At 39.1% G+C, this 72089-nt stretch overlaps 4 protein-coding genes across 4 annotated transcripts in view; 3 read left to right on the forward strand and 1 right to left on the reverse strand.

Annotated features, from left to right (window-relative positions):
* The window catches only part of LOC132167087 (uncharacterized), an 8728-nt gene extending 3304 nt beyond the window's left edge, over nt 1–5424 (forward strand). Inside the window, exons 5-6 of the mRNA XM_059577983.2 lie at nt 4026–4293; nt 4894–5424. Of these exons, the coding sequence (XP_059433966.1) occupies nt 4026–4293; nt 4894–5100 (475 nt within the window). The 3' untranslated portion in view covers nt 5101–5424. The remainder of the gene's footprint in view (nt 1–4025; nt 4294–4893) is intronic.
* Nucleotides 5425–9094: 3670 nt separating this feature from the next.
* On the reverse strand, nt 9095–30547 carry LOC132175205 (tobamovirus multiplication protein 3). The gene is made up of 11 exons (XM_059587079.2): nt 30184–30547; nt 29943–30033; nt 29788–29840; nt 29588–29680; nt 29387–29458; nt 12171–12243; nt 12033–12078; nt 10507–10570; nt 10365–10418; nt 9938–10015; nt 9095–9638 (listed from the first exon to the last, which is right to left on the reverse strand). Exons 1-11 carry the CDS (start codon nt 30346–30348, stop codon nt 9546–9548), a joined length of 882 nt encoding a protein of 293 aa, XP_059443062.2. The 5' UTR covers nt 30349–30547; the 3' UTR covers nt 9095–9545.
* A 6673-nt stretch (nt 30548–37220) lies between these two features.
* LOC148587587 (uncharacterized) lies at nt 37221–39025 on the forward strand. Its single transcript, XM_088512709.1, has 2 exons — nt 37221–38962; nt 39003–39025. Exons 1-2 carry the CDS (start codon nt 37885–37887, stop codon nt 39023–39025), a joined length of 1101 nt encoding a protein of 366 aa, XP_088368835.1. The 5' UTR covers nt 37221–37884.
* Nucleotides 39026–62222: 23197 nt separating this feature from the next.
* The window catches only part of LOC132185661 (aldo-keto reductase family 4 member C10), a 15637-nt gene continuing 5770 nt past the window's right edge, over nt 62223–72089 (forward strand). Inside the window, exons 1-2 of the mRNA XM_059599430.2 lie at nt 62223–63445; nt 65667–65921. Coding sequence (XP_059455413.1) covers nt 62879–63445; nt 65667–65921 — 822 coding nt within the window. The 5' untranslated portion in view covers nt 62223–62878. The remainder of the gene's footprint in view (nt 63446–65666; nt 65922–72089) is intronic.

The following is a 72089-nucleotide window of genomic DNA, read 5'->3' on the forward strand; positions in this document are numbered from 1 at the left end:
AGTTATATTGGAGTTATTAGGGGCTTCTTTACACATTGATGGGTATATATACAATGCTGCAAGATTATGATATGGGATTTTCCAAATATATGTGATTCTTGCACATACTTTTTATGGGTAGAATTTTTCTTGGGGCCAGCCCGCCAGCTAAGCCGAAGTATTACCCGATCCATGTGGAGGGGGTGTTTTTCACTGGTCCAAGATTTACCTGAAACGGGTGGGTACACGAAGTGCCCTACCTTAGAGGGGTTACTCGTCATAAAAAACAAAAAACAAAAAACAAAAAAATTATGGGTAGAATTGGGATTGATTTTAAGTTCTATTTAGTGATCTGGTCAAGAATTTATAATCCGATGAAATGAGATGGTTTGGAGGTTAAAAATATGATTCAGTTTAATTGAGCTCTTTTTGGAAAATGGTTGTGGTTATATGCCAAGGAGAGAGAGGCTTTTTGGTGATAGATACTAAATACGGTTGTCTAAAGGGAGGTTGGTGTTCTAAGGAGGTAATGAGGCCATTTAGAGTGGGCGCATGGAAATTTATAAGAAGGGGGTGGGAAATGTATTCAAAATTTGTTAGATATGAGGTGGGCAATGGGTCAAAGGTTAGCTTTTGGCATGATGTGTGGTGTGGGAATCGACCATTGAAGCCCCTCTTTGGTTCTCTTTTGAGTGGAGTGGGTGGCAGTATGGCGGTAATAAAAGACCAGGCTTCAATTGAGGTAACCAAAAAAGGTTGTATGCGGAGGCTCTGCGAGGGTTGGGGCGAGCTTCAGTATTTGAAACAGTGTGTAGGGGCAGTGTTGGTACTTCAGGTGTCAGCGGAGGGAGAAAGCTTGGGGCAGCATTGCAGTTTTCCAGAATTCACGCTGACCATCAGATCAGAAGGTACTAGACATTTTGGGTGAAAACTTGGACTTTTACAATCTCAGGAACATGTTGCTCCTAAAAATTTTACCCATCTAGCCTAACAGTTTCTTTAGATTAGGTGGTTCTGAAAGTTAAGAGTTTCTATCATGTTGTGGGGCTATCTTGTGAGGGGTTTGAGGATGATGCCTTTGTTCTCGGCCATTGAGGCAATTTGACACCAAAATGGTCTGGCTAGCTCTCCTAGCTCTCTTTTTAAGTCAGTGAACAGAGGGCATTGTGTACTTAACAGATTAGTTTGCTCCAATTATGATATTCAGGGAGGTCTTTCTAGCAGAGGCAAAGGCAAAGGGAGGGAGGGGAGGGCAGGAATCTTTTTCAAGGTTGGAAAGTTGACATTGTCTGTTAATAAGAAACTAAGCTGGAGATTGTCTCTAGGGCTGTTGTGCACAGTTTATAGGGCTCTCAACATGTGGATTGGTGTTATTTGGGTTTGAGAGGAGCATTTGAAAGGATTTTGTTAATGTGGGATAGGAGGGTCGTGGAAAAGATTTGAGTGTGTGGGCATTTTCTGTTCCTTGCTCATTTAGAAGTGTAGACGATAATTTTGATTGGGTTTCTGCGGCAGTTTATGGTTGTAATGTAAACAATGACAGAAGAATGTTTTGGGATGAATTGGCTAGGTTGATTAGTTGGTGGGACTTACAATGGTGTATTGATCTGTTGAGGAGATGTAGTTTTGGGGAGAAATTGTGCGATTGGATTGCTCATTGTGGCTACACGAAGTGGCCAACGAGATTAAATATGATAGCATGTGGGGAGGGTGGTGCTCCAATGAGATTGTTGGGCCCTTTGGGGTTGGGGTGTGGAAAAACATTAGAAGGGGGTGGAGAGTCTTCTCTAGATTTGTCATATTTGAGGTAGGAGCTGGTCTAAGATTAAGTTTTAGCACAATTTGCAGTGTGGGGGTCAGACCTTAAAGACAATTTTTTCAGAATTGTTTAATATTGCTCTTTGTAAGGAGGCTTTGGTGGTTGATCATGTGCTGTTTTCCAACAACATTCTATAGTGGAATATTACCTTTACAAGATTAGTGCATGATTGGGAGGTGAAGTTGGTCACTTTGTTCTTTATTCGCTTGTACTCTCTCAAGTTGAGATGAGGTGGCGAAGATAAAATCTGTTGGATCCCTTCCAAAATTAGGATGTTCGAGATTAGATATTCTTATCATGCTCTCCCCACGGGTGCGCTAGTTCTCTATTTCCTTGGAAAAGTATTTGGAGAGTTAGAGCTCCTTTGAGAGTGGCGTTCTGTGCAGATTGAGGCATTGGGGAAGATTTCAACTTTAGATAATCTGAGAAAGAGGCATGTAATAGTAATGGATTAGTGTTGCATGTGCAAGTAGAGTGGGGAGACCATAGATCATCTTTTGCTTCACTGCGAAGTGGCTAGAGAGTTGTGGGTATCAATTTTTCATCATTTTAGTGTAGAGTGGGTCATGGCCCAAAGGGTAGTAGAGTTGTTGGCTAGCTGGAAATGTCAATTTGAAAGTATGGAGGATGGCTCTTTTGTGGTACATTTGGAGAGAGTGTATTGTGCCAAATTTTGAAGATTGTGGAAGTTTGGCGTCAAAGTTAAAGGCTATCATGTTCAAAACTCTTTATGTTTGGACGGTGGCTTATAATAGTTCTCGCTCTCGCTCTTGGACGGAGACTTCTCAAACGGGGGTTTCTTAATCCTAGTTCGTCAATGAAAGGTACTCCGTCCCCATCGACTGAGTCGCCGGTCAAGTCGTCGTCAACTATGGTGGTTGCTGAAAAGGGGTGGGATTCCAGTTTGAATGGGTTGACCCAATCCCAGAATTGACCGGTAGGCTTTGGTCCGTCCTGGGAAATCATCGTTAGGGATCAAGGAAGCGAGCTTTGGGATGGTGTGGACGGTGATTCCCCCATACCTCTTAATGTTTACCCTCCTACGGGAATTAGCTTGGCTGAGGCAATTGTTGAGTGGGACGACGGGGCAGATGGCATGTTTTCTGACCCTCCATATTGGATATATAGTGATGAAGATGAGGAGCCGACTTTGGCGTTGCTGAAGGCCATTGACAAGGACCTTCAGTGGGAAATTAAGGTTGCTCGGCCCAAGTCTAAAGGCAAAAGGAAGTTGTTCAATTTGAAGAGCTCCGTTAATTATGGCGATGCACACACCTCCAATCGGCGAAGGAAAAGGCAAGGCCTGTGAGCGGTAGCGCTGGGCTCCCTTTTGGGTTTCGGGTGGGAGGATTTCTGGTTTAGTCCTTGTGGGGTTGCGGGTTTATGTGGGTTAGGTTGGCAGTTGCGGCATTCTTGTTGGTGTTGGGTTCCACGGGTTCTTCTCTTTGTTCTTTCTTTTTTTTTTGTTTTATTGTTCTTTTTGCTTTTTATATACTTCCTGTATGCGTAGGGTGCCTACGCTTTCTATAAAGCTTTCTTGATTTTACCTACCAAAAAAAAAAAATTGCTAGAATTTCTAGCCTTGTACACTTCTAATTCTCCCTAATTGGGGTTCTCTCTTGTATATTTCTTATGCAGTTGGGACCCCTTTGTGCTTTCTAATAAGATTGAATTACTAAAAAAAAAAAATTCCATATTTTTGCTCTATTACATTTTTAGTTTTGATTTCCATGTATGCTATCAGTTTTATATATCAAAAATTAACACAAGATACTTTATTCATAGACAGCTAGTTGTGGACTTTTGTTGGATATCGTACATTAGTTGATCTAGTTCCTTTGGTTCGGAGATTTAAGATTTTTTACATTCTGATATAAACTTTTGATGAGAGCAGACCCCTCTTTCTTACCTCAATTATGTAAGTTTTGGAAAATCATGTATTTGTCTTGCTTAGTTTATCCTTAACACGTCCATATGTTCCCTTTTACCTAATAGTTGTCAAATTCAACTTCTTTTGCAATTTGCTCTATGATTTATGGTATTGGTGCCTTGGTGGTAATGGGTGTGTTTTCACTTAAAAAGTGGATTGGAAGTTGCATGTTGTTATTGGTATTAGACGTGATCTTTAAGAGTTGAGATTAACTTTTGTGAATGGCTTAAATTAAGAGCTAGTTTCTTATGATCAAGAGGCTCCTGTTTTGTAATTTTAAGTTCAATTGCCGTGCAGGTATGGACCATTTTGGATATGCACTACCCTAATATTTGTAGCAGCTTCTATTGGCACTTTTGTGACCTACGTAGCACACAAGCTGAAGAAAAAAGAATGGGAGTATGACATAAATTTGGTGACTTGGTCTGCTGGATTGTTCTATGGCTTTGTCACTATTGTACCTCTTGGATTATATGTAATCCTCAAATACTTTTCAGCTCCATCTGGCCTTGTTCAGCTGTTTTGTCTCTACGGCTACTCCTTATTTGTCTTTATTCCAGCTCTGGTAAGTTCCTGGTTTTCATGTTTTGTCCTTTGAACCGTGAACTATGACTATGAATTACTTCTTACAAGAAAAACCCCAAGTTTAAAGAGGGACCTTTTTCCACAAAGCCATTGGAAGAGATCTCAAGATTGGCACTGAACTTAATAAATGTACATTGACAAGGGGGAAAACAAAAGCCAGAAATTTTTCTAGAGAGCATTTTCGTGATGCTAAACTAATCAGGAAAAAAAAAACTCTGCAAAATTGTCTTGTAAAATTATTAGTAAAATAAATTCTATTTTTATTTTATTTTGTATAAGGTGGTTATTAAATCTCTGACATCTAAAAGTCACTATAGCAACTCCCTAGTCATGCCACTCCAGTGATCCCCACAGGAAATGGGTTTTGTATGACAGGTTTGAGCAATAAATGAGATTAATTATTTATGGACTTAGAACTTTAGGATGGTATAGTGTTCAGGGGAATCCTTACAAATTTCTTGACAAGTTTTGCCAATAACATCCATGTACCATATTGATGTTGTCTTTAAGTAATATGTTGTTGTATATATTCAGGTAAATAATTGGTAGGATGATGAAAATCCTTACTTTTTTGTTATAGTGCCTCTCTGTTGTGCCGGTGGAAATCTTCAGATGGGTGGTTGCAGGTGTAGCTGGGCTCATGTCGGCAACATTTGTGGCACTTAACCTCCGAGCCCACATTAAGTCAGCCGGTGAAAGGTGGTTCTTCATTGTGGCTGTCATCTTTCTATTGCAGCTGGCTCTGTCCGTCGTACTAAAGCTCTACCTCTTCACTGTAACAGTATAAGAGTAAATAAATAAAACTGGTTTATACCAATTGTCCTTTTAGCTTTCTATTCTGAGCAGAAATATGATTCCCGGATCAAAACCTTATCCCTATTCAATGTATTCATTCATTTGCGGCAACAAAAATTGGAGTGACGATTCTTCTTTTACAATTGTGATCCATTTTCGGCCGAACTGGATTGAAAGGTAAGAAATGAAGGGCTAAGAGTAGGTTAGTGGGGGGAGCAACCCTTTTTAGGTATATATGTGTTATTGAATATGATTCGAAGCTCTACAATTTTGCATTTCTTATATCATGTTGTTGATAAATGGGTTGGCTCTTTTACTGTTTGTTAATTTATAGATCATGTGATAGTGTTGATTTAACTACTTTTTTGGCTGCTGGAATCTGATTTTCGGCCATTTTGGTTTCTTCAAGTGATAGTGGATGAAGCTATAATCAATCATTTTGTAGTTCGAGATCGTTACTGGCTGTTCAAAGTCATGTGCCCCCTGGGATTGCTCTCATACCTTGTATGTTTTGCCCCGATTCTTTTTAGCTCCTCGATTTCTTTTTTATTTATTTTTATTTTATTTTATTGACATGTTTTGTGTTTTTTGACTTTTGTAATTAAAGACTTCAGTCTTGCTTTTGTTTATTTTGCTAAAAAAAATTCCACGCATTCTCTCTCTCCCTCTCTCACAATCGATAGCCACCCACACCAAACCAAAAAATTCCAAGAAAAGGGCCTCCGTTTCATAGATGATCCCTAATCAGCGTAAACCAAACATTACAGAGCTACAGAGAAAAGAAGGGCAAACAGCCCAATTTATATAATCCACCTAAAACCCAACCAAAAGAGGAAATCATACGTAATTCAATTACAGCAAAATTAGCACAAAACCTACATTACAAAAGCAAGAAAGAAAATGTATATGAGTGAGGAATGCTAGAATCACATTTTTATTCCACAATGCTAACATAGATAGGCTCTTTTGTTATCAAAGGAGAAGAACTGTAATATGTTGTTCCTCACCATCAAGATTTGAAGAATCATTTCTGGTATCTTAAAAAGATGACCCATTGATCCATAGTTGTAATATATATTATAGAGGATCAGAGGTTACACAGGCTAATCCAAGAAAGAAATAGAATTACTTGAATAAGTTGCGAATTACTTACTATATCTGAAGCACTCCTAAGAGCAGTTGAACTTGGTCTTCATTCTACCTAATCTTATTCTTTGCTCTTTTAAGTATACTTAGGTTACGTTCGATAAACGGAATGGCTATTCTATTAGAAAAAAGAATAGTTTTTATTAAGAATGAAAGGTGAGATGGAATAACCATACTATTAGCCAATGAGAGAATGACTATTTCTTAAATTTGAGAAGAAGAGCTATTCGTCAATTTAAGGAATAGTTATTCCTTCATGGGCCATGAGAATAAATGGCTATTCCAAGTGTTCATATATGTATACTTTTAAGACCAAAGCTATTTTATTCCAACTTCTTTCATTTTCTTAATCAAATAATCAATTCGCGTACAAAACGTATTGTTATTGTATGACAACTCAAGTGGTTTGTTTTGGTGAGGAAAGCAAAATTTGTTTTATAATATTTACATGTTGTAATTTGGACCCAGCAATAATTACTCATCTAAATTATACCTCATAAGACAACCTAACATCGTCTTCATACCATTAAGTAATTTGATTTAGACGAGAATCAACTGTCCACCATCGATGCTTCATCAGTTTTGTTAATAAACTGGCAAGCCTCTTTTTGTTCTATTGCATTAAGGCTCTCTAATGTGCTATATATCATTTAACGAAATATTATCCTTTTTTTCTTTTTCGACGCTATTTTTGGTATTTATACTGGATGATAACTCCCCATTTTCCCACGCATTCTTCCTTTCTTTTATTACTCGTTCATAATTATATTCATAAAATCTAGGGAGTTCTATCGTGTGTACCATTTTCTTGATAGAACCCAGAAACCAGAATTTTCAAAATGGGTTAAATTCACATTTTGCCCATCAAAACCTAACGATATAAGCGTTTTATTTTTTTTAATAAAAAGGCTGGTTGGGTTAACCAGCCTGACTTTCTTTTCATTTGAAATTTTTGTTAGATGCTAACAAGGGAGAGAGAAGAGATATTTCTTTTCATTTTAAAATGCTTGCCACGTACGTTTTGATGAGCAAAATGTGGAGGTTTGATTATATTGTAGTATTTCTCTTTCCGCTCTCGTAGTTTGATAACTTTATTTTTTGTTTCCTTAATTTTATTTTGTATTACAAATAGTACTTTGATAATGACTAAAAACGAAAATGGTACTTCTGTTAATCTATCATGCAAAAACTTAATGGAAATCTACGTGAGCAAAGGATGAAGTGAAATGTGGCTATATGCTTATTAAAAATTAAAAAACTAAAAATTTAATAAATAAAAAATATTTGAAAACAAAAAATTTAAAATTTAAAAGGAAGAAAATGAAAAAATTTCCCCACTTTCTCTTTTTGCCTTCTTTCCTCTCTCCCGGTCTCCCCTCTGTTTCTCAAGTAACCCATTTCATTTTTGGTTTGAATCATCTAACGACCTAAGCAACAATCTTTTTCCCAAAAACTCAACAAATTCAAAGACTCACATGGAGGAACTGAGAGAGATAGAGTCCATGGAAGAGATAAACCAACTGTTACCTCAATTTTCTTTTTCTTGCTCCAGTTGCTGTGTAGAGAGAGAGAGAGATGAGAGAACAAGAGAAAATTTCGAAGAGACAGAGAGAAAGAGAGACAAAATAGGTAATTTTTTGTTCTGGAAAGAAAGAAGAAATTTTCTGAGAGCAATTTTCTCTATGGAACCCGCATCTGCATTACACTCTCGATCCTCTGCCACTACTACACTCTCGATCCTATGCCACTACTACCCTCTCGTTTCTGAATATCTGCTCTATGTTTTCTCGAGCCCAAATTTTTCTTTCTTCCTCATACCCTTTCGGGCAAGGCAGCAAAGAAATACCTAAAAAAAATCCAGCTCCTTCACCTACCCATTTGGAGATGGCAGGAGAAATTCCAAAAACTTTCTTCTTCTTCATCTACCCACACGGCCACGGCAGAGAAAATATCCCCATGGCCTCACCCACTTTTTTAGATTTTTTTTTTTTAAAAAAAAACTTTTTAATGTTTTTAATAATTTTAGTTTGAAATTTTTCTATTTATTTATTTTTAATTAGTATAGAGACACATGTTGACTTTTTAAAAGGGTTTACGTAAATTATCGTTAATTTTTGAACGAAAATTTGACAAAAATATCATCTCCGTTTTAACCATTATTAAAGTATTATTTGTGATACAAAATAAAATCGATCAGGTAAAAAATAAAGTTGTTAAACCACGGAGAACAAAAAAATATTTAACCCTTTCAAAATTGTAGTGTCATCAAATCCTAATTTGGGTGCCGGAACCACCCCTCATGGCTAAGGGTTGTTTCGGCCACCATTTATTTATTTATTTATTTTATTTATTTATTTTTTATTTTTTGTAAATAAAAAAAATTTGTATTTGTTTGTTTTTAATGATGTTTAGAGGCATTTTAGAAAATTGAAGAAATTTTTTTTTTTTTTTTCTAATTAATTTCAGTATATATATATATATATATATATATATATAAAGAACCAACCTCCATCAACTAGTTTTGCCGCCTTCATCATCCTTCCATCGGTTGTAGAAAACCTACCATTCCAAATGCTGAGGGTTGACCGTAAGACTGGTAGGAGGAGAATGGAGGACACAGCATCAACCCTTGTCAACCATCCTTCCATCTCCCCAAATCCATAACAAACACATCTCTTTTCCTTCTTCCACAGCCATTACACAAATCCAAAGCAAAACTCCCTCCAAGGTATGCTTCCTTTGATCTCACAACTCTATACTTTTACCTTCTCATCTCTATTCAACATACTTGCAATCCAAATAGAACAACTCTTTTTAGTATAATCTTTCTGAAACATGCATTCACCAATATTCTAACACAATTTCATAAAATCTGGCAGAGATCACATTTTCACTAGTTTCACAAATTCATTATCCTCAAGCATACGAGAAAGCTCTCTTTTCTCACATCCTTTTCTTTTCCTTAAAATCATAGCATGCATGGATGCTCACAAAGTTGTATCGCGTGGAACCAAAAAGAACACTGATTACACGATGTCGAGAGTTGAGACATACAAAGCAAAGATCATGACACTAAATGTCTAACAGAGTCGCAACATATTTCACTATCTTTAGAAATTCTTTTCAACAAATCTACAACCCCAAGAGGAGCAAGCACATATTTTTTTTTTTTTTTTTTAATAGAGCTCTTGTTCTTTTTAGAGGCTAGATAAGCATATCTCAAAAGTTGACTCATCCATTACTCCCCTTTCTCTAGCTCTGTTTTTCATCATCTGTTGATCTTCAATCCTCTTAGCGAATAGGGTGATATTGAGTGATCCCACGTTTTGGAGGCAACTTCCTCAGAATGAAAAGGACCAAAGAAGAAGGTATTATCTCCACCGACTGTAGACAAAAACCGGGGGGAGAGAAAAATGTCAACCTTATGAACCATTAGATAAACAAACTACATATGAAATAAAATCAAAATCTTAGAACATTAAGACAATGATATCCAATCAACATAGCTACAGCTCAAGAATAACACCCTCCCCATATGGCTCTTGTCCCAAAACGCAAAGTTTAAGGAATCAGAAACCAATAAGACAAACCAGAAAAAAAACACCTATGAATATATCAATCAATTTCACTATATCTATAAATGCATTATATGTCAATGAGCATCCGCATAAACCAAAACTTACCACATAATATATTAAGTTTAGAACAGGATGATCCAAAACATCAAGGTTTGCTGCTTTATCAAATGCATTAAAACACATCTGCAGGAAGAGAAAAAAAAAAAAAAAGTTGCATTTATTAGTGGAGATCAAAAATCTTGAACAGCAACACAGGTATGACATTGTCATTTGTCACCATTAATTGATCAACTTAAAGGCCTCAAAAGGGAATGGCCAAACCGCAGGTACAGGATCCGGTGTAAATAGTCTAGTTTGGTGACAAAAATCATGTACACACCAGAATAATACGAAAACAACCACCCTTGTAGCTCCATTGGTATTATAGTAGGTAAACATTAACTGCTTTGGAAGCTTTGTTGGTTTAAGAAACTAGGCAAGGGTTAAGCGACAGTAAAGTGAAGGTGGAAAGAATACAAGTGGACTTACTTACCATAATGCATCTAACAAGGAAACATGTAAAACATATAGTTGTCACATAGCCAACCTGCCCAAGATGAGACACCCATAACAATTAACAAAGCAATATGAACAAAAATAAATTACAAATGATTATTTCTGAAAAAAGTACGTGCCTCTTGCAGCTTTTTACGTCGTCCTTTGGATTCTACAGGGAAGCGCTGCAACATCAAGAAGAGTCTGCCAGAAGATGACAGTTGTAAATGTTAGAACATTCCACTGAATGTAAAAGCTTTAAAGTTACAAACAAAACAGGTATGTACCAAAATTCATTATCATTCCACAACCATGCAACCACATTACTAACTGACTGAAGGTAACACAGATGCCAATGAGTAGAGTTGTAATTAGGAGAATGATTCACCAAACTAGATAATCAACGTAAAGGTAATCACATAGTCAAAATTTCTACCACAATTTGTAGAACAAGCCCTAGGAAACCGAGACCTAAACTCAACCTACTGCACACAGCCATGCTCAGTACCACAGCGGTAAAAATTTAAGCCAGATCTTTACCCAACAGTCAGACTAGCTACAATGTGCACATTTCAAATGATACATGAAAATTCTAATATGTCTACCACCTTGGCCTACACACACTCACACAGCTTCATTAGTATTATTTTTTTACACAAAGAGTAAGGCTCCAAATCCAAAATTATAGTAAAGGGCATTTAGAGAATATACACTCCAAGAAGGCAAGGAGTAAAGCAGCAGATAGCAGTTCAGCATTGACCAAAGCATATGTTACGCCATGTTGCAAGCTGCCCATGTATATTGACTACCACTTAGCATTATATAATACACACCTATCGACTGTGATATGTTTAAGCAACAATCTCCTCCCTGAACGCCAGAAGAATTAAATGCTCCAGAATACATCAAGTAAGAACGCAAGGACCAACTAGTCACATTTGGACCTTGCACTCTTAAGTATATACTTGCACTTTAAAGTATAGATTTACAGTGCTGATAAGCATGGCTCACTATAAATATTCAAGTTTTTACTAAGTTCTCCAATTTCCTCATACCACAAAGGGAAATATCAAACTTTCCATTCAATCACTCTTAATTCATTGGCAGGAATAGGACACAACCCTGAAGATAACAATGTCGAAACTGAGAGAGAAACTCTGAATGGCAGCAAAATTTTCACATAATTGTGATCATGCATCTGGACCATAGTGCATAAGTAGACTAGTTTTTGAAGTCTAAGAAGCCAATTATTTGTCAAGTTAAAATTGAAAATCATTGCAAATTAAAGCCCACAAACCCATTGAAGATGTGTGCTCAGGTTAATAAAGCAAGTAGCTAGAATGATATAACTACCTCCAATGATATAAAAAATTTACATGCTTCACTTTTCTTTGTATGTGTTTAAACTATTTGGTCTTCCAGAGTGAGAGGCCTCCACGGACTCAAGCCCAAATGTGCATGAGTGTATATATCATCTCATATGTGTTAGTGTATGAGTTAGCCATTTGGAGCAGTATGAAATCTAGCTGACCAAAAACTTTGTGGGAGGATAAATGAATTCCGGTTTGTGACTCTTGTATACACTAATTTATACATACTGCAACCTTGATGAATTCATGTTGATCCAAAAGCAAATGGAGCAGAAAAACAGACGCAGAAAAGTTACCTTCCACCATATAGGAGAAACCCAAGGGCTGCAAACAAAGAGACACCTGCCAAAATATGTGTCAGGACCTATAATTCATTATCTCAATAAACTATTTAGCTTTACAAAAAATGTACCCAGTGTCTGGTAGAAATAAACCTGCAAAGAACATCTTTGATAGGATGACCACAATTCGTATAGGCTTCCACCATAATATCAGCCACATGGCAATCTGGAAGGAATTGAACCATAATAAGAAGAGAAAGAATCGTTGCTCAATGAAATCCACATAGATTTCTGAACATGAAACAGTAGATTTTCAGGTAAAAATATCCATGCTTATAACATGAACTCGGATATGATACTAATTCTACAATACACCCAGTATAATTGTCGTTTTAAGTAACAAACAGTGAGTACACAACATTTCCAGGACAATCACAAACAAAACCTACATGAAGAATGATTGATGTAGATAGAAAATAAGCCTAAGGCCCAAGACCTAGTCAAATTAAAGGTCCATTCTCACAATAGCCCAAAAAGCCCCAAGGGAGCCTATAATAAAAGACCCCTCCTCTCATAAACTCAGGTCCGTCTCCTCTCTCAGAAGAATTCTCTCACTTTTTCTCTCCTTGAGGCAAAAATACTAACTTGACCGTCAAAGGCTCCCCTGTTGACCATAGGCCAACACCACTCCGATGGTTCTCTTCTTATTTTGCAGGTGACTCGCAACCTAGTCCGGACATGCAAAATTTGGTATCATCAACCGGGGCGTATGTGAGAACGATGTTCCTCATTTCCATAAGCGTACAGCTTGGGCTGGGTTGGTGGTTCCCTTTCTCTCCTTTGGATCTGTTCATATGCAACAGATTTGTTTTCTATCACAACTCTGCATCCATTCATAGCCACTCTCAAACCTCCCTCTCCCTCTATGTTTCAACCCTCAAAGAAGAGGCCCAATAGGTGCCACTTTGGCTACAGCTTTGAAGAACTTTGACCATCCACTACCACTGCAGCTGTGTATTTGCAAACACTCGTCGATGAATGTAGATGTCCGCTCAATCAAATCCAATGAAAAAAAATCCAACATGATTGCAACTCTCCAGGATAAAAAAAAAAAAAAAAAAGAAGAAAAATAGAGAAAGGCAGATAGAAACATCCCCTCCCTCAGGAAAAAGAAGGGCGAAAGATATCAGCATCTAGGTCTTCTTTCTCGAAGATTCGACTTTGAGGTTTCTCCATCAATTGGATTGAATTCTTCTTCTTCTTCACTCTTAGTATTGCTTAGTTCAATGGCCTCAACACAACCAGAACTGCCCCAAGAAGAAAAAAATCCCAAGAACATTCAGGAGGAGAAATCCAGCTGTGAAGAAGAACGACGTGGAACTCGGCGAATTGTGAAACATCCCAGTTTGCGTGGTTTCTTATGTGCCTGATAGGATAGTCCAGATGTGGCCCGAAATCCAGAAAGACGTGGAAGCCATAATCTACAAGTGCATGAACAATGATGAAGCATTCAACTTTTCTCTTGGTTCGTTGAAATCCAAGATGTTGAAGCAGTGAGCTGAGCAGATACCCCAACTTTCTCTGCCCCAACTTGACTGAACAGATCCACTAGTCAAGGGCCAAACCTTTCACTGCCGAACTACCAAACCAAGCTACCACGTCGACAGGTAGTGTTTGAGCTACTAGCACCCGAGGTGCATGCTTTAAAAGCATTCATGCAAAGCAGAGGGGCCAACACTTCAGTCCCGTCTGTAGCAGAGGAGTTTGCAGGCACAACCACCTCGGACCACGCCTACTGCCAGGTAACCCTGCCACTCGGCAGAGGACCAATGCCTATGCTCTTGACTGGTACAAGGGCACCACCTTAACCCACGTCAAGCAGAGGACCAGCACCTCTGCCCATGGCAGGCAGAGGGCACCCACCTCTACCCATGCTGGGCAGACGTCCAGCACCACTACCCAAGTCAGGCAAAGGGCCTTACCTCTGCCCATGTTGAGCAGGGGACCAGTACCTTTTCCCTATACAGGCAGAGGGCCGGTGTTCCATGACCGGGTAGGCGTCAACCACCTTGGTTGTGCAACTTCGAAAGAGCCTTCCGCCCTACGCGGGCACCACCTTTGCCTGTATAGGGCAAAGGGCCGTTGTGCATGAGACAACCACCTCGCCCATGCAACTTCGAAAGAGCCTCCATTTCGAGAACTATGCCACTGCCTAGCTAGTGGCGGAATTCCCTAGGATCAACTTATCTGTGACTTTAAGGATGAAACTCCATACGACCCAGCTGATCTACCACAATATCCTGGACCTCCTACTGCTAATTTCATTAACAAAGCTAGTGTACAGGGCCAAGACTTAAAAAGGCATCGATAAAGAACTCTTGCACCTGGAAACGAACGTGACTGAAGTCCAAGAAGGTAGCATGGATAAAGAGCCATGTGCAGGGCACCCCAGCACCCAGCACTCAGCAATGTCCGACTGGGTACCAAAGCCGCTTTTCAGTGCACCCAACACTCAACATGGACGGACTAGGCTCCAAAGCCGCTTTTAAGTGCACCCAACATTAGCCTTGTCCGACTAGGCAACAAAGTCGCTTTTCAGTGCACCCAGCACTCGGGGGCTTGACCAACTAGGATCCAAAGCCACTTTTCAGCACACCTAGCACTTGGCCTTGTTCGACTGGCAACAAAGTCGCTTTTCAATGCACCTAGCACTTGGCCTCATCCAACTGGGCAACAAAGCCTCTTTTTAGGCACCCAACACTTGGCCTCTTCCAACTGGGCAACAAAGGCACTTTTCAGCACACCCAACACTCAACCTCGTCCAACTGGGCAACAAAGCCGCTTTTCAATGCACCTAGCATTCAACATGGACTGACTGGGGCTCCAAAGCCACTTTTTAGTGCACCCAGCACTCGGCCTTGTCTGACTAGGCAACAAAGCTGTTGAAAAAAAATTGTGTTAAGAAAGCAAAACCTATTTCCAAGGAATTGGCAACAGGCGTCTAAGAGTGTAGCAAGGTGGCTTCCCACTTACATCAAGGTGGGAGTAATCCCATCCTCCGGGTCGCGAATTTAGTCAAAGTGGCTTCCTCAAACTTTCTATAGCAAAAGGAAAACTAGAGTTCCTCTACAACGATCAATCCTAGACATAATAGCTCCAATCCCTCTTAGTGCCTCGATGTCTTGAACATGTAGTTACACTGAGAATGCAAGGGGACACCTGTTTTCACAACCACCAGCAATGCCACTGGTTTAGATGTCTCGCTCCCTCGCCGCCTCGTCAAGTGACACACAACACTATCTCGCATAGTTAAGGGCTTCACCCTAGAGGCACCGCTCCTAACACACCTAGCCACAGCCCAACCAGGGGCCAGCCTTTGAAAGATGAGTTGTAACCCGCACACCCAACCTTGTACCAACCCGAGGCTAGGCCTTGAAAGTCGCGGCCTAAGCTGCGCACCTAGTCTAGAGTTAGGTGAGGCTAGCCCTTGAAAGAGGCCTAACCCATTGACTAAACCTCAGCCCAACCCAAGGCTTGCCCGTGAAAGACGCAACCTAACCCACGCACTTAGTCCCAACTCTTGGGTTAAGTGGGAATCACAATCCTTTTCAAAAACCAAAAGTATTCTATTTTTTTTTGATAGGTAAGTACTGATATTATTAAAAGCGTAGGGCGCCCCAAAGTACACTGGAAGTATACAACTAGGAACACCTAACTAGAAGGGGAAAAGCGTACAAGGAAATCAACATAGCTAAGCGGAACCGGAGAAACATAAGCTACAGTCCAGAGATAAAGAGTATGGAAACAATAGGCTAAAGTGTCCTCAATAGACCTCTCCACATCCTCGAAACACCTATTATTTCTCTCTCTCCATATACACCAAAAAAAGCAAATAGGCACCATCTTCCAGACTGCAGCACTCCCCCCCCTTCCTGCAGACCACCAACATGCTAGCAACTCGAAAACCCGTCTAGGCATCACCCATGATAACCCAAAACGGCCAAAAAAGGCACTCCACAGAGCAGACGCCACCTCACAATGAAGAAGAAGATGATCCACCGTCTCTTCACTCTTCTTGCACATCCAACATCTGTTCACCACAATCACATTACGCTTTCTGAGATTATCTAATGTCAGAATTTTCCCCCACGCTGCCAACCACACAAAGAACGCTGCCCTAGGGGGAGCCTGAGTCCGCCACACCCTCTTCCAAGGAAACCTCCTCCCTTCCGAACAAGCCAAAGAGAAAAAGAGATACTTGACCTTGAAAGATCCTCTTTTGGAAGAGTTCCACCATAACTTATCTTCCGACCCTCTTCTTACTCTAGTAGAATGTAACACCTGGAAAAAGGAGGCAAAGGCCTCCACCTCCCAATCATGAGCCTCTCTGGAAAAACTCACATTCCACTGAATGGACCCACCCAACATCTCCACGTTATCCGCAACTGAGGCATCCTTCGCACAAGCAATACTAAAAAGGATCGGGAAGGCTATCTTGAGAGCAGAATCTCCACACCACCAATCATGCCAAAAGCTAATCCTGGTCCCATCCCCCACTTCAAATCTCGTAAAGCCTTTGAAAGTATCCCACCCTTTCCTAATATTCTTCCATAACCCCACCCCACACGTCCCTCCAGGCTCAGCAGAACACCACCCTCCCCATAAACTTCCATACTTCGCATCTACCACAACTCTCCACCAAGCATCTCTTTCCGACCCATAACGCCACAACCACTTCCCTAAAAGAGCGCGGTTGAAGATCATTAGATTCCTAATACCCAACCCTCCTTCCTTGATCGGAGTGCAAATCTGCGCCCACTTCACCAAGTGGTATTTAAACTCTTCTCCTATCCCTCCCCATAGAAAATTGCGTTGAAGCTTCTCAATGCGCCTCGCAACACTCGCCGGAATATGGAAAAGAGACAAAAAATAAGTGGGCATATTAGCAAGGGTACTCTTGATAAGGGTGACCCTGCCCCCTTTCGATAAATACAACCTTTTCCAACTGGCTAACCGGTGTTCAATCTTTTCGATAACTTCATCCCAAATATGCTTGGACTTATAAGAGCCTCCCAATGGGAGACCAAGATACTTCACTGGCAAGGTAACCGCCTCACACCCTAGGATACCGGCTAGCATATCCACGTGCTCCACATTCCCCACCGGAATAAGCATCGTTTTAGCCAAATTAACCTTCAACCCTGAAACAGCTTCAAACCACAGAAACAAACACCGCAGGTAACGTAACTGGGCAGGCCTGGCATTGCAGAAAATCAAGGTGTCATCGGCAAATAAAAGGTGAGAGACTGTAGTGTTGCTGATTTTGAAGCCTTCTAACAGCCCCCTCTGAACCGCTGCCGAAATCATCCTACTCAATATCTCCATCACAAACACAAACAACAAAGGAGAGAGAGGATCCCCTTGTCTCAAACCCTTGGAGCTGCTAAAAAAACCTTCGGGAGACCCATTTACCAGAATCGAAAACCGCACCGTGGAAATGCAATGTTGAATCCAAGAACACCAAACCCCTCCAAAACCACATCTCCTTAGCACATACAACAAGAAGCCCCAATTCACATTATCATAAGCTTTTTCCAAGTCCATTTTGCAAATGACCCCTGGCTCCCCAGATCTCAGCCTACTACCAAGGCATTCATTAGCAATCAATATGGGATCTAGAATCTGTCTACCTTTGATAAAGGCATTTTGCGACTTGGAAATGATCTTATCCAACACAACCTTCAATCTGTTTGCTAAAACCTTGGCAATAATTTTATACATACCTCCCACAAGGCTAATCGGGCGGAAATCTTTGAGATTGGTGGCACCAGGAATCTTCGGAATAAGCGAAATGAAAGAAGCGTTGAGGCTCTTTACAAACATCCCTCCCTCATGGAAAGCACTAAACACCCTCATAATATCCTCCCTCACCACATCCCAACAAACTTGGAAGAAAGCCAAAGAAAACCCATCGGGGCCCGACGTCTTATTGCCATTCATCTTAAACACGACCTTTTTAACCTCTTCCTCTTCAAAGACTCTTTCCAACCAGCTAGCCTCTTCCTCCGAAATGGAGTCCAAAGAGATACCATCGACCAAGGGCCTCCCATTGTGTTGCTCGGTAAAAAGCTTTTGATAGAAATCGACAATATGCTCACTAATCTCATCCTGATTCGAGCACAGGTTATCCCCAATCATCAACGTCTCTATCGAATTAAATCTTCTGTTAGAGTTGGCAATGGAATGAAAGAATTTGGTGCACTTGTCCCCTTCCTTCAACCAACACACTCTAGATTTTTGTCTCCAACTAATCTCCTCCATAAGAGTACACTTCTCTAATTCTCTCACAACCTCGGCCTTCCTCGCTAGCTCCTCCTCATTCAAAGCCCTACTTTCTTCGTGCTCATCAAACACCCGAAGATCTTCAAGAAGCACCCTCTTATTCCTCTCAATGTTACCAAACACTTCCTCATTCCATGTCTTCAGGTTCAACTTCAGGGCCTTGAGCTTGCAAGCGAAAACAAAGCTCGGCGTGCCTTGGAACTCATAAGAATCCCACCATTGTTTCACTAGATCAACAAACCCATCCGCCTTAAGCCACATATTCTCAAACCTGAACGGCCTTTTCCCCTTGGAGACCTCTCCCAACTCAAGAATGATCGGAAAGTGATCCGAGCAAAGACGAGGAAGCCTCTTCTGCCTCACCCCAGGAAACCGAGCTTCCAATTCTGGAGAAACAAGAAACCGATCGATCCTAGACCATAGAGGAGGATCTTGAGAAACTGACCAAGTGCACGCACCCCCTACAAGAGGCAAGTCCATAAGCCCTTGTTCAGAAATAAAATCAGAGAAGCTCATCATAGCAGAATCCAGACTAGCTCCTCCTGATCTTTCACTAGGGAAACGAGTAACATTGAAATCTCCCCCTACACACCATGGCAAGTTCCACCAACTAAGAACACCAGCCAACTCGTCCCAAAGTAACCTTCTATCCCTATCAAGATTTGGACCATACACTCCTGCGAATGCCCACGCCGAGAGATCTACCACATTCTTAAAAGACACAGCCATGGTAAACTCCCCTATACAGACATCGATCTTCTCCACCACCCTAGTATCCCACATGATTAAAATTCCACCCGAGGCTCCTCTCGAATCCAAGCAACACCAATCCACATGATTTCGCCTCCATAAACTGCGAACAATGTTTCTAGACATACTCCGTATCTTGGTTTCTTGAAGGCACACAACATCTGCATTCCAATCCCTAAGCAAATTACTCACCCTCAATCGCTTGTCCCTCTTGTTCAACCCTCTTACGTTCCAAGAAAGTATACTTATCTTCATTAAACTCCGATATTCCCCCTCTCCTTCCTGTTACCCCTAGTCGAGCTCCCACTTCTAGCATCATAATTCACCGAGCACTCCAAATTCCTCATCTCCCTTTTCCCCTTAGTGCCACTACTTGCATTAGTTACCATTCCATTATTGCGGCGCTCCTCTTCCAGGGAATTTAGCAAAGCTAACAGCTGCATCTTATGGCCCACGAACGAAATTCCCAATATCGGATAAATCTCATTTGCACACTGAATAACCCAATCTGAGTGCCCTGCCTCACCCCCTGAATTAGGATCATAACTGTTCAAAGGCGAAGGCCTCTCTGTTTCACCCTCCCCTGCCTTCCCACCTTCCATTCTCCTAGCTTCAACACTGCCTTCCCCTCCAGAACTCATAGCTACCAGCTGACCAGCCCCTCGAGACTCAGTCACACCTGAGCACCTGAATCCTAGATTAGAATGATCACCATCCCAAAAGGAACAGAAAACATTCACCCCGCCCTTATCCCCTTGTTCTTGCATCTGACCCAGACCCTCACTAGCCTGACTGTCAACCTGTGTCACTTCGCCGGCTGACCAGGGCACCAGAATACCCTCATTTACTATATCTGGCATCACCGGCAGCCTCTGGTACAAGGCATCGTCCCCGCTACCCAGAACCACCTTCCCCGGCGAGCCTCCATCTCCATACACCTCCTCGGACTCAACCCACTCAAGAGACTCACCAGCGGCACTCAAGGACTTTACCTCCGGCGAAGTCTGGACTGGCAAAGACCTCCCCCTGTCCTTAATCTCGACCGCCGGAGCACTGGGTTTATCGCCGACCAGTTCTATGGCTCCAGCGACCACCACTAGAGGCCTCTTCGGCGTTGTCTGACACGAGTTAGTCTTCCCTCCGGCCTCTCCGGCTTTGTCTGTCACGTCCTCCAGAGTACTACAGCTACTTCCGGGCTGAATCGACGTTTCCTCCCCACCGGAAGGCACTCCGGGTCCGTCAGTAATAACTTCCACTACAACCGGCGAGATCTCCTCTGTGCGCTCCTCTACTGTCGCCGACGTCGACACACCTGGATCACCTGCCGGGCACCTACGCCAACCCTCCGGCGAACCATTCGATGGGTAATAGGATCCCGTGGGTCTAACCCAGTTAAGGCCGGACGAGCTTGGGCCGGTCTGACCCAGACCCAGGCCCACCTTCCGACGCCTATACACAGCCACCACTTTCTTTTTCCCCTTAAACCTCTTTGTGGGCCGTTGGTCTCCCCTCTTAGACCTTTCCTTCCCCTCCAGATTATCACCCTCCATGTTCATCTTCTTGGGCTGGGCCTCCCCTTGCTTGGATGAAAACCCTCCAGCCAGACCACAAACACACTCCCCTCCAGCCCATGAATAATCATTCTTCTCTCCCAGATATTTAATAACAGTTTCCATCCTTTCTAGACCCACGTCAATCTCTCCCCTCAGCCTACTCAACGACTCCTTCGCATTAATTAGTTCATTTTTCACACGACACCAGTGCTGCACTTCGAGCCTACCTACCCCCTCCCATCCCTTCACGTGATCAGCTCCAATTTCCGATATTGTCAGCTTTGCCGAGGAATTGAAACTACTCACCGGAGGCGGTAACCTGCTTAACGGAGCCCAGTTGCGAGCATCCCATGACTCCCCTACCTTCATGTTGCCCAATCCCATCTCGTCAGAAAGTTGGTTCTTCTTTGGACCCTCCACACCACCCCCGCCAATCTTTGCCTTAATGCTTGCCTTGTGCGAGCCCATCTCCTTCTCCGTGAGAGCATGGATTTGCTTATCCTTCACTGCAGCGGCCTCCTTCAACCATTTGGGTACCCTGGCAATCGGCTTGGAATAATCAACAAAACAATCATCTGCTGGTTTCAGTGACGATCCCAAAACTTCTGCAAAACTCCTTCTTCCCGCCCCCTCAAACTTCTTCTTATCTACCCTTACCTCCCTGACCTCGCACAGGGATGACTTTGCCAAACGCACCTCTGAGATGAAACGTTCCCAACCTTGTCCAACTCGTCCTTCTGGAACAATAATCGAACCAGTTCTCTGCCTACCCTCAAACTCTTCTACCGTCAGAAAACGCCCATTCCTGTTGGAACACTTCTGCGCTATAATCCGTGGAAACCCTGCTCTGGATTGGTCCCAAAAAACCTCAGACGTTTCCCCTGCCACCAAGTCTTCCACAATGCGCACCAACCACAGCACCTCATCCTTTTTCAAAAAAATGGATTTTTGCAATCTGCTGCTCCTTTCAAATATCCTCACCCCTGTACTTTTTATCAGCAGCTCAAACTTCTTGGACTCCACAGACCACCTTCTCGCATCAGCCATACCACCAAACAAATAACTAAACAATCTGGACACCCTAACAGATCACACGCGCCACCCACACGCCTGTACTCAGGCTGTGGTGGAAGAGAGTGATGAGAGAACTGAAATAAAAAAGCATTTTGTAAGGAAAATGCTTTTTTGTCCAAAGTATTCTATTATCATTGAGGTTTTTAAAAGTTGGGAAAAGTCCTTTGCCCTTAGTATTCCAGGCAAGGGGCAACCCCAATTACTAAATAAAGCAATATTTCCAACACTCTAACAGATGCACAAGTCGACCATGGGAATGAAGGACTACTGGTGTGGATAGAAAACAAGACTTCAGCCAAGGCTAGAGACCCAATCAAATTAAAGGTCCACTCTCACAAGAGCCTAAACAGCCGCAAGGGAGCCTATGATAAAAGACCCCTCCTCTCAGAAAGCCCGGTACGTCTCATCTCTCAGAAGAATTCTCTCCACCCTCTTTCTCTCCTTGAAGCAAAAATGCTTACTTGACCGTCGGAGGCTGTCTCACTGGCCATAGGCCAGCACCACTCCAGTAGTTCTCTTCTTAAGGTAACCCACAACCCAATCCGAGCATGAGAAATTTGGTGTCATCAATGATCAAACAAACAAAATTGAGACAATAATTCAGGTGGGTGCTGAAGAGTGCACTGAAAATGGGGAGCATAATTTAAAATCTAAGACCTAATTTATGGAGACTATCAAAATGTACATACAACACAAACGTGCATACCCACACCTTCCATTGACATGATCAAGTTTTGGCATGATTTATGGTGTGGAGATCATCCATTGAAGGCAATTTTTCCAAAATTGTTTAGTATTGCTCACTGCAAAAAGGCTTTGAAGTCGGATAATGTGCAGTTTTCTAACGGAAATCAAAAGTGGAATATTTCTTTTACAAGGCCAATTCATGATTGGGAGGTGGACTTGGTCACTTCATTCTTTGATATCTTGTAATCTGAGGTTGAGACAAGTTGGTGTGGATAAAATCTATTGGATCCCTTTCAAAAGGCAAACGTTTGAGGTCAGATCCTTTTATCATGCCCTTTAGAATCCTATCGGCTCCCTAGTTCCTTGGAAGAGCATTTGGAGAAACAAGGCTCCTTTGAGAGCGGCGTTCTTTGTGTAGAATGTGGCATTAGGGAAAATTTTAATTTTTAATAACTAGAGAAAAAAGCACGTACAGTGGCGGATGTGTAAGAGTAGGAGACCATAGATCATCTTCTTCTCCACTGTGAAGTGGCTAAAGAACTGCAGGTTTTGATCTTCGGTCCTTTTTGGTGTAGAGTGGGTCATGACTAGTAGGGTGGTGGAGTTATTAGCTAGATCGAGAGGTCAGTTGGGAAGCCGGTGCATTTTTAGAAGCTTAGATGGGGGCTCCTATGTGCTTAATGTGGTTCATTTGAAGAGGAACAAAGTTTTCCTCCAAACTGAGTTGAAGGAAATTTCTCCAACTTAATCTATAAAAATGACATGTGTTCTTGAACATGTGAAAAGCACATGTTTTTTTAATAGCAGGGACCATGTTGGAATAAATTGTATTAAAAACTCATGTGCATCTCACATGCTATTAAAAAAATGGATACATGTCATATTTATAGATTAGGTTGGAGGAAATTCCTCTAAGCCAGTTTGGAGGAAAACTTTATCCTCTGAAGAGAATGGAATGCAAGGAGCTTTGAAGATTTTGAGAAAACCTGTGTTAAAAGCTGAAATGTTCAAATCTCCTTATGCTTGGATGGTTGCGTACAATAGTCCTCGTTTTTCTAGTTTAACTAAATTTTTGGACTTTTGTTCTTCTTTCTCTTCTAAGTTTGGGTTTCTCTTGTATTCTTCATGCGTACTTGGGTTGCACCCCTCTATACTTTCTAATGAGATTAATTTTCTTATCAAAAAAAGAATTCCAATAATCATCCCCTTTAACGTTTCCCTTTCAGAAAGAAAACTTTTTTCACAATGTTGATCACATTCAAAGAGAGAGGAGAAAGAGAGGGGGAGTGCTAGAGAGAAAGATAGCAGGGGAGAGACTTCTGAAAATCAGATATCGCTCAACCTAGACTTGAGGAAGTGACACTCAAGTCAAAAGCAAAAGAAAGCTTATTTAAATCAAACTCGAAATTTAGTCAAAAGGAAGTTGCTAATCAGCTTAGAAAGCAAAGTAGGTTCCCTACATGATATTAAAACAAGTTTGAAAAGCAATTTGAAATAACATATTGATGAAGAAACTGAAATGATAAGGAATTTCATTGAAACCATACAAAGATGATATTGAAGTTTATAAAGATAATCAAATACCAAGAGGGGGAATATATATATATATATATATATATTCATGACAATTTGTTCTATGGCAGCGGAGGAGAGCCCCGTATAAGACACAATCACGAAGATGGCACTCATTGGGGAAGGATTTGGAGTGTGATGTTCATGACCTTGATCTACCATTTGATCTCATCCTTGAGATGGCATATGCAGCCATTTTTTTTTATAAGTAATCACAATTCATTGGAAAGCACAAAGGCGCAACCCAAGTACAACGAAAGTATAAACACCTAACTAGTAGTAGAAAAAGGATCTAAAAAACACGAAAGTTTGTAATATTAGAGTCAAAAGCTTCAGCCTAATCAAAAAGTCTTAAAAAATAAAACCTTCAATTCCAGCAAGCAAAGAGATCTACCACCCGACTAGGCATAACCCTAAGCCAATCCTCCACTGTTGAAGATAGTATTCCAAAGAACACTGGCAATCTCACAATAGAGAAAACAATGACCCACTAACTCCCCATTGTTCTTGCATATGCAACACCACTTGTCCACAATGACATATCGTTTCCTTAGATTGTCTCATCCTCTTATGTTTTGAAGCTGTATCGGGTTTGAGAGTGAATTTGGGAAAATCAAAGATTGTGGCTATTGGAGAGGTGGAGAACATGGGGGTTTTAGCTAGTATCCTTGGGTGTAGTGTTGCCGAGTTGCCTATGAAGTATTTGGGTCTCCCTCTTGGGGCGTCGTACAAGGATACGGTTATGTGGAATGATGTGATTGAAAAGTTGGAGCGCCAGATGGCGGGTTGGAAGAGGATGTATCTCTCTAAAGGAGGTCGCCTAACTCTTATTAAGAGCACTTTGGCTAATCTTCCGACTTACTTTTTGTCTCTGTTTCCGCTTCCTATAAGTGTAGCTAAAAGGATTGAGAAAGTCCAAAGAGATTTCTTGTGGGGAGGAATGGGTGAGGAGTCTAAGATGCATCTTGTAAGTTGGAATCAAGTGTGTCGTCCCCTTCGTTATGGTGGCCTTGGCATTCGGAAGTTACACCTTTTTAATCAAGCTCTCTTGGGGAAATGGCTTTGGAGATATGCGAATGAGAGTGAGGCGCTTTGGAGTAAGGTTATCAAAGCTAAATATGAAGACAAGGAAGGTGGGTGGTGCACTAAGGAGGTGCCGGGTGCCCATGGTGTGGGCCTATGGAAGCACATTCGTCAAGGTTGGAATCTTTTTGCCAAAGAGATTCGTTTCGAGGTGGGGGAGGGTTCGAAAGTTCGTTTTTGGCATGATATTTGGTGTGGGGAGAGTCCCTTGAAGCAAGCTTTTCCGTCCTTATTTAATATCGCCAGACACAAAGAAGCTTGGGTGAAGGATAATTTTACTTGGAGGAGTGGGAGAGTTGAATGGAATGTCATTTTTGTTCGGCCCGTCCAAGATTGGGAGATGGATATGGTTTCTCCTTTCTTTGATCGGTTGTATTCTTGCAAGATTTCCATAGGAGTGGCAGATCGTATGTGCTGGATTTCGTCTAAGAAAGGAAAGTTTGAGGTTAAGTCGCTCTACAAGGCTTTGTCCCTATCCAGTCAAGAGATGTTTCCTTGGAAGAGCATTTGGCGCACTAAAGCTCCTATGCGAGTGGCTTTTTTTGGGTGGACAGCGGCTCTAGGCAAAATCTTGACACATGATAATTTGCGTAAGAGGAATATAGTGGTCATGGAGTGGTGTTGTATGTGCAAGAAGTCCGGAGAGACAGTCGATCATCTTCTTCTACATTGTGAGCTCGCTAGTGCTCTATGGCATTCGATTTTTAGTCGGTTTGGCTTGCATTGGGTCATGCCTTGCAGGGTGAGAGCCTTGTTCGAGAGTTGGTGGTCGGGAGGACGATCCCGGAGCGCAGTTGTGTGGAAGATGATCCCTCTGTGTCTTATGTGGTGTATATGGAATGAAAGAAATGCTAGATGTTTTGATAATTCCACTAGGACTATAGAGGAATTGACCCATTTTTTCCTATTTACTCTTTACTCTTGGACGGCCGCGTGGCTAGCTCCTATAGAGATTAGCTTTTCTGATTTTCTTTTTCATTTCTCTCCCTCTTAGGCGCTCTCTTTTTATACCGCCCGTGTAAATGGGTTGCGCCCCTCTGCGCCTTTGCTTTATAATACATTTACTTATCAAAAAAAAAAAAGATTGTCCATGGTGAGGATCTTCTCTAATGCTACCGTCCAAGCGAAGAACGCCACCATTAAGGGAAATTCTACCAAATACCCCTCCAAGGGAAAGTAGTACTATCATGGGGAATAAAAGCATTATAGTATTATTTGACATCAAACAACCCTCTCTCAGAGGTACCCAACAAAGCAATCATGAGCCACTTAGAGAAAGTAAAAATTCCACTAGTGAGAGGTGGTACTAAAGAGCTCCAAATGGTCAATTCCACTAGTGAGAGGTACTAAAGAGCCCCAAATGGTCTGCCATAACAGCTTCCTTAAAATGGGTTTATTCTATACGAGTCCAGAAAAGCTATCTTAAGGGTTTGGTCCTCGCACGAAACGTCATGCCAAAACTGAACTTTAGAGCTATCACCAATCTAGTATTGTTAGACAACTTCCCACAACCCCTCCTAATTTTTTTCCAAAGCTCCACCCCATATGACTCATGGACCTCATTGGAACACCACCCTCCCCAAGCACTGCCATATTTAGAGTCCACAACTAACCTCCAAAAGGCCTCTCTCTCATGAGCATAGTGCCAAGCCACTTTCCTGAAAGAGCTCGATTGAACGCAAGCAAATTTTGAACCGCCAACCCTCCTTCTGAGATTGGAGTGCACACCTTAGTCCAGCTAACCAAGTCATATTTGAAATCTTCACCCATGTCACCCAACAAAAAATCTTGCTGCAACTTTAAGCAATTGGCAACACCAACCGAGAGGGAAAAAAAGGCACATTAGAGAAGTGCTTTTAATCTGAATAACTCTCCCACCCTTTGACAAGTATATCTTTTTCCAACCAACCAACCAAATGGCGATCTATCTTCTCAATGATATCATCCCAAATAGATTTGGTCTTAAATGAAGCTCCCAATAGAAGACCGAGATATTTCATAAAGAAAGGATACCCTACAACCCAAAATACTAGCCAAGCCTTCAACATTCATGACATTACCAACAGAACCAACTATGATTTAGCCAAGTTTATTAGTCAAACCCTAAACCGCTTCAAAGCATAAAAACAAAGAACGCAAATTATGAAGTTGATATGGATTTGCCCCGCTAAATATCAAGGTGTCGCCCACAAACAAAAGAGGAGAAATATTGTTAGCTCCACCACCTCCAAGGCCACACTATAAATCATGTTAAAAGATCCCCCATTCACTAACATGAAGATCATTTTACTTAACACCATTACATCCACCATTCGATCTCGTTCTCAAGGTCCATTCAAAGTGGCCCAATGTTCAATTTGCGGTCATTCCTTGATCAGCAGCCACCACCGACCAGCCAAATTAAAATTGATCAACTGCTATCAACTCAACTCAATTTGGTCACCTAGGTTAATCAACGTAGGGTTCATGTATATATACTGTAACACTCCATTCCCACATTGAGTAGATGAGTAGCCCACATAAAATGGGTAGTTTATAAAGAAACTTATGAGTGTTAAGTCCCACATTACTTACTTACTAAGTAAAACGAGCTTAATAAGTAATTCTAGGAAAGCTTCAAATTGACTAGTTTTTTTAGGATAACAGTGCAGATGTGGCTAGCGCTTTTCATGGGTCATTACAAGTGGTATTAGAACCGCTAAGTAACGTCATGTAGTAGTAGAGCACTGCATAATGTGGTCATGATGAGGACATTAGGAGTTTAAGGAAGAGAAATTGTAACACCCTGACCCCACATTGGGTAGGTGAGTAGCCCACAGAAAGTGGGTGGTTTATAAAGACTCATGAGTACTAAGTCTCACATTACTTGCTTACTTACTAGGTGAAGCTTGGCTTTATAAGTGATTTTAGGAAAGCTCCAATTTGACTAATTATTTTAGGGTGATAGATGTGACTAGTACTTTCCATGGTCATTACAACCATCTACCAACCCTAATGGTTTGGCAGGGTTTTATCAACACAAGGGGTCAATGCTCACCCCTAACCAAAATAACACACATAGCACGCGCATGAAACAATAATCTTTTGTAACATAAATAAGACAAGACACCACCAAAGGGGGAAATGGCCATATTACCCATTATTGATCCCATCTAAGCAAGGCCTTTGAGGTAGTTTCCTAACCTTGAGGTCACATGAAACATCAAAATTTTAAAGACCGCACTTGAGCTTAAAAGCCCAAGACCATTACTCACCAACAATGGCCCAAATAATCTTCCTTCTTTTTTCTTTTTTTTCTTTTTTTTTTAAACCCTGTCACATTGTTTGCCTAGATCATTGTGTTATAAAACTAAAACACACCATTCTTTCCCTATAAAATCAATAATTTAATCCATTTCCATGATCCCTTTAGTATTAAGAGAGAAGCCAGACAAGGACCAAAATGTGAACCAATATCTAGGTGATGAAATCAATAATATGGAAATTTTCAAAGCCCAAACTTCAGAGACCATAATTGCGTATGGGCAACCAATGGCAGCTTAATCATTCAAATATGTATGTGGGTCCACGTAAAAGTACATTCTCTAAGTGTTAACGGCACCCAATGTTTATATTCTGAAATCTGTCCAATTCAAAAATAACTAGCCCCATTGCAGAAGGTAACCTACCAAGAAACCGCAGAAATCTCCATTCATTACTTGTTCTCAATTTCTTTTATATTGATATCTAGAAATAAAATTGTCCTGAAGCCCCAAGGTCCTTCATACACAATCAAAGCCCAAACTTCTCAATAAAAGAAATTGTCATGATTCAAAAAGTTCTCAAACTTCTGAATTGATGATGTGGCATATGGTTACATAAAATTTCTTGATACACAACCTCTTAGAAAATTAAAGAATCAAGTAGAAATATAAAAAGACAGAAGGTTTCTTAGATTTTTCTCACTCAAAATGGAAGAGATATAAATACACCAGATGGTCATTTATAGATTCATAGAGTCTCAAAGGTTCCCCGACATCAAAAAAAAAAAAAAAAAAAAAAATTCATAGAGTCTCAACTACACTATAGATAAAGCCCCCAAATGTTGAGCTAAAATGCTAACCCATGGCATAGAATATCCACAACTTGCCTCCACAGTTCTAATATATCTTTACATTCATTAACCACAAAAAGTAATGAAGGTCAGAAGAAAAGAAATGTCAACGCTCAATTTATGAAACAGAACTAGCTCCCTCATAGAAGGAACCCAACTTCGAAGACCTCCCATTTGCCGGGACTTAAAGTGAAACAATGAGCGAGAAATTTCACCTGAACAGCATAAACCACTGCATTAACTGAAAAGAAACTTGGTCTAAGTCCATCTGTAGATGCAGCACGTGCCTGTTTTACATTCAGGTCAAGCGTTGTTATTAGCAGACCACCTTTTGAACTTGTTATTAAAGCGTAATCATACACACTCATACCACAACAAACCAAAAGAAAGCAAACAACCTCAAATTGAACCCTAACCTGATAGTAAATCTCTGCCCAGAAAAGAACCAAAAGCGCATATGTCGTGAAGAAAGCAAGACTTGGCATATCAAGCAAGACATGTTGGACAATCTAATTGACATACCCAAACAACATTCACGTTAGAAATAAAAATCCAACAATACGGATTACAGATTAAAACTTCGAAAAAGGCATAAACCATCAAATTGAAATTAAACCTCTGGTTGTATCTTCTGCACCTCCCGACGAAACACAAAAACCAATGACCGAACTGTAAAACACTAATTTTGCTCAGTAAGAATAATATACTAACGCTTAGAATGCACAAAACGAAGATAAAATCAGAAATCCTTAGGTGCAAAATGATACAAACCCCCATTCACCAAGAAATTGAGAAAGTGGAAGACCTTCTGCGTGGTCCATCCATACTCTGGCACTCTCAATTGTATTCGAACCAGTTGAACCTTCAATAATAATAAAAAAATTATAAAAAAAAAATCAAAATCAAAATCAACGATCTCATAATTAACAATTCAAGAGGTCCTTTTCAATTTACTCCGACTGGGCATCATAGACAGATACATATACGTATAAAAGATATGAAATAGACATACAAGAGCAACGGCGGCGACGACGCCGTAGAGAGCAGTGAGGACGTGAAAGATTCGATCCTGCCAGACCCGAGATTCGTTAATTTGTTCCCACCAACTGGAGGCGTCTTTGAGCCCGTACGCCATCACCGCTGTCGGTAGTCCTGCTACGCTTCCGCCGCGCACCATCACCCTTTATGATCCCTCACTTTCACGGCGAAATTTCCCCCCGGCACCACCTTTTTCTCCGGGAAAAGAAACACACCGATTAATTGAACAAAAGAAAAGGAAATTAAATCCGATTATCGTCTTCTTTTTCCTTATTTTAAATTCTCGGGTAATTTGGGAGTCCGAAGCAGGCCGGCATAAAAGAGAAGCGAGGGTGATTATGAGGCTCACGGGGCCTCTCTCAAAGGTCGAAGCTACCGGCTATAGCCAGTCCATTCTGGCTGACATCTTTCTACGCGTCTCTGAGGTGACCGATACTCCACGCGCCCATGCATCTCCACGTTCTTATATGATTCTTGTTATAAAAATTATTTTACGGATCTTTGTGGTAATGTCCTTTTTTTTTTCTTTTTTTTTTTTCTTTTTTTACATGTCACATAAAATAAGAGAAGGAATTCAAACTAGTGACCTTCACTCCGCTTATTAAATTAATCTTGCATACGTCCATTTTTTATGAAATTATAATTTTACACTAAAATAAAAAAATGGGGAAAGATCACATACTCCCTCACATTATCATTCAATTGACAATGTCCTTCCAAACTTTCGGGCCTTATTTGTTAAACAACATGGCAACATGGTACTGTTCACCAATTTTAAATAAAAATAAATAAAATAATAATTTGTATAGAAAAGTGAAAAAGTAGTATTGAAAAGTCGAAAAATTTTGTTGTGTAGTAATTTTTTTATTTGAATAGTAATAAAAGTAAATGATGTGATATAAAAAGTGAGAATGTTTTAATGTTGATTTTTTTGGAAAAATAAGATGAATAGTGCTTAGGGGAGTCATGTGTTTAACAAATACCACCTCAATAGCAACAGTATTCTCCCAAATTATAAAAAATTGTCAATATCTCTCCTAATGGCAAAAATATTCTTAATAAAGTTAAAAGAAAAGGAAAAAAATCGTTTTTTAAAAGAAAAAAAATAAATTCTTTTTTTTTTTTTTGAATTTATGGGGTATTTTTCTATTTTTGACAAAAAAAAATTATGGTCATTTTTGTTTTTTTGCAGCCTTAAGGAATATTGACTCAATTAAAAGTTTGAGAGAAACATTGTCAAGTTGGTAGTAATTTATAAAAAATATGTGAATTTTTTTCTAAAAAAAATAATTAAAATGAAAAGATGACTTGGGACTTTGGAACTGACAGCAGCCACAGATGGTGGATTTCGTAATGGTTTTGTTAGACAAATAATTAATGTTTTTTTAGGAAATAAACAATTTAATACAAAAGGCTTACTACAGTGAACTTGAAACTAACTTTTGTAGTAGGATGTCCACTCTGGTACAAAAGCTTAGACTTGAAAAGACTTTAAAGCTTACTACAGGGACCTTAATAATTTTTCCATTCGTTTTTAGTACGTGTCAAATGAAATGTCTAGGACAATGACATTATGGCTATGTTGGCCAATGGCCTTGAAAAATAGAATCGGATTCTCGCTATTTTAAATAAAATAAATAGTATTTATTTAGTACAATTAAAAAAATATACTTATTTAAAATATTTTATTCAAAATATAAATGGATAATATTACTTTTATAAATACACTAAATAAATCCTTTCAAAAGAAATAGAGAGGATTGAAAAACTTTGTAAAAGGTATCTTCAAAGTTGATAATTTTTACAATTACATTGGTGTAATATATATACAACTTGACATAAGACACAGCTAACCCTAAAATAAGAATCTTCAACAAATCAATTTACTACAAGGAAAAGGATATCTTCTCATTGGCTAGCTTAGTCTCCAAGTCTTTCAATTCTTGAGCATCTTTCCTTTACAAACGATTTGATTACACCCAGTTGACACTCCCAAACCTACTTTACATGCTGTCATAGGAGGTTGAGGAATATAGAGAAACTTTCCATATTGATTTTCAGCTTTCCTACAGTTGTGAGATTGTTTTGAACGCCTATCTGTGCTCGATCGCATCAGGCTTGCAATCGATCGCAGTTTAATCTGATTCTAACCTTGAGCTTCTAATACTGCAACCGATCCTGCGATCGATCGCATATTACCCTGATTCTCACCTTGAGCTTCTAATACTGCAACCGATCCTGCGATCGATCGCATATTACCCTGATTCTCAACTAGAGCTTCTGGTACTGCGACCGATCCTGCGATCGATCGCACTCGACCTGCGCTCGATCCCCTGAGAGCATTACATGCTTTAACAAGGATCATTTTCCTTAAAAAATAAAAGTGGTTTAGAATTATAGTAGATTTAATTGATGTGAGAAAAAAAAGTAAGAATGTTTATATGAAAAAATAAATAAATTGTTCGTAGTAAATTGTTCATTTAAATAGTAATAAAAAATTATTAATATGATATAAAAGATAAGAATGTTAGGAATTGGTTTTGAGAGGAATATATTGTGACTTTTTCATTGGCAAACATAGCCTATGTCACTTTTGGAAGAACAGGGTTTGTATAATTAATTTTTAATAAAAAAAAAATACTTATCATTAGGTCGATACACTTGTTAATGTCCAAATGAAAATAAATAAGATACTTACATATTATCATTCATGTGAGCAGATTTATATTTATATGAAAGTAAGTTTTAATTCCTTGTACAAAAAGAAGATAAATGTAAGTTGAGCTCCATAAAAAAGATTCAGTGAAAAAAAAAAAAAAAAAAAACTCACACTTAGCCTTATATAATTTGGTTCAAAATTGCATAACGGTTGGTGAAAAATAAACCTATAATAATAAATTTAATGAAATTGAATTGGAGAACAAGAACTAAAGTAAAAGTGGGTAATTTTGAAGGATCGGGATCCCAGTAATGAGGAAAAATTGCCCATAAGAAATTTTAGTAATCCTGGCCCTTCAATGTCATTTAAGGGCTTATAAGCCGCTATATGTCCCACTAATAATAAAATATTATTTAAATTTTAAAAATAAACATAAAACAAAATAATAAAATAAAATAATAATAAATATGGGGTGGCCAAAGCCACCCCATGGCTGGCCGGTTGGGGGTGGCTTCGGCCACAATCGGCCCACCATATAGCCCTAGGGGTAGCCAAACCACTTATAGGGCAAAATAAAAAAATAAAAAAGATTTATGGGTTTGGTCCTAAGGGGTAGTTCGGCCACCCCCAACCAATATTGGGGGTGGCCAAAGCCACCCCTGAGGCCCTAGGGGTGGCTTCGGCCACCTTCTAGGGCTAAACTCATAAATTGTTTTTTTTTTTTTTTTGTTAGTTTGGCCCTATAGGGTGGCCGAACCACCCCCAACCAGACTTTGGGGGTAGCTTCCATAACTCAACTAGGGTAGCCATATTTATTATTATTTTATTTGATTTTTTTATTATTTTTATTTTTATTTATTTTTAAAATTTAAAAAATATTTTATTATTTTATTATTAATGCGACACATTTCAGGTTGTAAACCCTTGAATGACATTAAAGAGTCAGAATTACTAAAATTTCTGATGGGCAATTTTTTCCCCATTACTAGGGATCCGGATCCGATTTTGAAATAGGAAAAGATGGAGAGAATAGTGAGGAAGCGCGTGCGGGAAAGGTCTCAAGTCGTCCTGGACGGACACCTTCCTAGTTCAGATAACGCCACGAGGGTTGCCAGCTTGGGTCTTCTGATGCTCACACGCAAGGGACCTGCATCAGCGCTCACATACAAGAAAACAAAATAAAACTTGTGCAACTATATAACTAAATCCAAAATCGGGCTTATCAAATATCACACTCTAGAATGGAAAATTTATTCATTACTAGACTAGACCACCACCGCTTTTGTTTTGTTTTTTTTGTGTTTTTTTTTTTGTCTTTTTTGTTTTGTTTTCTTGTTTTCTTGTTTTTTTTATTTTTTTTTAATTTTTATAACAATTCCATGAAGCCCACTTGGATCCTCTATACCCATGAAGGTCTGTTAATATTAATACCTATTTGCAATACGCTCTATGTATTTGGGACAATTATTATCCCGTAACGAAAAGAGCATTATACTATTAACAGAGTGTACAAACAATTCTTGATTACTGAATATTATTAAAAAAAAAAAATTAAAAAAAAGGGGTTAAATTTCACAAAACTTGACGGCATATATGGGGCTGTGGCACAAACCCATTCTTTAGTGTCTACCAATAAAGAGTTGACACATAAGCTTGGAACAACTTTAAAACACAACGTTAAATATATTATTAGTATTTGGGTTTTCACGACTTTTTTTTTTTTTTTTTTCGTATCACATATGGTACTTATGTTATCGATAAAGACCGGTTTAGTACATCCGTCAATTAAACTAACAGACTGACACATGTCCTAACAAAAATAAACAAATCATAAAAATAATTAAAAAAACTAAATTTTAAAAAATATATATATGGGGTGGCCTGGCCACCCTATATTGGCCAACAGGGATGGTTGAGCCACCCTAAAGGCGGAGGGTGGTCTGGCCACACCTAATGGCCAAAAAGGGGTAGCCAAAACCACCCCCGAAGGGTGGCCACCCTCAGAGGCCATGTGGAGGTTTCGGCCACCCCCTTGTGGCCAGTTTGGGGGGTGGTTTAGGCTACCTCTTTTTTGCCCAAAATGGGAGTGGTTAGATTGTTGAAAATGGTGTCTAAAACTCCAATTGATTAAATAATATTTTGATTATTATTATAAAACAATAGACATATACACTTATATTCTTGCATGGCAAATACATGTGATTGTGTATTGTCTAATTATATGCATATAAGATTCTTAAGATTAGGAGTGTAAAGCCGGTCGATTATAACTGGCCATCAACCGGTAACCAGTTCCTTAGGCAAGAGAACACATGGACCATGAAGATTTTCTCCCTGGCCCATGCGGTAACAAGCATGGAGCCATGCACTCTCCTTGTCCCCCCTGGATTGTGTTTTCAGCCTCTTAGTGCCACATGGTCTAAATGTCAACCTCTGCTAGCCTATTAAGCCTATAATAGAGAAGAGCCTAAACTCTCAAATCATTTATCAAGTTCTTTTGATAATAAAGTTTCAGAAACACTATGAGAATTAATAGTTCTCGTATTAATTCACGAAAAATAAAAGTTTAAGATTTGAAGAGCGAAGTAAGAGCATTCACTCTCTTGGTTATTATCGCTCATTAAAGAGAAGATCTAGAGGTCTCTCTATCCCTGAGATCTGTCATGTTCTTAGAGAAGAAGGAGCAAAAAGATTTTGCCAAAAGCCAGGTGTGGCCATAGATTTCCAAGTAAGATGCTCTCACTAGACGACAAAAGAAAAAAGCTCTCTTCTCTCTCTTCTTTCCCTCATCAGAGGAGGTGTTGAGGAGTGGTTTCTAGTCTAAGGTGGGTGGCCGGAGGTGGTCAGAATGGGCTTATCAAGGAGGTGGTCGATTGAAGCTAAGGATTTTGAGATGATGGTGAAGGATGGGGAAGCTGGTTTGGAGATTAAGGAGAAAAGTAAAAGGTTGGTGAGGTCAGTGAAGCTGGGTAGTAATGAAGCTGTTTGGCTACTAAATATCTTTGAAGAGTTGATTGCAGTGAAGGATTCAAGGGTATTTCATGATCATTCTAAGAAGGGCTATCCTAGATTATTGGCCCAGAAGTGCTTCAACAGATATGGAAGTTTTTTGGTGATTGAAGAATGCGATGGAAGGGAGAAGCGCAGGTCAGTTATGGTGCCGGAAGGAAAGAATCAAAAAGGATGGAATAAGCTGGAGTCTGAGCTCCAGATTGCTATCAGATTCTTCCAACCATTCCTGATGGTTCCAGAAAAGGATGATATGAAGAAAAGGAGGAGCTTTTCTGAGGTGTTACAGGCCACGATACGTCCATCGGAGGAACTCTTTTTACCTTCGACAGAAACCATCGCAAGAATCCCAAAATGGCTGTCGGGGGAAACTGGAAAAAATGTTGCGCCACAGAAGAAGATGAACGTGAATGTCACTGGTCCAGGGTCAGAATCGATAGCTATACTCAAACGCCCAGATGGTATACGTCCGGCGAATGATAAGGGCAAGGCTCCGATTGAAGGGGGATGCATGGAAGCTTCAGGGAGACAGAGGTACATGATGGAATTTCCGGCCATTCCTTCGCCGGTGCAACCTGTGTCTCCGGTGAAGATTTCTCCGGTGGTTTCTGGATTGTTGGGTAGTGGCAATTTGTCTCATGCAGCGATGGAGGTGCAAGGACGCAACGTACCAGGAGGAACGAACAATTCTGACAATGGACACGTGGAGTTTGGAGGATTCGAATGCGTTAAATTAAGGAATACTCTGGAAAAGATTCAGCAAGAGGTAAAAGAGTGCCTGGAGCGTTTGGCGAAGGGGAATTGCGGGCATTGCGCTTGTGGGCTTTCGGGCCTTGGGCCTAAGCCAACAAACCAAAGTGCAAAGGAGGGTGTTAATACACAGCCCATGCAGTTGTTGAGCGAAACCCAGAGGGTGGGAGAAAGGAATAAGAAAAGAGGGAGACAGAAAAAGAAAAAAAGGCCGATGCGGGTGAGGAAAGTTCAAGTGGGCTGGACATACAAGAACGGCGATCCAGGAGCTTCATCGTCCACTGCTGGTCATCAAGCAACACTGGGTCAAGCGCCGGGAGGTCCTTCGGCGAGGTCCGCGCAGGGCGAGCTAGGAAAAACACCATCTAATGGTGAGTTGGGGCTGTCCGGCATGAGGGCTGGAATTTTACACTTGGGTGGGCAACAGACAGTGCCGATGGGGAGAGAGACAGCGCCGGCGGTGGAACTGGGTGACGGCAGAGGCTCCGATGTCCAAGAAGAAGGGAGGAAAGCAGCTCCGGCAGGTCAGGAGGCTCGGGCTTTGGTGGCGGGGGCTGGGTCTGGGTCTGGTTCTCTGGTAGCCCAGGCTGGTAGGGCGACAGCAGCTGGGACGGATTCAGACCTCCCGGCAGTCATTGCTTCCCGGGAAATGTCGCCTAGACCAGGAACTCCATCCGCTTCTAAGACTGTGGGAGCCTGCGAACAAATAACAGAAAAAGGGGAATTAATTTCTCCCGGGGCAGGATTGGAAATTGGGTTAGTAGGAGGAATGGAAGGATTGGAGGAGGACTGTGTGGGAATTCTTGCGGATTTCAGGAATGATATGGACAGGGGACCTACTCAAACCAATCTGGAACTATACAGTTCTCCACGTTCTGTGGAGAAATCTGCTCCATTTAAGGAGATTCCAGTGGTAGGATTGGAATTAGAGGTTTATGAAGGGGAGGATCTCATTCCATTAATGAGTTGCTCAGCTCCGGGAAACAAGGGGAAAAAGGGATCTAAGTCAACAAACAGGGTTTTGAAGCTTGTCAAGGAATTTAGCCAATTCGTGGGAATTACGTGTGATGGATATGAAGAAAAATTATTGGAGCTGTTTGCGGATATCATTGCAGAAAATGAAGGGAAGGGGGCAGGTGTGGCATCAAATGCGGGAAAGAAAGGATTGAGGGAACTCAATAATCTGGTAAGTTCTATTAATTATGAAGGGAATTCTAGTCGGGTTAGGGCTAAAGGAAGGGCACAAAGAGATAATCCATGAAGCCAAGGATTATTTCTTGGAATGTGAGGGGGTTAAATGAGGGCAATAAATGCTTGAAGGTAAGAAATTTACTTAGACAATGGAAGGGGGATATTGTATGCCTTCAAGAGACGAAAATGAAGTATATTTCCAATAAATTTGTGAGAAAATTATGGGGATGTGCTTATGCTGATTGGGTTTTTGTTGCATCAAGAGGAGCTTCGGGTGGAATCCTATTGATGTGGGATAGAAGGGTGGTCACAAAGATTGAGGATTATGTGGGAGAGTATGTTGCAGCCTGTTCTTTCAAGAACGTAGAAGATGACTTTGTATGGGCTTTTGCGGGGGTCTATGGTCCGAACTTTGATCACATCAGGCATCGGCTATGGGAGGAGTTGGCTGGTCTTACCAGCTGGTGGAATGTGCCTTGGTGTATCGGAGGTGATTTTAACGTGACTCATTTTCCTAGTGAAAGGGCGGAGGGAGCACGTCTTACTCGTGCAATGTCAGATTTTTCGGATTTCATAGCTGAGCAGGGGCTTATGGATCTCCCATTAGCCGGAGGGACATTCACATGGTCGAATTCTTATTCCCGGTCTAGGATCGATCGCTTCTTAGTCTCTCCAGAATGGGAAATCAAGTATCCTGGCTTGATCCAGAAAAGGATGCTTAGATTGTGCTCGGATCATTTTCCCATCTTGCTCGATTGTGACGGCATGGTTAGGGGTAAGAGGCCTTTTAAATTCGAGAACATGTGGTTGAAATCAGAGGGGTTCGTGGACAAGATACGGGCTTGGTGGTCCTCTTATAATTTTTCTGGCTCTTCAAGTTTCATCTTGGCTAAAAAGCTTAAGGCGTTAAAGGCGGACATTAAAAGCTGGAACGAGATGGAATTTGGCAATGTGAATGCTAGATGCTTAGAAAAAGCAGAAGAATTGAAGGCCATGGAGAGTTTGGAGGAAGAGAGGGAGCTCGATGAAGAAGAGAAGGAAAGAAAAAGGGTGATTTCTAGGGAGCTGGAGATTGCTCTTCTACAAGAGGAGATCAGTTGGAGACAAAAGTCCAGGATTAGGTGGCTCAAGGAAGGGGATAAATGTACTAAATTTTTTCATCGAATTGCCAATTCGAATAGGAGGTGCAATTCTATTGACTCCATAACCATTAATGGAGCTATTAACTCCAACCAAGACATCATCAAGGACCAGGCGGTGCAATTCTACGAATCTCTGCTCTCTGAACGTTGCAATTGGAGGCCTAGGGTGGACAATCTTGCGTTTGATTTATTGGAGGCGGATGAGGCCAATCAAATAGAATCTCCTTTCGAGGAAAGGGAGGTTTTGGAGGCGGTTAAAGGTATGGATAGAGATAAGGCCCCAGGTCCAGATGGTTTCTCCATGGCCTTTTTCCAAGATTGTTGGGAGGTGATCAAGAAAGATATCATGGCGGTATTTTCAGACTTTTATGCTCATGGTAAGTTTGAAAAAAGTCTTAATGCTACTTTCATTTCCCTTATTCCAAAGGTGCCTGGGGCTACTGAATTTAAGGAATTTCGTCCTATTAGCCTTATAAGCGGAACTTACAAGATTATAGCAAAAGTTCTTGCTAATAGGATGAAGAGGGTTGTGGCAAGGGTGATATCAAAGCCTCAAAATGCTTTCGTTAAGGGTAGGCAAATTACGGATTCGGTTCTTATTGCAAGTGAATGTCTTGATAGCCGGATCAACTCGGGGGAAATGGGGCTGCTTTGTAAGCTGGATATGGAGAAGGCCTATGATCACATAAACTGGGAATTTCTATTATATCTTCTTAGGAGATGTGGCTTCGGCGAAAAATGGTGTTCTTGGATTGAGCGTTGTGTTTCAACTGCTCGTTTTTCGGTGTTAATCAATGGCACTCCGACCGGCTTTTTCAGAAGCTCACGAGGGGTGAGGCAGGGGGATCCCTTATCTCCATTCTTGTTTGTCATAATTATGGAGGCATTTAGTAGGATGATTGGTGCGGCCATCGATAATGGTTTTATCTCGGGTTTCTCAGTGGGAGATAACTTGTCTGAGAGGATCACCATCTCTCATCTTTTATTTGCAGATGATACGCTGGTCTTCTGTGGGGCGAATATTAATCAAATCCGCTCCCTTAAAGCATTACTTATTTACTTTGAAGCCGTTTCTGGTCTAAAGGTAAATATGGCTAAATCAGCTTTGATACCGGTAGGGGATGTGGAAAATGTGGGAGAATTGGCTGGGATTTTGGGTTGTGGTTTAGCTTCTCTACCTTTGAAGTACTTGGGTCTTCCTCTGGGCGCTAGCTTCAAGGCCAAAAACATTTGGGATGATACCTTGGAAAAGGTTGAGCGTAGATTGGCAAGCTGGAAAAGGTTGTATCTATCTAAGGGAGGAAGGGTCACTTTGATCAAGAGCACGCTTTCTAATCTTCCCACTTATTTGTTATCCCTCTTTCCATTGCCTGCTTCTGTGGCCAAGCGAATAGAGAAGCTCCAACGTGATTTTCTTTGGGGTGGCTTAAACGAAGAATTCAAGTATCACTTGGTTAGTTGGGACAAGGTATGCTCTCCTATCAACAAAGGTGGCTTAGGGATCAGGAAGTTGAGAGTCTTCAATCAAGCCTTATTAGGAAAGTGGCTATGGCGTTATACGCACGAGAGAGAGGCTTGGTGGAGAATTGTGGTAGATGCCAAGTTTGGTTCAGCATGGGGTGGATGGCACTCTATTGACAACACCGGTCCTCATGGGGTGGGTCTTTGGAGGCATATTAGAAGAGGGTGGCGAGTGTTTTCTAAATATATCAAATTCGACCCAGGAGACGGATCACAAATCAGATTTTGGGATGATGTTTGGTGCGGGGAAATGACTCTTAAGGAAGCGTATCCTGGCTTATATAACATAGCTAATGCAAAAGATGCATCCATTGCCGATAATTTGGAGTTTATGGGTGGAAATCGTCAGTGGAATGTTAGCTTCCTTCGATCGATCCATGATTGGGAATTGGAAGTGCTAGCCTCATTCTATACTACGTTATATTCTCACAAGTGGAGTAGGGGAGGGGTGGACAAAATTTGGTGGATCCCTTCGAGAAAAGGGAAGTTCGATGTTAGATCATTCTATAACATCCTGGTAAGCAAAGAAGCAAGTCCTTTTCCTTGGAAGAGCGTATGGCGCACCAAGGCTCCTTCGAGAGTGGCTTTCTTTACTTGGACGGCGGTGTTAGGGAAGATCCTCACAATTGATAATCTCAGGAAAAGGAATATCATTGTGATCAATAGATGTTGCTTATGCAAAATTGATGGGGAGACTATTGATCATCTTTTCATTCATTGTGAGACTGCTCGTTCCTTATGGCAGGCCATATTCAGTCGTTTTGGGTTGTCTTGGGTAATGCCTAGCAAGGTGGCGGGCCTGCTTGCTTGTTGGTGGATGGGAGGCCGCTCTAGGAGTGCTGTTGTTTGGAAAATGGTCCCTCTATGCATTATGTGGTGCCTTTGGTTAGAAAGGAACGAGAGATGCTTTGAGGACTCTGAGAGATCATTGGAGGAGCTCACGGCCTTCTTTTTCCATACACTTTACACCTGGACAGCGGCTTGGCTTGCTCCTATAGTTATTAGCTATCCTGATTTTCTTGTTCTTTTTTCTTCTTCTAGCTAATCGTTTCCCTTGTATACCCCCTGTGTACTAAGGGTTGCGCCCCTCTGCGCTTTTGATATATAAACATTACTTATCAAAAAAAAAGATTTCCAAGTAAGTTTTCTTTGCTTTTTGCGATTTAATTTTAAATAATAATTGTTCTTCACATGTTTTTCTTAAAGTTGTTCCTAGGCATGAGAATTTGAAATTTTTGGTGTGCGATTTCTAATTTGTATGCCTATTCCCAGCAAGGATCCCCTAGAATTTTAAAGAATTTGTTAGCTCTAGAATTACGAAATTTTAGGCTGTTCTTTACATCAAATGGCTTTGAAAATGTCACCTATTAAAAAGGTGGACTAAGACCTTGTTTGATATTTGTTATCAAACAAAAGAATAAAATTTTGTAATTTTAGATTATGAACTATGAGCTTGAGTAATAACCCCGCCACTTACACCCATAGACTTTCATATGCACAACATATATACCTTGTAAGAAGCATTTAAGGATACTATATGCCATACGCTCAAATAATTTAATCAATGAATAACAACTTATATTCATTACAAACTTTGAGTGTCAATCATAGATCAAAATTCTTTGGGATTTATGGCCTTATCCGCAACTATGATTTATAGACTTTTGTTAACAACTGAGTTCACTACATAAATAACGTTTCATTCATATGTATTATTTACTTACTAGGTCGTGGATTTACTCTTGTATCTTTTCAGTTGTAAAACATGTGTTGTTTTATAGTTGAGCCTTTTGAGGATGATGGAAATGGTAGTGGAGGACCCCTTTTTCTTGATACCCTTGGAGAATTTGGCCCGGGTTATTTTTGAGGAGTCTAACCCTGAATTATCAAAAATTGTGATGACCGAGCATATATAGGGAAAAAACGTTGATCGTTTCTTAGATTATCTTAATGGTATTTTTCTTATTCAGTATATTTAGAGTAAAGCTCCTCAGATTAACTATGAACCTGTGGTTGAAGTTATTCAGGATTGTAATATGACCTATGAGGACTATGATGAACTTAACTTTTGGTTTAGTTGAACATGTTTAATGCTTAGTACTTTAAATCCTGAGTTGTAAAATTTAACTTTAGCACCTTGATGATCGGTCTTATATTATAATAGAATGTAATTGGCTTTGGTACCTTACCATAACATAGGTTAAGGTGTTGTAATTATAAAGAGATGATTACAAGAGTTTGAGTTTGATAGAAACTCAACTTCATGAGATATATCAAAATACAGAGTGATTATCTTATCTATACATGAAAGTTTAAAATACAAGATCACAAGATAACTATCTATCCTTATCAAGTTGTTTATCTTCATCATCACTTGATATGTGAGCAGGTTTGAATTGGTCTCTAACACGCCCCCTCAAGCTTAGCGGTATAGGAAGAACATTAAGCTTGGTACGAAGAGAGCCAAACCGGGAGGATGAGAGTGGCTTGGTGAAGATGTCCGCAAGTTGATCTTTGCTAGAGATGAATTTAATGGAGAGTCGATTCTTTGCAACTAGATCACGGACGAAATGGAAATCAATTTCCACATGTTTTGTCTGTGCATGAAACACAGGATTTGCGGAAAGATATGTAGCCCCAATATTGTCACACCATAAGGTTGGAGGTTGAGAGAACTTTAGGCCAATTTCAGAGCACAAAGACATTAGCCAAGAAATTTCCGCAGCAGTGTTTGCTAATGCTTTATACTCGGCCTCGGTGTGTGATCTAGCAACTGTGTTTTGTTTGCGACAACTCCAAGAAATTAAATTGTTGCCAATAAAAATGCAATAACCACCTGTGGACCGTTGGTCGTCTCGGCTACCTGATCAATCGGCATCAGTGAATGCTTGAATGCTAGATGTGGACAATTTTTGAAACATAAGGCCATGCTGGATCATGTGCTTTAAATATCGTAAGGGCCGTTTTACAGATTGCCAATGTGTAGCTGTAGGTTTGTGCATGAATTGTGCAAGTTTGTTGACATAAAACGAGATGTCTGGACGTGTGATGCAGAGATATTGTAGAGCTCCAACTGTACTTCTATAAAGAGTTGGGTCAGAAAATAATTCACCTTCAAATGCCGAAAGATGAGTAGATGTAGCCATTGGGAATGTGACCGGTTTAGCCTCAACCATTTTTGTGCGTTTGAGGATGTCCATTATGTATCGTTGTTGAGATAAAATGACCCCATGAGCACATGGCAGTACTTCAATGCCTAAGAAAAAATTTAATGGACCCACATCCTTGACAGCAAAGTCACTGTGTAGTGCTGTGAGCAAGGATTGAATTGCACTAGAACTTGAGCAAGTTATTAATATATCATCCACATAAATTAAGACCAGCATAATATATTCAGAAGTTTGATGAATGAATAGAGAAGTGTCAGATTGAGAGCTATGAAAACCCAATGTAAGTAACTTGGAACTTAATCTTGAAAACCATGCCCGAGTGGCTTGTTTAAGGCCATAGAGTGCCTTTTGCAGTTTGCAAATGTGTGTAGGATGTTGCGGGTGAGAAAAACCTGGAGGCTGGGTCATGTAGACCACTTCGGATAGGGTGCCATGAAGGAAGGCATTTTGAATATCAATCTAATGAATATGCCATCCATGTGAAATAGCTAAAGATAGTGCAAGTCGTACCGTTGTAGGTTTAACCACAGGGCTGTATGTCTCACCATAGTCAATGCTGGATTGCTGATGGAATCCTTTTGCAACTAAGCGAGCTTTGTAGCGGTCAGTAGAACCATCCGCTTTCCTCTTCAACCGAAATACCCATTTGCATCCAATAACATTAGAAGATGCAGAATGGGGAGCTAAAGTCCAGGCTTGATTTTTTAACAATGCATCAAATTCAATATTCATAGCTTGCCTCCAATTTTGATCTTTCATGGCTGATGTGTAGCATGTGGGTTCTATGGTTTGGGGAGTAGATTCGGCAAAAAGGGCTTTTGGTAAAGGGTATCGGATGGCCATCATAAAACTACTTGGGTTTGGTGATATGGTTCTTTGCACGTGTGATCATGTGGTGAGGTGTAGGGGATGATGTGGGTGATGCTGCATCAAATATATGTATAGAAGATAATAAAGGAGAATTTGAAAATGAGTTTGTCGTATTACTTGGTGGAGTTACGGGTTGGGATGAAGATTCGGTTGGTGTGGGAAGAATGCAGGGTGTCTCATTGTCTCTTGAGGTTGAGTTCAATGAAGATGCTACTGCCTCGAGTAAATATTCATGAAGTCGTGGAATGGAGAAAGAACTTGGGACTGCAGTGGGCTGTGTCGTGGGACTGAGTATACCTCAAGGGTGTAAAGGCGGTTACGGTTAGCGGTTAGTGGCAATAACCGCTAACCGTAACCGCCTTAGCGGTTAGTAGATTTCACTAACCGCAACCGCTAACCGCCTAGCGGTTAGCGGTTAACGGATAGCGAAATAGATAACCGCCCGTTAACAGTTTTTTTAAAATTGGGTTTTTTTTTACCCTCATTTTTTTTCTTGTATTTTTAATATCTTCTTGGGCCCAATTGCTATAAAAAGGAGCCCATATTGAAAAATAAAAAATGTTTGACCCAAAATTTACATTTACTTGTACTTTAAAAAAATTTCTTTAAATATTAAATCATAACCGATTAACTTTTTTTTTAAAAAAAAAAAAAAATTCAACACAACATACAAAAAAAAGTTCAGAATTCAAACAACTGTCACAACACATAAAAAAATATATAAAAAAAGTTCAACACAAAGCATATAAAATAAGTTCAAATAAAACTTTAAATGATATAAATAAAACATTAAAACTTCATCAATCCTTTAATTTGGTCTTCTAGCAAATCCTGTGGACATCAAAAGAAGACAAATTATAATATTAAACATAATAATATTAAGGCACAAGCATGTACACATATCAAAACGTGCTTAGTATAATTGTATTGTAATTAAAATACTATGACAATTCAAAAAATAATAACCTTCGTTACTAACAAACCTCTAGGCAAAAGATGAAGCAGCACTTGAACTTGAAGGTTGAATCACATCTATGAATAAATAATTAGAATAAATTAATAAATAATGAAAACTAAATGAAGTTGCAAATAACTAATTTATAAACATTTACCTAGCTCATCAAATTCTGTCAAAAACTCCTCCAACTCGGCATCACTTAGGCGGTTCTTTATCCAGTCGTGTGTACAAATCAAGGCTTCAGTGGTAAGTGGAGACAATGAACTCCTAAAGCAATCCAATACACGTCCACCGGTGCTAAATGCGAATTCAGAAGTAACAGTGGAAATAGGAATGACAAATACATCACGAGCTATCTCTGCGAGGATAGGGTATTTGGACGCATTAACCTTCCACCAACCTAAAATATCAAAATCTTTTATTGTTTTTTCACATTCATCCAATGAATACCGATCAAACTCTGACTTACATGCCAAATCATCCTCTTCCTCAACGTGTTGGGAAAACATCTTCCTAAATTGGTAGTCGCTATCTTCCAAGACATCACAACCAACATTCAAATTACCACTTGAACTTCCTACATTTGCCTGAATGGTAGACGACTCACTAGCATTAAACTTATTGTATTGGTCCATCAAACGTTTTATGAGGGATTTCACTATTTTCACTATGTCTTCCGCCCGCTCAAGCCCAAGGCATTTTATCAACCAATACGTTAACGCCCTTATCTTGGAACGTGGGTCAAGAACAAAAGCAACAAACATCAAGTAGTTGACGTTCGTATTGTTCTCTATATTCCCCGAATACTTTTCATACTTCTCTTTCATACTAAGACTCATACTCCTCATGAAAGGATCAAAACTAAGACACCTATTACTCAATGTATGTTAAATAATACAAAGTTGCATGAAATATGAATTGGAAGTGACACAATTTGAACCTAAAACGTAATATAACTAAAATGAATTAATACATAATAAAAAGTAAAGTGAATTTGAAAATAACTAATTTATAAACATTTACCTGAAAACTTCAACGTGGCATCATAAAAAGTTTTCAAAAACTTCACAAATGCCCTAGCATTTTCCCAATCAATCATAGAAGGAACAACAAACTGATGATCTTCTTCAACAGTAGCTCAAAAGCTTTTTCGTATTTCTCAGCGGTACACAACATTAGGTATGTAGAGTTTCATATAGTTTTAACATCTAGACACACCATCTTCGTACATGTAATATTTTCCCACTGTATACAATCTTTAAACTTTGCCATCCTAGACGGTGAAGACCTCACATATTTTATTGCATCCCTTATATTATCTATACAATCACCCAACTCATCAAAGCCTTCTTGCACAACAAGATTTAAAATGTGAGCATCACACCGCATATGAAGAAATTCAGCTCCCAAAATAGTATAATTCTTATCCTTCAACCTCTTCTTTAAATAATCAATCCCCAATTTATTGGCCGAGGCATTATCAACTGTAATAGTGTAAACACCACCAATCCCCCACTCTCGCAATGTACTCTCCAACATTTTTCTAATTTCCTCACCCGAATGATTAGAAATTAGACAAAATTTAATTATTTTCTTATGTAGTAACCAATCTCTATCTATGAAGTGAGCAGTAACACACATGTAGATAAAATTTTGAATAGATGTCCATGTGTCAGTAGTGATGCAAATCCTTTTACCACGCAAAACACTCTTCAACGCAAGTTTTTCTCTTTCACACACTTTCATGCAATCTTTTTGTAGAGTAGTACGACTTGGTACATTGAACCTAAGTTCAACTAAATTCATCAATTTTCTAAACGAATGACTCTCCACATGCCTAAAAGGCAGCTAACTCGCAATGAAATACTCAGCCAACCCATTCCTTAAAATTTCCGGATCATACTTCTTGAATCCCAATTGGTTGCTAGTAGTGCCTTCGACCAATTTTTTAAGTGACATTTGCAATAGAGTTTGGCCTTTGGGTAATTTTGATTTCAAAAGTGGAGATGTTGGGCAACCATGGGTAAGTTGGGTCATCATGGGTGAAGTACCATTTCTCTTATAGTGACACCCTATCAACTTGTTACAATGATTACACTTAGCTTTAGGGTTATCCTTGTCAATTGGTTCTTACTTCTTGAAGTGCTCCCGCACAATAAATTGATTTGTGGGTTTTTTGGTTTGTTGGGAAGGTGAGGAACTTCTAACATTTTCAGAGGAATGTGTTTCAACATCTTGCACTTCCATAACAGGGGGAGGGCTACTCGTTGGCGAGATACTTGCATCACTCAAAGTGTCCTCCATCTAATACAGTTGATAAACACCAGTAGGCAATTTAATATACATAGTTTTATTTGTAAAACCTACTTAAATGTAATTTATTGAAGAAGAAAATGTAATTTATCCCTATATATTGAATGATTCAAGCAATCATAGCCTTTTGGCTATATATATATATGTTCTGTGTGTTCGTTAAAGACACACAAAACACATATATATAGCTCTGTTCTGTGTGTGTGTTGAAGACACACAGAACACATAGAACAGAGTCACAGAGATATATATAAAAACCAAATCAGCCGTAGATAGTCTTCAACGCACACAGAACAGAGCTATATATATATATAAAAAAAAACCAAATCAACCCCTACGACTACCATGGTCTTCAACGCACACACAAAGCTATATATATAAACTAAATTGTAACGACCTAGATTTTAAAAACTCTCATATAAACAATATTAAATAGATTAAAAGAATAAATGAATAAATTAGATCAATGATATGTGGATTAATGATATTGAATAATCTATTTAGTGTTACAGGTATATTACATTGATTTTTGACATCTTTTGTATATCCATTCAATTCTAAAATTTAGCTTCACTAATATGTTTATGGGCATAATTAAACACAATCTAGTAAATAAATTATTTATATTGGTGTTTAGTGAAGTTAGAAATTAATTTGAAGCTTTGTAGTTTTTGGCTTAAAAAGCAGTGTCTTAATTTTCATACTGTCTAAATGGGATTAAAACTGCTAAAGAAAGATACCAAGGCTAGCTACCTTTGTTGAAAGCTTAAAGTCTTCTAGTAATGATGATTATAGTAAATATCATGATTATAATGATTTAATAAGGCAAGTGGCCAAGTGGGAATGCAAATAGTTAAAGCCTAAGTTGAATTAGAAACCTTGTATAGGCCAAAAATAGACTCAAACGAACTCGGATGTAGTCGAACCAAAAATATAAAATGTTTGTCTCGAAGTCCTCTATCTACTCTCAAAATTTCATGTCAATCAGAGTACGTTTGGACATTGAAAAATGGACTGGAATGCACTGCCCTCATTTTGGACGAAAATACTATTTGGTCTAGAGTATGAAATATGGACTAGGTTCATTCTTATGGTTAAATACATCTCAACCCTTAGATCAAAGGTTTAAAAATAAATCCTAACCATTCATTCTCTTATAAATAGAGCCTAAGCTATAGTCACTTTCACTTGCTTTTTATTTACAATCTTAGAACAAATAAAATTGTTTGCTCCTCCTTTCATTTTATTTCTTAGTTCTAGTCAAATACCATATAGCCTAGATCTTTCTTGTAGTGTTCAAGTGTTTTTCTAAAACTAGCTACCTAGAGAAGATTTGGTGGAGTTTTACTTTTAAGGATTATTGGGTAAGTGTTTCATGTATAAATATCATGATTTATTGCTTTTATTACTTGTCCTCATTTAATTGTTTAAAGACCCAATAAAGTGTATATTGTAAAATAAAGTAATGGATACAAGTGAATTTATAATAAAGAGCTAGTGGACAAAATCAATTAAGGACTTATAATATTATCTATATATTATTTACTTTACAGTATTTAACATTTACATTCAGTCATTTCTTTTATGTCATTTAAATTTCTGTTCATATTTCTGGCGGTAAGGACTATTTGATCTCATCCCCGAAATATGCATTTAACATTTACATTCAGTCATTTCTTTTATGTCATTTAAATTTCTGTTCATATTTCTGGAGGTAAGAACCATTTGATCTCATCCCCGAAATATGCATTTAACATTTACATTCAGTCATTTAACTAGTTATAAATGACTATCTTAGATTAATATAATAAAATGAGTAAATAAAGATGAAGTGACGGATAATAAATAAATATAAAAAGATGAGGGTCTTTAAACAATTTTATTATTGGAGGATGAACTAAGTATTGTTTTTATGTATGTATTATGTGCAGAAGTGGAGCAGAATACTACACTAAGGAGAGTAAGTATGGATATACTTACTGAGTACTAGCTTTGTTTTATTGTTATAGGAATTCTTATTTTGTCTTATTGATATAATTTTGCAATACAACTGCTACATACTGTGTCTAATAAAATGGGCTGATAAGATAGCCACCTTAAGAACAAGCTGGGTGGATTGCCGCGAGGAACTGTCGGTATCTCAGTGGATGGGGGTATATAACCGTCCAACAGGCCTAATATATAACTAAGCTGGGGCGGTGTAGTTGCCAACACCAAACAGGTAAACCTCTAAAGTGTGAGGGACATAACGGACGTAAGCGGGCTGAGAGCTCATGAGAAAAGGTCTGAAGAAAGATTAACATAAAACACAAACTAATCTGTCATTACGCTGCATTCACAACTCATTCATTATTATATATTTTAGTCTTTAATCTTATTTGTTCAAATTAGTCTTTTTAGTCTTTATATCTAGGAAAATAGATTACTCACTTGTTTGCCTATGTAAATATGATAACGTCATCTTTACATAGATCTTGATGCAGGGATAGAAAGTGAGGACGATGGTCATTTTACTGGTTTTGATGGTTGATAGACCATCTGCTGCAGGATTTATGCTTATTCTATGGAGCAAGTCTCATTTATGTTAATCGCTTTTATTATGTATGGTGATGTGTGTAAACTTAATAGATATTACTATGTTAATTTAGGTGCCGTCTGTGGCATATATTTGGTACACCTAGTGTGTACATATGTTGTAATGAAAACCATGTTTCTATTTTATTTAATAATATATCACCTCGAGGTATTTCAGTCAGCTCAACTGTGTTGTGTAAGTTATTCCTAGGTCATAGAAAAAGAAAAAAATATACATACTCTGCTGTAAGATTGTATTTTCTAAAGTTGCAGCGTCACGACTTCGATATTTGTTAGTCTAAATATCGGGGCGTTACATAAATCAACCCCCAATACCCCATACGGCTGCCATACACAATATAATCCAAAACCCATTCCGATCATACCTGTAACATCCCACCCCAATGACACACAATATTGTCCGCTTTTGGCTCCCCTCGAACCAGACTTCCCAGGGTGGTCACCCATCCTGGTACCACTCTAGTAGAAGCACGCTTAACTGCGGAGTTCTGATGGGATCATGACCATCACGGCTTTAAAACGCGTTGTTGTCATTAAGGGTGTAGTATACATTTAAGCACATCCTCATCTCCATACCCAGGCGATGTGGGACGCCACAATCACCCCCTCTTAGGACCCAGCGTCCTCGCTGGCGACCCTCATGGGATTAGCCCATTCTTGGCATCCGCCCCAGCGAGCGCCCGCTAGCAAGCTTCATGGGCTTGTGCACGCTCTCCCCATCTCAGGCTGGGCAATGGCTCTGATACCATATGTAACATCCCACCCCAATGACACACAATATTGTCCGCTTTTGGCTCCCCTTGAACCAGATTTCCCATGGTGGTCACCCATCCTGGTACTACTCTAGTAGAAGCACGCTTAACTGCGGAGTTCTGATGGGATCATGACCATCACGGCTTCAAAACGCGTTGTTGTCATTAAGGGTGTAGTATACATTTAAGCACATCCTCATCTCCATACCCAGGCGATGTGGGACGCCACAATAACATCCCCAGCCCATTAGTGTTAATTTTCTTACTTGCAAAGATCCATAAGGTTTATCAACTAAACAATGCTAGTATAACACTGAATGCATGAAAGTCTAGAATATCATGTCTAAAAATAATAACTAAACTGAAATATTCTTGTTTAACATAAATATGTCTCACAACGAGACAGATATCCTTATTAAAATAAATCTATCAATTTCTGAAAGAAAACTGTGCCAACGCACTTATTAACTTGACTAATATGAAATCATAAGAAATCCTAAATACGCCTGCCCCCATTCCGGCCTCCTAGTGCAGCCTGGTCACCACCTGAAACAAGAAATAAAAACTGATGAGCCCAAAGGGGGCCCAGTAAGTGAAATCCACAGCCATGAGCAGTTTTACTCCTTGTCCCTTTTTGAAAAAAATGGAACTCATAACTACATATGTTCCCAGTATATTTTTAAAGAAAACAGAAAGCAAATAAAATATATTTTCATCAATAAAATTTATGATAGTCTTTATCTCATACTAGGGCCCATGTATACTGTTACCCCCATATACTAGGGTTGCGCGGTCCTTGCGACCTGGGATGAGATACTGTGGCCGCAGCCCCGTCCCCTGGCCAGCCGATTAACTCTGGGTGCACTCAGCATGGCAAAAATAAAACTATAATGGAACCACCTTCTGGCAAAGCCTCCTTCAGCGGTTGCGCCTCCATCCTTAGCATCGGTACCAAGCTTTTCTCTTGTTTCTCTTGGGCCAAAAATACACTCCTCCCTACATGTGCCCTCATTTTATAACATTCTTTTCTCATTGCTTGTACTTCTCTAGGGCAACATGTAGGAGAGTTTATGATCATTGTCTCAAAATTCTCTTTATAAACATCACTATTTTCACAATATTTCTTTTTCTCAAACTTGTCATGCATGTAGCAAAATTCCATAATATAAACAAAATAATCATTTGCAATTGAAAACAAAATTGCATAAATAGCATGACATGATAATTTTTATGGAAGGGATAATAAATTCACTTACCTCTTGACTGCAGTAAAATTTTTCTCTGACTGCTAACTAATCTCCTGATGGAAATACAGACACATTACTACCCTCATACACGTCACAACAAAACATTCTACTACTATTATGAGTTGGCTTGCTAATAAATTGAGAATGAACTTACTTAGGTATTTAGGTATATTTTCTCATAAAATTTTCAGAATTTATTTTATTTAGTAGTACTCCTTTATGTATATATACTTTAAGTTCTTCCATACTATATATATATATATACACTGCCCACTACCCCATCTATATATATAGATGAACAACTTGAATACCATATATATATATATATATACACGTCCGTTAGCATGCTATATATATATACCTTGAATCATTATAAATATATTGAACAATCAGATGTACATATATTTGAAATCCTTCAACTCATTATATATATATATATATATATATATATATATGTAGCTGCACGTGAGGTGTAAAACAAGAAGACAATCTCTTTCCCATTACAAGGCCACACGGCAACCAAGGTAAAATGCTGAAATTTGACTCACAGTTGTGCTATTAATGAGTATATATATATATCAGATGAAGAAAAGCAAATATGTGAGGCCATACCTAACACACACAGGGAGAGCAACGTGACAAGGGAAAAGTGAGCGGCAAGAAAAATCCCTTTTCTCTTTTTTTTTTTTTTTTTTTCTTTCTTTCTCTCTTGGTGTGCATCAAGCTTGTTTCACTCCCTTAAATAGGCTGAGTAGAAGATCAGAGGAATTAGGTTTTCAAGGAGCTTAGGTTTTTTTTTTTTCTTTTGGTAGTCAGCGCCTAGGGCCGGGCTTCAATATATATATATATATATATATATATATATATATATATATATATATATATATATATATATTATTACTATTATTATATTTAACTCTTTTATTTTATTTACTTATTATTATTATTGTTATTACTATTATTATTATGTATTATTATTATATATTTTTAATTCGTCCATTCTCATTGTTAACCTAAGCCAACCCTTTTTTTAAAAAAAAATATCTACGAGTCAACTAAAAATACTCTAAAGGGACTTAAGATTGTCACAATACCCCAATAATCAACAAATACACAATAAATGAGCCAAAATCATTGGAAAGAATTGTAAAATAGTAGGAAATCAAAAATCAAAGTAGCTCGGGAAAAACTCCAAGAAAATGAACCCAAAATCACTGACCTTAGCTATCTAATTTGGGAAAGAAACTACCTAGTATTTTCGTTGAGCCGATCGTGAGCAGCGGGTGAGTTTGAGAGAGTTGAGAGACGAGAGTTGAGACTTGAGACGGTGTCACAGACTCATAGTGAGAGATTGAGAGTTTGAGACTTGAGAGAGGCTGCTCAGCAACTTTGTCTTTGAGTGATTTTGAGCGTGAGATTTAGGGTTGGGAATAAAAAAGAGATGAATATATACAGGTGCAAAACGACGTAGTTTTGCCTTCTATATAATTTATTTATTTTTTTAAAAAAAAAGTTAAAGGATAAAACTATTAAGTTATTAACTATCAATAATTCAATTAAAAAAAAAGAAGTTAAAAATGGTTCAAAAAATTCAAAATTGTTCAAAAAATGGTTAATTTTCTTTTCTTTTCTTTTTTTTTTTTTTTTTTTTTTTTCAAAAAATGGTTAAATTTCTTTTTCTAAAAAATGTTCAAAAAATACATTAATATTTCAATTGTGATTATAAGTAATACATTGTTGAATCTAATGTCAATTACTTAATTTGATATTATATAATCATATAGTCTCATTAAATTATATCATATGATTAATTATTTAAATTCTTATCATATTTACTTATAATATTTTTTCTTTGAATTGAACTTAATATCTAATGGTAAATGGTAATGTTCAAACTCCTAAATCCTAAATTCCTAAGGTATCTAATAATGCTTTAATTAAATTGTAGACTTGTAGTTATAAGTAATATATTGTTTAATTGAATTGAATCAATTGTGATTATTATTGTACATGAATCATATGATTAACTTGTAGACTTATGACTTATGAGTTATGTCATATTATATATGTATTATTTATTATTATATAATCATATGATTTAATGATCAAGTCATCATGTGATATAATCATATCAATTATAGTGATAATATATAAATTACTAAAATTATAATGATAATACATTAATACTTAAATTGTGTTTATAAGTAACACCTTGGTCATTGTTTAATCCAATGTCAATTACTTAATTTGATATTATACGAATCATATCATCATTGTACATTAATAATATGGTTCACTTGAAGTCTTGAATAAAGTATTTGAATTGTCATTGAATCATATGATTAAGTATTGATATTATTCATATGCATATATAGACTTATATAGACTTATAACATATATAGACTTATAAGTTTATAACATACATTGAAAGTAAGTCTCTAGATATTTAATTGTTGTATTAGTATGAATTGGTATACTTATGAGTTATGTCATATTATATATGTATAATTTATTATTATATAATCAAATGATTTAATGATCAATTGATCATGTGATATAATCATATAAATTATAGTGATAATATATTAATACTCAAATTGTGATTTAATTATTTTTTTAAAAAATTGTGATTAAATGATCAAGTGATTATATGATATAATCATATAAATTATAGTGATAATATATTAATACTCAAATTGTGATTTAATTATTTTTAAAAAAAATTGTGATTTAATGATCAAGTGATTATGTTATATGTATAAATATTTTTATAATTATAATTATAAAAATATATTATATAAAAAGGCGGTTAGCGGTTACGGTTAGTAGACCCAATAACCGCTAGGCAGTTATAGCGGTTAGGCAGTTAGCAGTTAATGCGGTTAGGCGGTTAGCGGTTATAACGGTTAGCGGTTAGCAGGCGGTTTTTAACCGCCCGCCTTTTCACCCCTATATACCTGGAGATCTTTCAGCAGTATAAGGAAAAATGTTTTCATTGAAAATAACATCTCTTGAAATATAGAGTCTATTGGTGGAGAGATTGAGACACTTATAGCCTTTATGAAGAGGGTTATAGCCAAGAAAGAGACACTGTGATGAGCGGGGCTGAAGTTTATTGGAATTATATGGTCGTAGGTTGGGCCAACAAGCACAGCCAAAGGTATGTAAAAAATTGTAATCGGGCGCACATTTGAAGAGTTTTTCATATGGCGATTTATTTTGAAGCAATGGCGTTGGCATGCGATTGATGAGATAGCATGTGGTGGTGAAGGCATCATCCCAAAATTGGAGTGGAATATGAGCATGAGAAAGGAGTGCAAGGCCGGTTTCAACAATGTGACAGTGCTTACGTTCAATGGCACCGTTTTGTTGGTGGGTGTGAGGACAAGAGACTCTATGAGTTATTCCACGGGTTTGAAGAAGTTTGTCGAGGGGGATGATATTCGCCTCCCCAATCTGATTGAACTGCACGTATTTTGGAATTAAAGAAATATTCAACATTGTTTCGAAATTTTATAAAAATACTAGTTACATCACATTTGCATGAAATGGGATACAACCAAATATATCTTCTGAATGCATCTAGAAAGGAAACATAATACCTAGAGCTAGACCTGGAACAACTTGGAGCAGGATACTTAGCAAGAAAACTTGAAGGGGAAAACGGCAATTGCTTGACTTTGGAGCTGAGACAAGCCGAACATGGGACTGAGTCCTTATTGGAAGAAACTGGAAGCTGAAAAAATGAGAGCACTCTACGAACCACCTTGAATGCAGGGTGACCAAGCCGTGAGTGCCATTGAGGAAAAGAAACACATTCACCAACCAAAGCAGAAGGAGGCGATTTATTTGCTGAAAGGGGAAATTGGTAGAGTCCATGACAACGGTGAATAGATAAAAGGTTCTTGGCAATTTTTGGAACATGCAGCACATTGAATAAATCAAATTTAAAGTGAGGGGAAGAGAGACGGGTTTGTCCAATGTGATGAATGGATAACCCTGTTCCATTTCCAATCTTGATCTGTTCGGATCCAGTGAACTCCTCAGCCTTGATGTTAAGGTTTTGCAAATCTGATGTTAAGTGGTGGGTTGCTCCAGAATCCGGATACCATGTAAGACCAGTGTTGTGAGACGGAGCAGAGTAGTATGCATGGGGCTGTGCAATGGACTCACGGGGAAAAGCTTCATTGAACCGGTTAAAGCAATCAAAGGCAATGTGGCCAGGGCGGTTGCATACCTAGCAAACTGGACGTGAAGACGAGGCATAGTTGTGATGAGGACCACGACTGGAGTTTGCAGAAGGACCACGTCCCCTGCCATGTTTTGTTTTGGAGAAATTAGAATTAAACCCACGCCCAGATGGGTGATTTGCAGAAGAGGGGCCTCGCCCAACTCTGGGGCCACGGTGGAAGGATCCACGAGCTGCATAGTTTGCGCTTGCGACAGAGAGATCCAGGGCAAAATTGTGCTGCTTTAACCTTGATTCATGGGGGAGCAAGTGGCCATATAATTCTTCGACGGAGAGAGGTTCCACGCGGGTAGTGACTGAGGTGACAAATGGGTCAAATTCTGGACCCAATCCAGCAAAGAGAAAAGACACACTCTCAAAGGCGTTGAGAGGCTGATCAACGGCAGCAAGTGAATCTGTGAGGGATTTAAATTTCTGGTAGTAGTATGCAATTGTGGAATTACCCTTTTTGAGCGTGGCCAATTGGTAATGTACTTGCATGGTGCGTGCATGAGAATGAGATGTGAAGAGGGTCTCCAAATTTTTCCAGGCAGATTTGGATGTTTGGCATCGTGCAACATGAGAAATCATGTTTTCGGAGAGGGCTGTGGTGATGGCGCCTAGGATAATCTGATCTTGCTTATTCCAATGCAAGTATGCTGGATTTAATGAGGTAGTGGTGACACCATCTGTATCAGTGACATCGATGTTGGGTTCCGGTTTAGGAATAGTGCCATCCACATATCCAAACAGATTTCCTCCGCGGAGATGTGGAACAATTTGAGGAAGCCAAAGAGAATAATTATCATTGGTAAGCTTGATAGGGTTGAAGTTGGAGAAGGTAACAAGCGCAGGAGTTTGAGGTTGGTTGGGAATAATAGCAGCCATGAGGGAAAAAAAAAATTTGGATTGGAAAGAGACGTAAGTCTGATTGGCTCTGATACCATATAATAGAATGTAATTGGCTTTGCTATCTTACCATAACACAGGTTAAGGTGTTGTATTTATAAAGAGATGATTACAAGAGTTTGAGTTTGATAGAAACTCAACTTCATGAGATATATCAAAATACAGAGTGATTATCTTATCTATACATGAAAGTTTAAAATACAAGATCACAAGATAATTATCTATCCTTATCAGGTTGTTTATCTTCATCATCACTTGATATGTGAGTAGGTTTGAATTGGCACATTGGATGAATATTTATGTTATCTTTTGATACTTTAGTTTAACTCTGATGATTTTCTATTATGGATTAATTAGTGGCTATCTTGGTTGTCAGCTATTGTTTTATCATAAAACAAAATCCATTTTAAATGTCATGCCTTCATGAACGAAAACCACCTTCTTTAAAAGTAGTTTATCATACTTAGTTTTTGATATTTGAGAAAATAGCTAGGCTCCGTTTGTTTCGGTATAAAATATTTTCCATCGTAAAATATTTTCACGAAAGTAATTTTACAGGAAAATATTTTACGAAGAAAATATTTTTCGGCGTTTGGTGCGCACGGAAAATCACAAATATTTTTTATATTCACAACATAAAAATACTAATATACAATAAATTAAAAACTAAAATATAAAAATACCCACTCGGGACTTGACCGGGAGCTGCTTGAGACCTCGTCGGGAGCTGCCCAGGACTTGACCGAGACCTGACCAGGATCCGACCTGACTTGACTAGGACCTGCCCGCACCTGACCGGGGCATGACTGGGACCAGACCGAGTTGGTCTCGGGCAAGTTCTAGCGGAGTCCTGGTCAAGTCCCTGATACATCCCGTTCAAGTCCAGGGCGAGTCCCGTGCGGGTCTTGGGCAGGTCCCAGTGAGTTCCAGATAGGTCCTGGGCGGGTCCCGGTCAAGTCTCTGATGGTTTCGGGCGGGTCCCAAGCAGTTCCCGGCGAGGTCCCGGGTGGGTCCTGGGAGGGTCCCGGTTAGGTCCCAAGGAGGTCCCAGGTGGGTCCCAGTCAAGTCTCGAGCGAGTCCTGGGTAGGTCCTGAGTGGGTCCCGGGCAGGGCCCGAGCGAGTCCCTGTAAGGTCCTTGGCCGGTCTCGATCAAGTTCCCGCAGTGTCCCGGGCGGGTCCCAGTCAGGTCTCGGGTGGGTCCTAGTTAGTTCCCGATGAGGTCCTGGGAGGGTCCTGGTCAGGTTCTGGGCTACTCCCGGTCAAGTCCCGGGCGGATGCTAGGCGGGTCTTGGCACGGTCCGCCGATTTTAGAATGAGATGCTTAAAGTCAGAAACTGGTTTACGGTTTTGAAAACCGTAAACCATTTTTCTAAAATTAAAGAAGAATTTTCGGTCAAAGAAAAAATATTTTTCGTTGACTATTATTTTACGTCGCACCAAACACCCGTAAATACGTAAAAGATTTTTCGTAAATCATTTTACGGCGAAACAAACCCCTAAGAATAAACAAATACGAATTCAAATAGTAAAATCATGCTAAAAAATGAAGGACTAAAGGTCAGGACAAGCTTTTTACCTTAAGGTAGAAGGTTTCCAAACTTCGAGGGACAAAAGCCTCCCTCCCTCTCTCTCAATTTTTATTTATTTTTTATTTTTTTTATTTTTTATTATTTTTTTCACCATGTCTAGGGTCTATGAGTGAGGTAAAAATGGGTCTAGGACCACTCCTTACCCTTTAAACAAGACAACCTACACAATAAGGGTTTCCTTCAAGGTGTCATTGAAAAAAAAAAAAAAAAAAATTGTTTGGGCAATTCGAACGCTCATTGGAAACTTCAAACATTCTAGAATGACTGTTCGAATCCAATTTCGATCTTTCCAAAGTAACGATAGCATGAATTCAACTTCGAATGTTCCCAGGCAACGATCGTTCGCGTCTAACTTCAAACAATCCAATGTTGCAGGTTCTTAAATTAATAAAAATAAAAAATAATAATTTTTAAATTATTTTGAAAGGCATTTTATTTATTAGTGAATTTTGTAACATTTAAACATGCAAGAGATCGAATAATAGGTTACTCGTCATTGTTTCATTTTATTTTTATTAAAATATCAGTGTTAATTATGTGGAGCATTACAAATAAAAAAAACATGGAAAAGTGGAAGAAGAAAAGGGTGTCCCTATCTAATCCATTTTGTTTGTCTTTTTAATCACTTCCACACCAAACCCGTCTTGTCCCTCTCCATAATACCACCACCTTGGATTTCCTTTCTAGAAACCCCTTTAGTAGAACGTGGACTGACAGAGCTTGAGGCTGGAAAAATTGATGACCGAGTGAAGAAGAGCCTTTTGTAATAATCATCTTTCGCTTCCCACTCTTAAAAGCCTTGCGTCTCTCTAGTATGCATGGGACCCTTGAAAACTAACTGCTTTTGTTTTCCTTTTGGTCACTCATAACGTCTTTATGTAAAACTGTCATGAGAAATATATATATATTATAAATCTCTGAATTAAAGCGCCAAAACTGTAAAATTTTTAAGTTTTTTTTTTTTTTTTTTTTTTTTCGAATTTTTTACTTCCTTGATCAATCGAAAATGCAAAAAAAATTTTATCGTTAGATTTTCTCTAACACCGTCAATCCCAATTAAACGCACCGTTTTGCTATGTTAGCATATTAATTTTTTTATTAATTTAATTTAAAAAAAATAAAAATTGAAAGGGTGGCTTTCCACCTCTATGGGGGTGGCCGCAAAGAAAATTGTGGGTGCAAAGAAAATTGATGTTGCTTTGCATTAGGGGTAAAGGGAAAAGCTTGCTTGTCGGTTGGCGAATTCTAAGGGATTTGGCGTGTCTAATTGGCATTGTAAGGTGAGTTGACTTCGTGGGACTTCAATTCCAGGATTCTATCACTTTTGTTCCGGTAAAGTTCGAAAAACTCGTGGGGGATTCAAGGGTCTAGGAAATTTCCACGTAATTCGAGCTCAAAAAGGAAGTTGAGAGTTTTGCATTTGATTGAGTTATTGGATTCCATTGCTGTGGGTAGAGAAAAGTTCTTGCTATGATTAAATTTGAAGCTTAAGGTTCTGGTCTGTTTGAATTTGAAGCTTGGGGTTCTTGGTATTGGTATATAAGGAAGTTGAGAGTTTGATTGATTTCTCTTTTTCTCTGTGATTTCGTGGATATTGGGGCGTTTGGGGGTTTAAGGTTCTTGCTTTGATTGAATTTGAAGCTTGCGGTCAAGATTAAAGGGTTTGAGGATTGTTACACATCCTAAATTTTTTACCAAAAATTAGTTTTCAAATAATGTGTTACCATCTCATGAGATTTATTATTTTAGGAAATGTACCATTAATTCATGGAATGACACATTATTTAAAAATTAACTTTTGAAAAGAAAATTTAGAAGAAAAATGTTAAAGTTTTTATTTTGGCTGTATCATTCCTCTAGTTTAGAACGTGTAGTATTTCTCAAAAGGTTTTGCGATTGAAATCTTTGTTCGAGGTATACAAGTAAACCGAGAGCTTGATTGATTTATCTTCTCTCTATGATTTTGTGGGTATTTGTGTATTGGGGGTTTAAGGTTTGTGAATTGTGACTAAGAATTTGGGAATAAAGATGGATGAAGCTCAGGGTGGTTCGAATTTGTTGTCCCAAGTGGCTTTCTTGCCACCCCTTCATTTTTATTTTTATATATTTAATTTTTAAATTAAATTAATAAAAAATTAATATGCTGATGTGACAAAACGATGTGTTTAGTTGAGACTGACGGCGTTAGGAAAAATCTAACGGTAGATTTTTTTTTTTTTTGACTAAAGGAGTAAAAATTCGAAAAAAAAAAAAAAAAAATTAGGAATTTTATAGTTTTGACGCATTGCTTTGAGATTTATAATATATTTACCATTTTTTTTTTCAAAATTTACTCATCAAATTATGTGTCACAATCTTATGTAATCTATTATTTTGAAAAATATATTACCACCCTCTTATGGGATTGTGAGACATTATTTGAAAAGTAAATTTTATAGAAAATTTTGGAAAGTGTAATATTCCTCTAATGTCAGTATTAAATTTTGGGTCGTTTCAAATCTCATCGGAAGATGTCCTATGAAAATAACCCCCACGGAAGCTGGATCCCAAGTCTATTAGTGAATTCTTTTTCAACTATCTTTTCATTAACTTCTTCTTTCCTAGTCAACTTAAAATTATTTGCTTTAAAAATCGATACAATTGAAATATTGACAACAGAAATTGGGCCAGTGCACTATGCATGGAAGATAAACTGGGCCGGAAAAGAAAATAAGGCCCAAGGCCCCAAACAGCAGGCAATTAAAGATTACAGGGTTTGGGCCAATCATAATGGCCCCAAAAAAATGAATCTAGGCCAATGGCTCATTACTGCTTACCGACCGTTATTGCACCGACTTTATAGTAACGGTTAATATTGCCAATTTTACCGTCACCGAGATAACCGACACCCACCGTTAGTTTAGCCCGTATGCAGTGTCTTATGAATGACGCTGTTAAGTTTGGTGGGTAGGTGACGGTTGGCCTAGACCAGCGGAGGCTTCACAGTTAGGTGGGTTTAACCTTGAATTTCGAGTCCCTACCCAACTTCTTTTTTGTTGCCTTATTTTACTGAGCACACCCTTTCTTTTTGTCTTCTATTTCCTATTAATGCTGATAGGACTCTACCTATTTTTGCATTCTTAATAGGGAGAGAGAGAGAGAGAGATTGACTTTCTAGTCGTTTACAGCTAAGCTTTTATTTTGAGTGTTGGCTTGGGGGCGTTTCTTACTCTTTGTTGCCGTTGTTGACCGAAGCTCTGCCCTTTTGAATATTCGCTTCTATATTCTCAGACAAAGCGATCCAATCTTGGTCTTCATTTCCTGCTTTCCTCGCAAATCAATCGAAATGATTTTTTGTTTTGAGAGTGTCTTGTAATTCGGTGATTCAATTCTAGTTTGCTCGTTTTATTCTTCATTCAGACAAGTTGCCGAACACAAGTTGGGTTTTGTTTGGTGGTCAAACTTGTGTACTTCATTTGACTTGGGAAATGCTTCATTGTCTTCCTCGGAATTCAATCGCTTTTGATTGTCTCTGAATTGGGATCTTTTTCTTTTAATATTTGATTTCTGGGTTTCTGTTTGATTTGAATATCTCAATTCCGTTCCTGATATATTGGATTTAGTATATCACCTTGGACAGGATTTCATAAACCACCTATATTTATATTATATTAGCTTGAGTTGTTGGAATTTGAACTTTGATTCTTGCACCTTTGTGATTCTGGGTAACTGGGTTATTTGAAAGCTATTTGTTTTGCCCATTGATTCATCTGAGAAGTTAGAGGGGATGAAAGGAAAAGGTGGAACACCAGGAAATTACTTTGTGTTAAACACAGGAGCTAAAATTCCAGCCATTGGACTTGGGACATGGCAGAGCGGCGGAGACCTCTGTGTTGGAGCTGTAAAAACGGCATTGTCGGTTGGGTACCGTCATATAGATTGTGCACATCTTTATGGGAATGAGACTGAAGTTGGGGAAGCACTCACCGACGCATTCAAAGGTTCATTGAAGAGGGAGGATGTTTTCTTAACTTCTAAGCTATACTGTACCATGAATTCACTTAATAAAATCGAGAACTATGTTAAAGTTTCTCTCAAGAATCTTGGAGTTTCTTTCTTGGATCTCTATTTGATGCATTGGCCCGAGAGCTCGGCGTTTGGTGATGCTACTGATCCTCCTTCAAAGTCGGGGAGTGAGTATAGGCAGTTTTTGAATCGGTTGAAGAAAGCGTGGAAAGCCATGGAAGGTCTCGTTGAGTTGGGTCTGGTTCGAGCTATTGGAGTCAGCAATTTCAGCATCCAGCAGATCAAAGAATTGCTTAAATTTGCAAAAATTGTACCTGCGGTGAATCAGGTTGGTTATATGATTATTCTTCTTGATTCAAAGGATTCTGCTTTGCTTCAAGCATAGACTCATAAAGAACCACGATAAAGTAAATTCACGGATCATTGGTGAGAGACAATTATATGCTTCCGCGAGTTGACTGGGATATTCCACGCCTAGTAACATTCGAAATAGAAAGGTTATTGAGAGATAATGCTTTCTACGTCAATGATCCTTTCATTTATTTACTTATTATTTATTTTGAAAAATAGAGTACCAGAATCTATTCCCACCTGGAGAAAGCATTGCTATTTCGACTTCTCAATTATTATTAGTTAATAAGTATGAGGTGGTAGTTTTCAATGAATTACAGAACTGAACCCAGATCAATCGCTAACCGAATTTAGTAGTAACAGCTTGGCTCTGTCATTACTCTTTTCTAACCCAGATTAACACACTTTACCAGTTAGTCTAGCTGAAATCTTCACTCCCAACGTACTCTTGTTCTTTGTGGTTTATGGTTGTCATTGATGGGTTGCTGATTCAGACAATTTCAATAATTGAAGGGTAAAAGCAAGTATTGTACAGCTACCACCATATTTCAGATTGTACAAATAGAGAAACTTTGATACTCTGTATTGTGAAAGCCAAGTCTACATTAGGTGGGTGAATCATAAATGGGTGAATACAACAAGTCCCATATTGTTTGTGTACTAGGTTAGACGAATGCTTATAGGGACTTCTAATTGTAACTATATCTAGTTCTTTTGAGGTGTAGCGTTTTTGGGGTATACTGCAGATTGTAAATGTAAATGCTAGCGTTTTTGGAAAATGTACACCTTCGCTAGCATTTCTTTGCATCTTGACAAATAGCACGAAAGCCAACCTAGTACCTATGGAGTACCTATGGAAAGGTCAATAGGTCCAACCTAGTACCTATAACATCACAATTAGGTCTTGATGAGGATTTTCATTCAATTTGAGTGAGGGGGATTATGATACCTTGGATTTTGAAAGTTAAGTTCCACATTGGGTGGGTAGATTATGAAGGTGTATATTTTCCAAGCTCTACAATGGTTGTGTACTAGATGAGAGTGGGCTATGTAAGTGACATTACAGAGTTCTAATTATAATTTATATTAGTCTTTTTATAGCATCGCACATATGTGGCTAGCATTTTTCCCGTGTCGGGAAAAATGGTATTAGAGCCAAGCCATGTGGTGCTAGGTACTGCAACAAAATGTAAGCCCTGATGAAAACATTAGAAATTTGAGTGGGAAAGGCTATGCTATCTTGGATTGTGAAAGTTAAGTTACATTCGGTGGGTGGCTTATGAAGACGTATGTATATATGCAAAGTTTAACATTGGTTGTCTATAGGGTGAGGCTTTGTATAAGTAATTTTAGGAGGTCTTAGTTGTAACTTTGGATAGTCATTTTGAGATATGACACAAATGTGGCTAATCCTTATTTGGGTCGTGATAGAAACTCATTGTTAGAATGGGGGTAACTATAAATCTATTTGACGTTCATCTAAGAGGTGGTGTACCACCTAGGTAAGGTTAGCTGTTTTCCTGGCTTTGAAGAAGGCCGGCATGGCATCCCCACCTTGTTCCTCAAGGTTGCTTTTAAAACTATATGAATTCCATATATTCTGATCCCAAATACTTTAGTTTGCTCCTTTAGATATCTTTAAACCAACACTACAACAATATTTTTAAGGTTCAATATTTGTTGAAGTAGGAGCTCTCTTCTTAGGACACCATGGCTAGTAGCTAGCAATGTACCTCTTCATGGCATCTTTCTTACTCAATATTGGCATTGGAAACAAACAACGAACCGATTAACTTGTACATATATCTTTCTAAATAATTTGTTAGGGACCAAAATGGAAAATTGTAGTTGGATAAAAGTTATCCCATGCGTCTCATTTCCCCTTTTTTCCATATGATAGTTAGACATAATTTTGTCGATTACAGTAGCCTTTGTTCAACCTTTTAATATTTTTGACTAATCATCACCTCCCCAGTGTCTTGTACTGAAACGCATAAGAATTTAATACTTAAGTTTGGTACCTGTACAATGTCTTGCCTCTTTTGAATATGGAACACTGTTGTTTTTATTTTTGCTTTTTCGAGATTGATACGTAGAACAGTACGAACCCTTTTCTTTTTTCTTTTGGTTCTTATTTTAATTCATGGATGCCAGGAAACTTTGGGGTACTTAAATTATTTATGGTTCCCTTTTCTTAGGTGGAATTGCACCCTTTCTGGAGGCAAAATGAACTTGTGAAGTTCTGTCAACTAAAAGGTATCCATGTATCTGCTCATACACCTTTAGGAGTACCTACTTCAACTCCTGGACCATCTGACAGTGGATCAGGTGGGGAAGATGAACCTGGAACTCCTCGCATATCATTTAGGAGATCAAGATCTGTGCATGGCCCTATGCTCAAATTGTCAGTTGTTGCACAAATAGCTGATAGACATAAAAAGACACCAGAGCAGGTACTTTTGACTCAGCTATTATCTATTTTTCTGCTTCCTACTCATATCACTCATGTCAACTCTAATTGTTTTATAGCATTATGATTAGATATCGTAGTTTTGTTGCTTTCTGCCTATATGGAATTAGCCAACTGGACTTTCCTTGCCTATACTGGAGAATACAATGGATTTATCATGTCCTTTAATTTTTAAAGGCTTATTTTAATGCTGGCTACCACTTCTTTATGGCTTAAAAAATGTTGTCAATTATCCTGCTCTTGGTTATACAATCATATGAAATGCAAAAAACTAGCATGTTGCACTATCATGCACACATAAATTATAAAGTACACGCGAAAAAAATCCTTTTTCTTGAATGGCAAGAATAAAAAATGCAATATTCACAAAACAGGTCTTAAGTGGAAATTAAAGTACTCTATATAACACCATAAACATAAGAAACTAAATTTTTTGGCTACCATCACATTGTACTCAATACCTTGCATTGTGTTTAGATTACTGCATAGGGTGAAAATGATATCAAAGTGTTGATCATATAGGTTAGAAACCATCTATCCAAAATTTAAGCTATTAAGAAGTGGGCTGAGCACAATCTATGTGACCTTTTTTGAAAAAGATTAGGAAATTGAGCTTTCCACTCTAGAGAAATAAGAAACCTATTAATTCTTAACCAAGGGGGAGATTAGGCCAAGTAAAAAAGTGCCCCATACAAGGGGAAGATTGTAACACCTCACCCTATTGACAAACAATATTGTCCGCTTTTGGTTCCACCGAACCAGACTTCGCAGGAGAGTTACCCATCCTAGTACTATTCTCGTATAAGCTCACTTAACTGCAGAGTTCTGATGGGATCATGACCATTACGGCTTTAAAACGCGTTGTTGTTATAAAGGGTGTAAGTATACATATAAGCATATCTTCATGTCCATACCCAGGCGATGTGGGATGCCACAATCACCCCCTCTTGGGACCCAGCGTCCCCGTTGGCGACCCTCATGGGATTAGTCCATTCTTAGAGTCGCATCGAGTGCCCCCTGGCGACCCTCATGGGCTTGTGCACGCTCTCCCCATCTTAGGCTGGGCAATGGCTCTAATAACATTTTGTAACACCCCATCCTATTAACACACAATATTGTCTGTTTTTGGCTTTCACCAGACTTCCCAGAAGATCATCCTTCCTAATACTACTCTCACATAAGCTTGCTTAACTGCAAAGTTCTGATGGAATCATGACCATCATGGCTTTAAAATGCATTGTTGTCATGAAGGGTGTAAGTATACATATAAGCATATTTCCATCTCCATGCTCAGGCGATGTAGGACGCCACAAAGATCCATGAGGCTCAGCTCAGAAATACAATAAAAAAACTACATCATAACGGGGCTAAAACAAGCTTCACCTTATCTTTCATTAGGAAAGTAGGTGATGTTGAAATCTCCCCCAATGCACAACAAGAAGTTTGACCAACTAAGCAAACTAGACGACTCCTCTAATAAGTACCTTTTTTATCACAATCAGAATTAGGAATTAGGCCCATAAACCCCCACAAAAGCCCAAGAGAAACCATCTTCGATATTTATGAAGAAGCAAGCTACAATATACTCCCCAACACACTCTTCGATCTTCTCCACCGCCCTTCTATCCTATATAACCAATATACCACCAGAATTAGAAGGTGACTAGCTCCAATTCGATTGCTAATACCCCCACAAGCTTCGCACAATGCTATTGGAGATGAGCTCTAGTTTTAGACTCCAACAAACAAATAGTATCTGCCTTTCATTGTCTAAGAAGGTTTCTGACTCTCAAATGCTTGTCACCCTTGTTCAACCCCCTTAGATTCCAAGACATTAGCTTGGGCTTCATAACAAACACCCGCAACCCTCCCCTTAACTCTACCATGGCTAGCACTCCCACTTTTCATCATAGTTTATGGAGCAAACTAACCTTCTTAATTCTCGATTATCTCAAAACTGGAGCATAAGGTTGACTCCTTCTCCGAATGGCTAGCTTCAATGGCCGCAAACAAGGCCATTAGCTCCTATTCAAAACCCTCACACACAAGCCCCACAATATGTTGTATTTTCTTCACTATTTGCAGCACCCAGGCTAAAGGCAAAGACCCTGCTACTCTTCTTAGAAACTATTGGACAAAATCTCCATGGAGTAGGCTCCTCCTCAAAGAACAAATCCACATCCACACAAGGTCGGGATACAAGAGCATCACTCCTCCCCCTAATCCCCACTTCACCCCCAATTAGCTCAGCAAAGGTAGAGCCTTTATTCTTCACTACACATGCACTGCCCCCCCCCCCCCACCCTACAACGCCCCTTTGGAAAGAGGAGAAGAATGGCAGAACGAACAGGCACTAACCCACCCCCCCCACCCTCCGGCAATAAATTCAAGCCTACGTGCCTACCCAGACAAGGCAAACTCACAAGCCTGCAAACAAAGTCACCAGACTTCACAACAGAGAGTCTAGGAGGAATGGGTACCAGCTCAGCCACATCACCGACGAAATCTAAGGGTAAAGGAGGGGGGTAGATGATACTCAACGGAAGCACTGATGGATCCTCCATGGTTGGAGGGATACCGGCTAGTTTAGGCAATGGCATCCCTCACAACAACCTCGAGACTGCCGACGAGTCCACTGATGAGCTAACAGATTGCAAAGTTGCGTTGCCGGCTAGACCCCAATCCATAGCAAGTGGCAAGCTAACAACTTGCAAAGTTGTGTCGTCGGCATTTTGCTTAGCTCATGCACTAGCAATGATACTAGCGACAACTCGCAACTGATCCACAGACGAGCCACTAGATTGGGTGGAGTCAAATTGATTCGTTTCCAAGCTAATGCGACCCATATCCACAACCAGGTCAAAACTTGTAGGAGCCTCTGCTCTCCTGACCCGCCTAAGATTAGGCTTCACATGAAACACTCATTTCATTGAAAGGGGGCCCTTATGTATTTAATCAAAGGATGTGATTCTTTTTAGAAGGACCTTCAGGAGGAATTAAAGGCACATATTAGGCCTTTACCTCGACTTGCTTCGCAACCTTTAGCCCAATAGAATCTAAGCCCGATAACTCCATAAAATATCTCTTATGGAGGAGTTGTGTGTTCTTGATGGGTTGGAGGAAGTGAGGGCTTTAGTTGATGGAAAGAAGTTGAGGAAAACTTTGGTTATAAGTGAATTGGAAAAAGTTACCTTAATGGAGGAGATAAGTTGGAGGCAAAAGTCAAGGGCTCTTCGGCTAAAAGAGGGTGACAAATGCACAAAGTGGTTTCCTTGGGTGGCCAACTCGAATAGGAGAAACAATTCCATTGGAGCGTTGTCAGTAGATGGCTTAGTCTCTTTTGATCAATCTGCTATCAGGGAACATATTGTGGAATACTATGATAGGTTCTCAACATAGTTCAGTTGGCGGCCTAAGCCGGATAGCCTGGTTTTTGACTCCATAGTCGTGAAGGAAGCCCTGGGGTTAGAGAGGTCACTTGAGGAGAATGAGGATCTTGAGGTGGTGAAAGGTATGAATAGTAGTAAGGCGCTAGTCCTGATGGTTTTTCTATGTCTTTTTCCAAGCTTGTTGGGATGTGATCAAGGTAGACATTATAGGGGTGTTCCATGATTTTCATGCTAGTAGTAAGTTTGAAAAAAATTCTTAAGGCCACCTTCATTGCTCGTATTCTGAAGAAATCTAGGGATATTGATCTTAGGGAATTTTGGCCTATTAGTCTTGTGAGTGGAGTTTATAATATTTTTGCCAAAGTTCTTGCCAATAGTTTGAAAGGGTTGTGGAGAAGATTATTTTGAAAACCTAGAATTCTTTTGTTCAAGGTAGGCAAATCCTTGATTTTGTTTCCTTTGCAAAATAATGTTTGGATAGTAGAATCAGATCTGGTGAGCCAGGGGTGCTATGCAAACTAGATATTGTGATCATGTCAATTGGGATTTTGTACTTGTTGATGAGGTGTGGTTTCTGGGAGAAATGGCGCTCTTGGATAGTGTATTGTATTTATTCGGTGCTTTTTTTTTTGGTGAATGGCAGTCTATTTAGTTTCTTTAGTATTGTTATTGTGATGAAGACATTAAGTAGAATGCCTTCTACCAGGGATAGAGCTAGAAAATATTATGGGCAGGGGCATAAAAAAAATTAAAAAAAGGGACAGGAATTAATTAATTAATTTATTTTATCATCTAAAGTGGTTCAATAGCCCAAAGAAATCCCCATAGTGATTAGGTACACACTAGGGTATAAAGTAGGAGAAAGAAAGAACGAAAAAAAAATTAAAAACCCATATTGAAATTCACATGAAGAAGAAGCAACAACAATGAGATGAGAACATAGTGAGTTTGAGCCACGTTTAAGATAAAAACCAAATTACTTTGCACTACTTTTGTGTTGCAAATCGCGTTTTTTCATTTATTTTTTGTTTGGAAAATTAAATAATTATAGGAAAGTAAGCTCTAAATTTCAAATTTTAAGGTTCTTGATTGTGGACTTGTGCTTAACGAGATGTACAACAAAATGATGAAGAAATATAAAATTTAGTAGGTAGGGCCAAATCTCAAATGGGTAACCTGCTTAATGGGTTAGGGCCAAAAATAAGGTTACTATAGTTTTTAATGGGTAAGGGCCAAAAGATTTGAGGATGAGTAATCAGCTTTTAGGTTTTAATGGGCATGACTCAAAATATTTTTTGGGTAGGAACAATAGGGCTAAAAAATTTAGTGCGTAGAGTCAAAATTTTTATTGGGTAAGACGAAAAACATTTATATGTAGGGCCAAAAAAAATTGTTAGTAGGGGCCAATTTTTATTTTTCCTTACTTGGGTAAAGGCCAAAGACTTGAAAACTTAAATTTAACCTTAAATTTTTTTTCATAAGAATTGAGGGGGGGCCATGGCCTATATTGCCCCCTGCCCTCTTTCCATCACTGCCTTCTGCAACTATTCATGGGGGTCTTCTCTCAGGATTTTTTCTAGGGTCTAGGCACTCTAGGTTGTCGACATCTCACATCTATTGTTTGCAGATGACACTTTTCCTTTTTGTGGGGCTAAGCCTTATGTGTGCTTTTGGGGTGTGGAAAATGGTACATACGTGCCTCTTTTGGTGTTTATGGAGGAAAATGAATGATAAAAACATTGAGGATAGGGACAGGATGCTAGGGGAAGTTTTATCTTTGTTTTACGAAACATTGTATCTTTAGACGATGGCGTTTGTGTCTACTCTGTTGATTAGTTATAGTGACTTCTTGGCTCATTTTTCTCTTTCTAGTTAGTAGGTTCCTTTTGTATACTTCCTATGTAGTTATGGGCGCCTTACACTTTTAACGAGATTGGTTTATTACTAATATAAAAAAAAATTATGCTTCCAAGCTGTTTTCGGTTGAAGATTAATCTGGCTAAATTGGAATTAGTTCTTGTGGGTAATGTGGAGAATGTGGATGGGTTGACGGGCATTTTGAGCAGCGAGGTTTTTTCTTTGCCTTTGAAGTATTTTGGTCTTTCGTTAGGGCCTTCTATATGGCTAAGTATATTTGTGATGGTGTTATTGAAAAGATAAGAGTGTCAGTTGGCTAATTGGAAAAGGATGTACTTGTCTACGGGTAGGGCTACCCTTATTCAGAGCACACTTTCCAATTTGCCAACGTATTTCTTGTCCCTCTTTCTTCTCATTGCGGGTGTTGCAAATCGCATAAAAAAGCTTCATCGAGATTTCTTATAGGGCGGGATAGGAGAAGAGTTCAAATTTCACTTGGTAAGTTGGTTTAAGGTTTGTTTTCTGATCTTTAAAGGAGGATTGGGGGTTCGGAACTTGTTGATGTTTAATCATGCGCTCTCAGGAAATAACTATGGCGTTATGTGCATGAGAGAGAGGTGTGGTGGAAAGTTTTGGTAGGCTCTAATTTGGCAATTCGTGGGGTGAGTGGTATTCTAATGAGCCACTTGGGTGGTATAGGGTAGGGTTATGGAAAAATGTCAACAGGGGTTGGAGGATGTTTTCAAGTCACACCAGATTTCAGGTGGGAGATAGCATCAAGGTTAGTTTCTGGCATGATCTGTGGTGTGGGGACAAGGCCCTGAAGGAAGCTTTTCTAGAGTGGCTTATGATTGGGAGATGGATGTGTTTCTCTCGTTTTTCAATTTATTGTACTCAATTAGAGT

The sequence above is a fragment of the Corylus avellana genome, chromosome 2, assembly GCF_965113065.1.
Source record: "Corylus avellana chromosome 2, dhCorAvel1.hap1.2, whole genome shotgun sequence".
NCBI classification, from domain to species: Eukaryota; Viridiplantae; Streptophyta; class Magnoliopsida; order Fagales; family Betulaceae; genus Corylus; species Corylus avellana.

What these genes read in the sequence shown, in the direction of transcription:
- LOC132175205 (XM_059587079.2), bottom strand. Translation starts at nt 30,348, where the DNA reads ATGGTGCGCGGCGGAAGCGTAGCAGGACTACCGACAGCGGTGATGGCG. An exon ending in CAGTGGTTTATGCTGTTCAG is followed by an intron (nt 12,244 to 29,386) that starts GTGAAATTTCTC and finishes AATTCCTTCCAG; the next exon opens with ATTGCCATGTGGCTGATATT. An exon ending in GACGTAAAAAGCTGCAAGAG is followed by an intron (nt 10,419 to 10,506) that starts GCACGTACTTTT and finishes CATCTTGGGCAG; the next exon opens with GTTGGCTATGTGACAACTAT.
- LOC148587587 (XM_088512709.1), top strand. Translation starts at nt 37,885, where the DNA reads ATGAAGCCAAGGATTATTTCTTGGAATGTGAGGGGGTTAAATGAGGGC. An exon ending in GCTCAAGGAAGGGGATAAAT is followed by an intron (nt 38,963 to 39,002) that starts GTACTAAATTTT and finishes TTCGAATAGGAG; the next exon opens with GTGCAATTCTATTGACTCCA.